General features: G+C 38.8%; 5 protein-coding genes and 2 non-coding genes across 14 annotated transcripts in view; 3 read left to right on the forward strand and 4 right to left on the reverse strand.

Annotated features, from left to right (window-relative positions):
* Window positions 1-2126: 2126 nt before the first annotated feature.
* On the reverse strand, window positions 2127-14971 carry LOC141435016 (protein disabled-like). Its single transcript, XM_074097531.1, has 5 exons — window positions 14642-14971; window positions 10029-10243; window positions 8837-8980; window positions 3049-3195; window positions 2127-2153 (listed from the first exon to the last, which is right to left on the reverse strand). The coding sequence occupies exons 1-5, from the start codon at window positions 14652-14654 to the stop codon at window positions 2127-2129; spliced, it is 546 nt and encodes a 181-aa protein (XP_073953632.1). The 5' UTR covers window positions 14655-14971.
* Window positions 14972-22668: 7697 nt separating this feature from the next.
* Window positions 22669-27561, forward strand: LOC141434656 (N(6)-adenine-specific methyltransferase METTL4-like). 4 transcript variants are annotated; one of them, XM_074097082.1, is made up of 5 exons: window positions 22669-22939; window positions 23096-23334; window positions 24356-24484; window positions 25751-26088; window positions 27393-27561. In XM_074097082.1, exons 1-5 carry the CDS (start codon window positions 22745-22747, stop codon window positions 27530-27532), a joined length of 1041 nt encoding a protein of 346 aa, XP_073953183.1. In that variant the 5' UTR covers window positions 22669-22744; the 3' UTR covers window positions 27533-27561. The 4 variants fall into 4 exon arrangements, with proteins under 4 accessions (XP_073953183.1, XP_073953186.1, XP_073953184.1 ...); XM_074097083.1 differs by having other exon boundaries at window positions 22861-22939; window positions 23082-23334; XM_074097085.1 differs by lacking the exon at window positions 25751-26088.
* Window positions 27562-28213: 652 nt separating this feature from the next.
* LOC141435179 (UDP-glucose 4-epimerase-like) lies at window positions 28214-44992 on the reverse strand. Its single transcript, XM_074097782.1, is given in 9 exon segments — window positions 28214-28330; window positions 28333-28380; window positions 29154-29346; window positions 29729-29817; window positions 30903-31083; window positions 33855-34031; window positions 34909-35022; window positions 36148-36401; window positions 44808-44992. Coding segments are annotated over 9 exon segments (1122 nt in total). The 5' UTR covers window positions 44827-44992; the 3' UTR covers window positions 28214-28283.
* A 3402-nt stretch (window positions 44993-48394) lies between these two features.
* On the reverse strand, window positions 48395-61530 carry LOC141435180 (trimeric intracellular cation channel type 1B.1). The gene is made up of 7 exons (XM_074097783.1): window positions 61272-61530; window positions 56977-57133; window positions 56187-56359; window positions 54941-55040; window positions 52377-52497; window positions 49722-49885; window positions 48395-49049 (listed from the first exon to the last, which is right to left on the reverse strand). Exons 1-6 carry the CDS (start codon window positions 61390-61392, stop codon window positions 49730-49732), a joined length of 828 nt encoding a protein of 275 aa, XP_073953884.1. The 5' UTR covers window positions 61393-61530; the 3' UTR covers window positions 48395-49049; window positions 49722-49729.
* On the forward strand, window positions 60579-60650 carry TRNAP-CGG (transfer RNA proline (anticodon CGG)). Its single transcript has one exon. It is a non-coding gene; the product is annotated as a tRNA-Pro (tRNA).
* A 172-nt stretch (window positions 61531-61702) lies between the features above and the next one.
* TRNAV-CAC (transfer RNA valine (anticodon CAC)) lies at window positions 61703-61775 on the forward strand. The gene has a single exon. It is a non-coding gene; the product is annotated as a tRNA-Val (tRNA).
* A 1364-nt stretch (window positions 61776-63139) lies between these two features.
* The window catches only part of Jabba (jabba), a 20006-nt gene continuing 11056 nt past the window's right edge, over window positions 63140-72089 (reverse strand). For 3 of the 5 annotated variants that reach the window (XM_074097785.1, XM_074097784.1, XM_074097786.1), the window contains 6 exons: window positions 71554-71760; window positions 69433-69567; window positions 68166-68529; window positions 68000-68041; window positions 67805-67879; window positions 63140-67076 (listed from right to left, as the gene is read on the reverse strand). In XM_074097785.1, the coding sequence (XP_073953886.1) occupies window positions 67054-67076; window positions 67805-67879; window positions 68000-68041; window positions 68166-68529; window positions 69433-69567; window positions 71554-71760 (846 nt within the window). In that variant the 3' untranslated portion in view covers window positions 63140-67053. The remainder of the gene's footprint in view (window positions 67077-67804; window positions 67880-67999; window positions 68042-68165; window positions 68530-69432; window positions 69568-71553; window positions 71761-72089) is intronic. The other 2 variants (XM_074097787.1, XM_074097788.1) reach the window with 2 other exon arrangements.

Genomic DNA, 72089 nt, shown 5'->3' on the forward strand with positions numbered 1-72089 from the left:
AAATACGAACTTTTCCGACAAAATACGATGGCAAAACATTATTCACTACATCTGTACCTGGGCGATGCAACTTGGCTCGGGCTTAAACAGGGCCGGGCTAACCATTAGGTAGAATAGGCCACTGCCTAGGGGCCCCGCTTCGGCTAAGGGCTCCGCGCGCGTGTTATATGTGATTAATTCTATTTATTGTTATAATAATATTTATAATTACAATATCTAATATAGACTTAACATTTTGCCTACTTTCCGATAAATAACCATTTGTTCTTCTTCACGTAGGTAAACACTACCTGTTTGTCCGCTACCTGCTAGGTACCTGTTTTTTGTCGGATCGAGCTCTGGGGTAGGGATAGTGATAATGCTTTATAAAAGCAGGTCAGATGTGCGGAGGGGCACTCAATAATAAGAGATCGACACAGACGGTCCAGTATTTGCCCAAAGTACTCAGTGTGGACGGTCTCCTTATAAATCTAAGTATATATCAGTTATGATTATTTATTATTCTTGGGTTAATGCTCTGTATGTAGCTATGTTAATACCTAATATTTTATTACGGTTACTGAGTAGTTGTTACATAGGTATTATTTAAATTAATGGTCTTATATAATTACCAATATTTTTTAGAAGAAACTTGGTTTAGATTCTTATATGCTTTATACTTCATTTATGGTAATAATGATTGTCACATCAATGCCCATTCAAGAAAATGATCTTTTGTTTAACTTCGTAAATTCCCTTATTAAGTAATTGCTTATTATTTTGCTACAAAGTTATAATCTTATAGGCTGCAATCCTGTTTAGATTAAAAAGAAAAATCTTATTTACAAATAATGAATATTTGCAGCGTCTTAGTACGGTCAAGGACTTTAATTTATGAGCCACCATGGAACCATTTCACAGTAAATGTCATAGTGACGTCGCATTAATTAACAAGGAATATCGTAATGACTTTTCCTTTGAAAAGGTTCCATAGTGGCTCATGAATTAAAGTTCTTGGCCGTACCTATGGAACTCTACATTGAATTATCTGAAACGGTGTATAAAAGTTAAGGAACGGTTAAGACCACCACCGTTCAGCCGTGGATTTTGTGTTTAGATATTTCTGCACAAGTTTTTACATCGCCTCATCTCATATACCTACTCTAAAATATACCTACCAGCTGTTGAAGCAAATTATACGGCGTTCTATTTTTGCTCGGCAATTAAAATGGGCAACCGTATCATTACTTAATGAACACTATAAATTTACGGAACACAGTCGCGGGCAATGGTTTTACAATAAGCCAACCTTTTTCCATGGTATATTGTATTGGCATATAATCCTAGAATATCTTACATATGAGTTTCAAAAGTAAAGCTTTACAAATAATGACACAACAAGGGGTTAAATGAACGCAATAAATGCGCTAGAAGCTCGGCGTGCTCTTTGTTTCCACGTGTTGGTCATTTCGCGTGTTAGCCATTTCACGTATTGGTCATTTCGCAATTGGTCATTTTGCGTATTTAAGGTATTATTTTCATTGGTCATTATGCGTATTGTTCAATGAGCGTCTAAAGGTATTAAAAACAGATTATTATATAGCGAGTGGGTTGCCTAAAAAATCTTTGACCAAGGTTATGAAAACAACAAAAAATCTACAAGTCTGAGCTGACTGTACTATGTCATGAAAGTTATGCGCAAATCTCAGCTTGAAACAAGCCATCGTTAATTATTATGTCCGCTACACACTTAACCTGGTTGCCCTTCCATTTCGCATAATGAACCGTCGGACGCATGCATTACAATATGACAAGAGGATAATCCCATACGCCCTAAATAAAAACCTTATTATGACCACGTAAGGCATGTCTTGGAACGTGGGTCCAAAGAGGACGGAGTCAGATTCGCGGGTTGAATGTACAGCTAAGGAAGAGCAACTGGTTTTGAAGCGGTAAAGGTTGTTAATAATCCGAACGGCAGGATCAGGGGGCTACTACGTAATTCGAAAACGAAGTTCGTATTGTAGCATCCCTCTCACTCTCGTATTAAATAATATTCGCATGAGCGGGACGGCAAGATACGAAGTTCGAATTTTGCACTTCGTAGTATAGAGCCAGATGTATGTAACTTCTACGACGTACTGTTACTAAGTCAGCTCAGTCAGTTTGATCAGCTAAAATATGCAAATACCTATAAACGGGCAATTCTTGCATATTTATTTATTACGGGGTTCTCGGCAACCACTCTAAAGATTTCGGTGCGGATTTTGGGGATGAACAATCGACTTAGTCTTATCCTTATCTCAGGGAATCTTCTTCCAGTTCTAGTATGAGCGCGGTCGTCCAGGTAGGTACTTAATAAACTAGTTGATCACGACCAAGGAGCTTATATACAAAACTGGAGGTTGAACGCCGAACGAAGAAGTTTGACCTTTATTGCTTATTTATATATTCCATCTCTTTCTTTCAAATTTCACGAATGACTTCCATCTCTTTCTTAACTTAACTAAAGAAAGAGATGGAATATATTCGGGACGTAATGAAGATCAACATTTCTTGTTTTAAGCGGATGTTCGGCGTTCAACCTCCAGTGTTGTATATAAGCTTCTTGGTCACGCTGTGCATCTAGATGGCCATGCCGAAACATGAAAAAAGTGTCATTGACGTAACTTAATTATCTTCGACTCCGTGGCTGATCGTAAAAATTAAAAAATAATACTTTCCACCCTAGAGATGAAAACGCAATTTTCCACCCGGCTACCCATGAAAATCAAACTTTCCGAACAGGAGAGATGAAAATAAAATTATGATGGCACCTTTTGAGGCGCGGAAGCGGTGTAGACGATCTCGTTCTACCTTGATCAAGGGCTAGATCCGGCGTTGTATCAAATACCCTAGTAAGGGCCTGACCACATCACCACGGCGCGACCTCGTAATGTGAAAAAAGCGCGGCGCCTGAGTGATACACGATGCCGAGCACTTGACAGACCCTGTTAATTTGCTCTTGCAATAGGCCTTGGTGATGTGGCCAGACCCTAAGTCCAACCAATGTCCTAGAATCCAACTGACCTTCGACTTAACATCTGTCGTAGTTGTGGCGTGCCTCACCAGACTGCTGGTGATGGATTTCCCTTCAAGCTGCTGCTTCGCCAGTTCTATTTCTTTCTTCTTCAGCTCGAATACCACTTGGAACAGGTCCCGCATTGCTATTACTACCTGTTGAGAAGACTCGAGTTTAACCCAAACCAATACAGTCAGATCACAAATCATTTACATTTCAAAGATAAATTATTACATGTAGGTACAGTCAAGTGTAAAAATATGAAAAATAAGTACCACAGACTCTTATTCCGACGCAATAAGGCCGTAGTAAAATATTTTTGAGTGGTTCGAATAGATACTTATTTTTGCACTTGACTGTACGTAATGTTTTTGATCTAAGCTATTATAACCCCCGACGCAAAAAGAGGGGTTTTATAAGTTTGACGTCATTGTCTGTCTGTCTGTCTGTGGCATGGTAGTTTTCAAACGGATGGACCGATTTCAATGCGGTTATTACGTGAAAGCGAGTTCACTTGCAGTGGTTCTTAGCTATGTTTGATATAAACCGGTTCAGCCGTTTTTGAGATAATGAACTTTGTAATAACAATATCCGGGTTTTTCAACTTTATAAGTTGGTTACGTCATGTCATTGTAACGCATAAGATATTTAGATAATCTTTATAGATACCTCCAAATTATACCGTTAGGCCGGCTTCACATGCACACGGTCACGGCACGGCCGCCGTGCCGTGTGCCGTCCCGTGTTTAAGTAGAAATGTATGAGCTACATAGACAGCTTTCACATGGCAAGGCGACCGTGCCGTGACCATGTGCGTGTGAAGCGGGCCTTATGTTAGCCATCCAGCCACCAGCCAACTTAATAGACAAATACAGTGTTTTACAATCTGTGGGACGCGACCCCCAGGGGGGTCGCGGATGCCCCTTAACGGGGTCGCCGTATCTTTAAAACAGATACTCCCACCGTTATTAAGTATGATTATTCAGTGCTTGTATTATCTTCGTAAAATACTGTAAGTGGAGGTAAGCAGAGCGTCGCCGAATATTTTTCAAACCGAGTGGGGTCGTGACATCAAAAAGTTTGAAAAACAGTGAACTAATATTTTTACGGGTTGTTCTGGAACCTACTTCAAAAAAACCGACCAAGAGCGTGTCGGACACGCCCGAAATAGGGTTCCGTAGCCATTACGAAAAAAATAAGTAATATTTTTCTAAGGATTTCCAAGTTTTGGTAGGTATATTTTATACCTTAGGCTGCTATTTACTCTTAGGGGCTGTTTCACCATCCATTGATTAGTGTTAACTGACGGTTAAATGTGATGCCGTCTCCGTCTATTCGAACAAAACAAATAGAGACGGCATCACATTTAACCGTCAGTTAACACTAATCAATGGATGGTGAAACAGCCCTTAAACTACTAATAATTAATGAACTAAAATAATTTCCTTGCTCACCCGCGACCAAATCACCGATCGGTCGCGGTGAGCAAGGAAATGATTTTAGTTCATTGATATGGACCTCCGCAAAGTAACGCCTGATTCAATAAATTACTAATAATTCTCAGGAAAACTAAACCGTTATAGTTTTCCTTGTAAATTTGATATACTTACTACCATCCTGAATTTTTTCAAATTTTTCCACCCACCGGTTTAGATTTTAGAAGGGGGGACGCTCGATTTTAATGAAAATTTGCACTTTAAAGTTGAATATTGAATATTTTGCAAACAAATTACTGAATCGAAAAATCGTTTTAGCAACCCCCTAATGGTTTTAAAAGACCTATCCAACGATACCCCACACTACAAGGTTGGATGAGAAAAAAAACACCTCCACTTTACGTCTAAGTATGGGAGGTAATCTTAAAATTTTTTTTTTCATTTTTTATTGTACCATTTTGCCGGCATAGTTTAAATATATATTCGTGCAAAATTACAGCTTTCTAGCATTGATAGTCCATGAGCAATGCCGCGGACGGACCGACAGACAGACGACAGACAGACAGACGGACATGGTGAAATAAGGGTTCCGTTTTTGCCATTTTGGCTACGGAACCCTAAAAAAGGACGATGTTGTTGATTCGGTTTTGCATTTTTTTTTGAAAGTTCATAATTTCCGTTTGGTCCCCAATAACCAATAAGTTTGAAGTAGGAAGACCAATCCCAACCGGGACAAATTCGAAAAGATTTTTTGTGCATTCTTTTGTTCAAGATTAATTGCATTGAGGTAGATTTTTGTTAGAAAATTGCCTGCTACGTACATGTTTGTTTCGTAACCTTGAAATAATCCCTTGAGTAAGCAATTTATATCATAACAATGTAACTACTCATAAATTCGCGAAGGCTTAGTTACATCTTTTATTAAAACAAAAAGATTACAAACTATCAACACGGACTGCGGTACTACTTCGTAATACTTCGCATATAAATGAAATATTTATTTTCTTCGTATATATTTCGTATATACGTGATAGACAGGTCTCAGTTAAACATATTAGAGCTGTTATGTGATAATGAACGATAAACGTTATGATATGAGTATGAATGACACTGACGTTAGCATAGTGCAAACAAAGTTACAGACGTGTCTCGCCTAGGAACGCCCGCCTGCTGGTACAGTTGAATGCAAAAATATTGACTTACCTAACCCTTCAAAAATATGTACCACAGACTCTTATTGCGACGTAATAAGGCCGTGGTAAAATATTTGTGAGTGGTTCGAATAGATACATATTTTTACACTTGACGGTACTGATTGGTACCGCGCAAGAATTTATGAAGAAATAGCTGTTGGACAATGTATGGTCTCACAATGTTTTTACCTCATAATACATGGTAGGCTTTAATACTTTTTCTGTATAGCAACTTTATGTTAGCTCTATGGTTGTCACATAGATTCTAGTTTCCCTTCTCTTTCCGCTGTCAAATTGGGACGACATACTTTTCGTGTGTTAATGATTTACATTAAAAACTTAATATTGTACCGCTTTTATTCTGTGCAATAAAGTAATACAACATAGCGAGTGTGTTATTCTACGTTGTCTGGCTCTCCACTGATGTTTAGCTGCTCGCCTGCAGACACCCACTTGGACGATCGAAACGTCCTCCTCTAACACTAGCTTAGGTGTGCATTCTTAGCTTATTAGCATTCATTACAAAGATGCACCAGATCATGCATGCCCCGGTTTTATCGTGGACCGTCTCCAATTTTTTTTAATACAAGTTCTGTTCAACATTTCAAGTTTAAAAAAAGCTTGCGCGTGTATCAATTTTGCACATACGTGGATTATTTACTGAATTTATACTACCACGTTACTTTGCACTCAGTATATCTATTAGCTAATAAGTATTATGGCAGTATGTTAATTGATCAGATCACGTGGGGAGATCTCAATTGATTGCTTCCTCATACGGCACGACGATGATACCGTTGATATGATAACACTATCGTCCCCACTACGCAACTAAGGGGGGGTTAAAGCCACAACAAAAGACAGACATCAAATTGTAGCATGTGTCTTAAGGGCGGTATTAAGTAAATAAGAGTTGTGAACGAGGCTATTAAGCCGGAAGTCAATGACTGAGAGCTTTAGTCGAGCTTCGTATTACCCATAACCCCCGTAAAACATACAATGTTTTTCATTATATTTTTGAGGAATCATATAATTTGTTGGAAAACTATTTTTCCAATACCCTACAATACAAATATTTTTTATTGATCACCACAAATTAGTACAATTAAAACCCATTAACACTAAGCTCCACTCGATCCACTAAGCTCTTACGCTATGCCTACACATATCCCACAGCAGTCATTTCTATACCAGTGACACGTATACGTGTCACAGACGTAATACATTCCGATGCCAATGACACGTCTGTGACTTTTTAGTTCTTACTCCTATGCCAGTGATACGCATGTCGTGTCAAAATAATTCGTACCTCCTAAAGGCTGGCATAGCGTAAGGGCTTAGTGGATCGTTGCCGGAGCCGAATGTGACGATCAACTAAGCTATTACGCTAGACATTACGCATATCCCACCGCAGTCACAAATACGTGTCACTGGCATAGGAGTAAGAACTTAAAAGTCACAGACGTTGTGTCACTGGGGCCGAACGTGTTAATAGATATAGTACCTAACTAACAACCAGGGAGTGAAATTTTGGTGCAGTTGACAATTCGGGGTTTAGGGGTCGATGTGTGTCAAAAATTAGACATTTTTTCTGTTAGTAAGATAGATCTATGTCTTTAATCCTTTGGATTTGCCCTCTAATTATATTACAACTACCTATACCCGCAATCACTTCCGACTTTCCATAAAAGAAGAAATCATCCACATAAACATTAACTTTATTCCTCCCCAAACAACCAAAACACAGCCGCATAATTGGTACCACCGCGTACCAGTTTCAATAATTTGCTTTGTCCAATTTGTCCATTATCCTACAGATGTGCTTTACGGAATGGAAAATACAGAGTTAAGGGTGAACATATGGAAATGCCATAATGACATTTAAGAATCGAATAGTTAACCAATCTTGAAGGCCATCTTTTAGGGGTCCTTGAACATTCGACCTTGAATTTACTTCGCCTACATACCAATTACCTTAATAAACGAAGCCATTAACTTTAACCTCCTAAGTCCTCGCGTACTTTATAAATCACTAATTAACTCTAAGAATAACAGCCGAATGTACTTTATAAAGTACAAATTGTTCATTGAATAAAGAATTCTAAGAATTTTTAAATAATATCCCAAATTACAAAGCAGGTCAACCAAGTCTAGGTCTTAAACGATAAGTTTGTTAAAAATGTCAGGACTCAGGAGGTTAAAGAAACTTATTAGAACAAGAAACAGACGGAAACTAAACGAACAAGCAAGGAGAAATTCGTGTCTGTACTCCTGTCCAGTGGTGGTGTAGCGGTATAGCACGTGGCACGGAATACCGAGGACCTAGGTTCGATTCCCAGCGCTGGTCTATTTTCTGGTTTTTCTGTGCGTCTATGTTTCAGTTTGTATTTTCGATAAACGAAACCAAGCTGAGAACTTTTTATAATTAGGATTTCCTACTTTTACGTTGCACTGCGCTCGATCGCAACCACCATTTTCTGTCTGTAAAATGAAATAGTATTCGATGGGGGTGGGAGATGGTACATGTGATTATGAACTCGTTAAAAAATTACCTCTACTTGTGACCTGAGAATACAAGGATTTCATTGCAAGAATATCTAAGAGAAATATCAACTGTATGCAAGCATGCCTTTAGAGCAGACGTTTTCCAACCTTTTGGTTTTAACGGCACACTTTCAGTTCATCAAATTTTCACGGCACACCAGTGAAAAAATAGCCAATTGCGAATCGGACTGGCGCGTAGAGAGTTCCACCCGCTCCGCCATTCCTTCCGCTCCGTCAACATAACAACCTGACAACGCGAATCACACAAAATTTGGCCCACTCTACATACAAAATTACCTATTTCTGCATACATTTGAGGGCCAGATTTTTTGCCGCTCAGTATTTTATTTATTTTATTTTATTTTATTTTATTTATTTGGGGCATCAACAGCAATACAGTACATTATAATAGGACTTAGGTATAGCTATCATGCTCACTTCGCGGCAATCGGGGCACACCTGAAAGTATGCGCGGCACACCAGTTGAAAACGTCTGCTTTAGAGACTCAAATCACTAGCACTATATATTCAATAAACCAGCAGATAGTTTTAAATATAACTTTTCCATTCTCAGGTCACGAATTTATCATTATTATTGACATATTTTTTAAACAGTTTCTTACTTGACTAGCTGCTTTGTCAGTCTTTATCCCGAAGAACCGATGCCCGCTGTCAGGCGAGCCGAATATGTAACCAAAGGCCCTCGAATCGGTCATGTCTTGAGCGATGAAGGAGATCTTGTGCACTGGGTGGTGGTACAGGGAGTCCTGTGAATGTTTATAATAGACAATAGAACTCGGCAATATTCACAGTCATTTGAGGCCACGCAAAGCTATGCGAGGTAGCTGCGTGGTGCGCGTGGAAAAATCGCACCGAAAGCTGTGCTCAGCGAGGCTCGGAAAATGAAGTAATAGGTTACTAGAAAACATTAACCAATAAATACCTATCATAATAATAAATTTAAATGGATTGGGATGAAATTTGTCGTGTAGATAGCTGGACATCTGGAATAAAACATGGGCTACTTTTTATTCCGATATTCCCACGGGATAGGGATAAAATCTCGAAACAACAACCGCTGGGCTTAGAGTCATGAAATTTACATGATTGTTTTTAATGTAACGTCAATGAAAACCACGATTTAATTTTCGGGAATTCCCGCAGGAATTTTTAAAAATCACAAAATTTCAATTCAGCTACTGGATCTAATGATTTACGTGTGCGATGCCGCGGGTGAACACTTGTTGTTTAATAAGCGTCGTCACAGTTCTTCATCATTGACAGCTCATAAAAAGTATGGAAATTCATTGGTGGTGTCAAGAAGCAAGCAGCTTAAGAGGAAACCTAAGGGCTAGAGAATTGAAAAATAGGTATTTGTAAAATCTATTGCAGTCACCTCAATCTCAAGCCTCCCCCTGCAGAGTGCAATAAAGACAACTGCAGCTTGGACAAATACATAAAATCAACGTTTCATAATCCCCTGATTTCTTCTCCAAAACTTGACCTATTTAAGTAATTATTTTCATAAAAAAATAAAGAAAGGCTTTAGCCGTGTTCCTATATGTTTTCCTTTTTTATAAAATCTAGCCTTATTTGTTTTCTGGATGTTTGAACACAGCGGAAAATATGGCATTTTTTATCTTATCTTATCAACGACCATTCGGGAGACATATGAATCAACAAATATCCATTCACAGTGTATAGATGTCCTTAGTTTTAGAACATATATTGCAGTAAGGAAGTCACTATTATCCTACAAGGTAAGGTTTTCCAATCCTAGATTACAGACCTTGGTTATAGAATTGGATTACTCACCCCAGTTTTGTCGTCGCGCAGTCTCAGGCCGTCGATGGCGACATGCACCTGTATCCGCTGCTTGTGCTCGCCTGCGGCCCGAATGGCCATCTTGAGGTCCGCCAAAGCGTCCTGGCACATCCTGTCACCCCGCGCCTCCGGCACTTCCAACACACCAATCAGTTTCGCACGAAACGACACGCCTTCCCCCAGGAATCGCCCCGGCTCGTTCTTGTCTGCACAACGCGATTTCCATTTTGTAAACCCGTACCCGTTCCTCAAATTGTCTAAAGCGATCGTCATTTTTTTTTATATCCACCAGCCACAATTAAAGGTCATTCACTTTTAACGCTGCAAAACGTGTAAGCTCGTAGGCATCGTGAAACTCAACTACGTTAAACAACGACCAAACAATTGTGCAAGCATGCGATGTATAACAATGTAGAAGCAAAACATTTGGCAACAACACATGTAAATTCACGCAAAACACGCTCGAAATAAACCCCGAAGCTTAGACACGGTACCTTTGCCGATGAGGCTTTTGAGCTCAGATTTTTTTGGCGACATTATTATTTTTTTATTATTAAGCCAAGCTGATATCGCGAGTGGAGTGCAAAATAAAAGTGAGCCCGGTTGTCCTATTTCGGTCCTTGTTTACAGTGCATCATTGTCGGTTTAATTAAATTTCCTGTTTTTAAATTTAGATTCTCGGGACACGAGGGACTGCTATCTGGGATATTGCGCGCCTCACATTATAAATCATGATACTACCTACTATCATGATGATAGTCTCGAAAGGAAACACATTAAGAATGTAATTTAACAAGGATAAGAAAAACCACGTAAAGAAACTGCGTACTAAGTGTCTAGAAATATTAATGTTAATTGCTATATTGCGAAGGAGCATGCTTTGTTAATATACGTCGTTAAAATTCTTCTAACAACAACCATCTAACCACAGGAAAAGTTTATATGGATTTGTTACTATTGAAATAAGTTATTAGTTTGTTTGATCTAACAGAAGCATGTTTGCGTATCAGTAAAGTAAACAGAAATGTGTTTTACGATAACGCATCTTAGAAAGATAAGTCACAACGAACATCTGAAAACGTTAAGTGTGACGTGGAGAATTGGAGTTGCTTTTTAAGCTCTGCCATTTAGGTTAGTCCCTAAAAGGATCGGTAAGCGTTAGTGGGCGGTATGCAGAGATGGCTGAGACCAATGAGTGGCACGAGATCACATATAATGCTCTTGTGAGCCAGACAGAACACTGCTAACGTAGATACGTGTTGTGTATACTACTGACACTGTCCTTCCGTTTTGACCAGCTGATGTTAACACCTGACCAGAGACCGTATTGTCTAACGCTCTGACGTTCGCGATCGCCCTCGCCCTCGCTATCTCTTTCTACCCTCGTCTTATACCGTATGACAGAAAGAAGTGGTGAAAACGATTGTGATGAGTGTGTTAGAGTCTAACACAACAGTTAGACAATAAGGCCTCAGTTGTTAGGATAATTATTAAGCAGTTAGTAGACCACGTAGAGCTCACAGACGATCTACACCATGCAAGGACAACATCACACAACGAAGCATGAATATTATCACTTGTGAACACAATAATACTTACCGAACTGCCGCAAGAGGTGCTGGAAATGACACACCTGCATTATTTCCCTTACAAAACGGAAAAATGTTAGTTACTCCCCCCGCCGCGCCGCTCCTCGCCACGGGCACTCAACCTCAACACCCTCTGTCCAAAATAGCAGGGCCACTAATTATGACATGGAACTAGCAGTGAACGACGGCTCAGAGTGAACCAGCGAACTCCGGGTGAACTTCATAGCAGATCCATGCTCCTTACAACATACATCGCAAAATATAAGTACTCAAAGCGTAGATGCTATGTGATCGGATTTACAATTGCGCTATCTAGAACACTGCATCGTAAATGAAATGATAAAGACAGAAACAACGTAATGAGCGTAAGCGTATCGAGATAAACACGTCAGTGCACTCACATTTGCAAGGGCTGGTTTTCTTACGAAGGGTTTGCATTGGAAAGTCAGTCGGTAACTTGTGATTGAACATCGATAAATCGCTTTAGACCTTTGGTATCACTGAAATGCAAGACACTGTTGTAATGCACTCCACACGGTTTGGGGCACGGTCAAATATTGTTGAAGTTTCACTTGGAGATTTATTGATTTTTACTGTCGCGTTTTACGTGGTCGGTGCGGGGTTTTGTTTCGTGAGTCGACACGGGCGCCGGGTTATCGCGGGTTTAGACTAGTTTTAATTATTTCTGTTGCATTAAGCTTTTAGTGTTTATAAAGGGTGAGAGATGCCTCAGCCGCGGTTGCCGGCACATGGGCTAGGCTCGCACGCACACTAGCGCACAATGCCGTGTCCGCGCGAGGGTTGCCGCGCACACAAGCGCAGAACAACCCTTGATCAATATTCGTACGGGAACCCTACTCTATGCAACTTTTATGGTTCCCTCAGTGGACATGCGTTCGCGTGTGATATACGATACTTCGAGCCAGTATCGTTAATGAATTCAGCTTGTTCGTCAGTATATTAGACGAATAATTTATCTTTTAAAATATTATATTGGTTTGTACTTAACACTTTTAGGGGTAGGTACTACAAGGGAAAAAAATCTCTGAAAAATTTTTATGTTCAGAAAAAAAAACCTTTTCGTATAAAATATCAAAAATTAAATACCTATATTATTCACTAGATGTACTGGTAATTTTTAGGTATGTTGTTTTCATTTTATTTACTCTGTGGTGCCAGATGACATTCAGTTAAAATAAATAAAAAGAGAAGAAAAACTTGCTTTGTAAAACTCATCACATACTGGAATGGAATCCATATTTGAATTTGCTTATTAATAATAATAATCTTTAAAAAAAAAAAAAGTTAAAAAAAAAAAAGTGTTCCATGAATGCATGTATGTAATCCCATCATGATTGTACAAAAACAATTGACAAATATTTAGATACATGTATAAAGGCAAACTTATCTCTTTAAGAAATCTCTACAGTCACCTTTTTGAGTGTACAAAAACCGCATTTATCAATTAATGGTAATTGGTTAGCAAAATTAATCTCCTTTGTATAGCTGACTAGCTTACGCCTACGGTTTCGCCCCATTGCGAAACTTCCTTTCCTGTGGAAATTTCCCAAAATCCCTCCCTATAACCTTGTCTGAATTACAAAAAGAGATGTTTTTTTTATCAAATAGCTGGCAAACGAGAACGCGGGTCACTCGATCACCGCCACCCATGGACACCTACAGCATTATTAGGACTGCGAGTGTGTTGCCAGCCTAAAGGAGAGGGGATAGAAGAGGGGTGAAGGGGGAGGGGAGTAAAAGGGGGAGGGGAGTTGGGCCTCCAGATCTCCCACTCACCATACGAAACACAGTAGCATAACTACTATTACTATGTTATGCAACATTTAGCTTTTTGTCATTTAAATTTTCCCCGCCCACACTGTTTTCTAAATAACATGAACAGTATACCTAATTATGTTTGTACAAATCTTTTGTGGAGTTTGATTTGGAACTCTTAAGGAGTCAGCAATGTTAATGTCATAGTCACTTGTCACTGGTCATATTTTATAGGTGTAAGGTTCTACTATGCACGGAGTCTACAAAATAAACTAACTCAGTTTTAAATTTTTTTTTTAATTGCTCCCATGTTTTTGCATGCAGTTTCATTCACTTATTGATTCACACCACTAAAGTTAGAATTATTACTTGTGATGTTTTAAATACAAAATCTTTATTCCAATAAGCAATTATTACAGAAGTAACTTAGTCATCACCCCTTATCATTTTAAATTAAAGTTCCTGGAATTTGATGTATTGCATATGTGTCTGTTACGTAAGCATTTCAAGTTACAATTAAAGAAAGTTGCTCAGCTGCTTAAGTAATACTTATTTGCAGACAAACTAATATTACGAACTCAATTAAACTGAATGTATGTATTTGCAATTTTTTTCTTTATTATTATTGCTATAATAAACTGCAATAACTGCAACTGTGCCAAGATGCAGTGTGTATTTAACTGTACAATATCATGATCGTTTTTTGGAGTCTTTTTGTATTTTTTATTTCAACTCCAAATTTGTTACTTTTATGGGTATCCCGTGAATACCATATCAAAATAAATATTTGAAATGTATTTGATTGCTTAGTAGTGTCATCTCTTGTCTGGGTGAGCGGTTACTTCCGAAAAAGTGTGACGTCTCTCGATGAGAGCGAAACATAGATGTCGCAGCTGCTACTTAAGTAGCGTAGTAGAAAAAAGCAACCTGAGATATGTGTGCGTGCATACGAGAAGTTTGTGTCTAGACTCCTGTCCAGCGGTGGTGTAGGGGTTATAGCACGCAGCACGGATTGCTGAGGACCTGGGTTCTGTTCCCAGCGCTGCTCTCTTTTTCTGATTTTTCTGTGCATCCATGTCTCAGTTTGTATTTTCGATATGTACAATATCACTTAGACGGTAAAGCAGTGTATGAGGAGTAATTATTTAATTTACAACTTCGAATAACAGATAACATTCATTCATTCATTTGTAAACTTTACGAAGTTTGCTTTCTTGATAAGAAAAAAACATGTCTTACCTTTGAGAGCCATGGCATAAGATTAGTTCAATTCTTTGAGAAGCCCTTCAATATTTTTAAACGAGATCAAATAAACGGACTATTCAACCACTTCCATAAAACTATTACATATAAATACGCTTGTTTCATTAAACTGGTACTGGCATTGTTAGTCACAACACAAGACAAATTATTTACGCGTGTATGCTTAAATCATGATACATCATTTTGATGTTATTTTGCACAAAAGATCACCTTAGAATAACACAAATCGTAAGGTTTGGAAATTTTTAAATAGTACACAGCTGAACGAAATTATATGAATGAATGTCATGTCAATCAATTGTCATGTCGTCCCGTCGTCCGTGACGTGCTTAGTGATGCCGGCATTGAAATTTATGAAAAGTATCGATAAAATAATTAACTAAGTGACTTAGAACGTGATCAGTATATTTATTTCCATAACAATTTACATTGTGTCTGACAATATATATCTATAAACATGACATGTATATTACAGCATGTTATGAACTAGAGATGGGTAAATCCGGATCTGAAGATTCAAAAGAGTCAGATCCTCAAGCGGATCCGAATCCCTTAATGACTCCTTTCAAATCTTATCGACTCCGGAGTTACTAACTCCGACCAAGTCAAGCCGGATCGAGCGGCTCGTGATCGCCGTCACACTCACTCGCTCCGCTTTCGATCTCGGCTCGGCTCGGATCGGATCGGATCTTATTACATTTGGTCGGGCGCTGAGTGAGCCGGTACCTACGTCGGTACTCGGACTACTCGCTCGGTTATATTGGAAAGAAATGAGAAGAATTAAAACACAATATAATATGACCGGAGCGGGCGACGCTTAATTTCACGAAATATTAAGCAAAAATTGCAGCGAAAAATAGGTCTTATGGCACAGACTTTCAATCATAATATTGACTCGAATCATTAGGCAGGCAGGCTTGCTACAAAACAAATAATCGCTCGCTCGCTAGAAAGCTAGCATGTATGTATGTATGTATTTATTTTGAAAATATCAACACACACTGCCATTTTAACACTGTTTTCAAGCTTCAAAGAATCAAACAGAAAACTAGTAGGTACTTAAAGTAGCTCTTAGCTCTTTAAAACTGCACAATTTAGAATTTTTCAACATCAAAAGGACTAAACTAATCGGTACTTCAGTTCAGTACCTTGACCTTGGTACCGACCGAACCGAGCCGGGCCGGAGTGGACATAGATAAATTAATAATCGCTCGAAAGAACCGGAGTCAATAAAGGAGTCGGATTCAATAAGCGGATTCGGTACCGACACCGAAGCTGGATCTAGTGTCAGATCACTTCGCGGAGTTGAGATTACCCATGTCTATTATGAACAAAACACTTAATTCTAGCATACAAATTAACAATACCATAAAATTTGAGCCACTTTAGGACCACTTACAGGTATCCTGACTATTTTGGATTAAAAGAATAGGCACTGGTTTTCCGTTGGAACAAAAGTATAATCAAAGTCACATATCAAAAATCCATAGACAATAAAAAGATGTATTAAAACCTAAAAGACTCTAAAAAGTTGTGCAATCTTGCACATTCTCCCCTTTTTTAAAGGGACGAGGATCCGGGCTAACTTCTTCTGTGATCTGAGAAAGGCGCCAGCAGCGGTGGTGACTTCTGCGACTCGAACTACCCCATCTCGTCCAGGGTACAGCCGGGTGAAGCGATCTTTGAGCCACGAACGACAGAGCAGATCGGAATCATTAAAATCGCAGAAAATTATTATGCCAATCACTATGTCACTCTCTGCAATTGCGGGTGGAGTGCAGCTTCCTGTTCTGGGTGGTAATAAGGATAGATTTTCGTTCATCCAGCATTGCCAGAAATGATCGGCTAGCCTGTCAGCACTTCGCCATCTGCTCCTGCCGAGATCAGATTTGTTAAGAGCTGCGGGAACTGGGCGCTCAGATGATGCTCCGAGAATCAGGTGCGCTGGCATTAGAGCCTCGTCGGCATCTTCCAGCAAAATACGAGTTAGTGGCCGTGAATTTACCAGAACTTCAGCTTCTGTCGCAAAGGTTGTCAAAACTTCATCAGAAAGAGCTCTTTCTTGTAGCGTTTCTTCTAGCACATATTATTCTTGGCGCTGCAGATCTGTTGCTTTCACGTTCTCGCCATTAAAACTTGATGTATTCAGTCGAAAATTAATGTTGCTACGACTATTTGACGAGGCATGTGATAATTTCGTTGATGTAGGGTGACAACTTGAAAAGGGGCAACTGCTTTGTGGCAAAGGCTTTCGGTTCTTCTCTGTCGTAAGATGTGGACTTCAGATAGTTGTAAATCACCTACAGATACTCTTCTGGCGAAATTGAAAATTAGAAGATATTGGGCATACTAGGAGAGGATGTGCAAGCAGGTTGGAAGGTACACAAACTTCCTTCTAGACGAGGCAGATTAAAATGAAGGTCTCGACCTTGTAGACTACGCATACGCAATAATGAAATGAATTGATGCGCTTTGCCGTTGCTCGCACCATTCTCATCCAGGAGCCGAAATGATTTGGATTTGCGGAGACTGGTGCGGGCAGATCGGTTTCAGTGATGAGATGAATAAGAGCATTTTGTTTATACTCTTTACGGCCTAGTCTGCTAATATCGATCTAAAGCTCAGCGGGCCAGTCTGAAGAAATTAGGAAAGCAGATACTGAACTGTAGCGACATTCTGGAGAAAACGGAGAGTGTTTAAAGTAAGTGGCAACATCCGCAGCGTTTAAGTCACTCGGGACCCCACGAAAGGCTTGAGGGTGCGAGCGTCACTACGAAGCCAACCCAGAGCGGTAGTTGAATTAAACCAGAAACCACATCGCAAAGCATCAGACGGTGGGCTTCGTCTATAGACGTCGCAAGACGTGCAGTTATTAAATAGAGCGCCTTGTAACTCTAAGTCGAAAATTTAAACAGATTTAGGTGGCGAAAGCTGTACTTTGCCACAGATGAGAGAGAGAGCCTAATGTCACCGTCCTTGTAACTAAGGTGCCAGTAGATGACAGCTGCAAATGCACACTCACTCGCATCTGAGGACAAATAGAATTCGCAACTCACTGCCTTGAGATCACTCAAGTTATAGCGCCGTGGAATAGGCAAGCTCTAAATTGAGATTAGGCCTTGGTACCGTAACTTCCACGCAGCGCAATCTCCTTGAGGGAGCTCTTAGCTCCAGACAACACCCTTGCGCCAAGCGTCTTGAAGCAAGATGCGACCGCAAACAACGATGAGAGCGATGCGATGGTTTCGAGCGCCGTGCACTCGAGAACCTGCACAACGCACTCGTGCTCAGCGCTGTGGGCTTAATTTCTGTTAATTTTATTGAATTGAGTTTACTTTGTGGCCTAATAAGATTTTCTAAATTAAAACGATATTTTTTTATTTCAGGCTCGTTCAGTGTGGTGTGGTTGACAACGTCAACTTGTCTAGTCTTGCTGCAACCGAAACCAAACAAAACCCAGCCCAAAGCAGTCAGAATAGCAACAGGTTGTGTGTTGGTTCCCTTGCGCGTAGCTATGGCAAAAGATAAATGCCAGTTATCAATACCTATGATCACCATTGGTTTAACGTCCTCATAACAAAAATTGCCAGCTATGTCAGCGAGGTACGCATACTTGCGCACGCTCTCGTGATGTGCAGACTGACGAGCAGCACCTAAACCACTAAAAGATCTCGCCTCTTTGATGCAGTGTGTTTCAGTCGAGTGGCGACCCTTTATATTGAAATTGACGTATTGTGCGTTAAAGTCTTTTTCTAGACCACCTACACAATCTAAATGAATTAGTTTTTCAGGGCCCTTAGCACCAATCCTAGCAGAAATGTCAGTGTCTATAAAGGTCCCTGTGGAGCCGTCATCTAATAATGCGTAAGTGTTAACACTACCAGAAGGTCCTGACACGGTCACGGCAACTATTTTCAATAGCGGGCGAACGGAAGACTCTTTAGGTGACGATGAAGTTGCATGCGTCAATATTTCGTGGTCCGAGTCATCGGACGGCGATGCCGGTGCGAGCGCCGTGGGCGCGCTGCAGGCCGCGGGCGCGTTGCGGGCCGCGGGCGCGGCTGCGCTGGAGATCGATGGCGCGGGCTCGTCGTCGTTATCGTCGTCTTCCACGTCGACGTGCGCGGCGACCGCGCGCTCAAGTTTTGACCCATGCAATAATACGTGATGACGCATGCCACAACCATCTACGCTACATACTTTTTTAGTGCAAGAAGGTTTGAATTTGTGAAAACCTTTTTGGAAACATCTGGGGCATAATTTATTATTTTTGATAAACTGCCACCTATCATTTACTGTCATTTTGACAAATTTACTGCAATTAGATAATCCGTGAGTTTGTTTACATAGCGAACAAATATTTTCGGAATTATCAATCGTGTTTATTGGTGATGGAATGCTATTCGAATTATTTTCAGCAACAATATTTACCCTGTCTCTGTATGCGGTCTGCCGAGCGGCGCCGGGCGACGTATAATCCATCACGCCCCCAAACCTATACTGCAGATCGACTTCACGCGACAGGAAATCTGCGAACATTTCTATTTTCGAAACGCAATCAACACAAGAATGGGCATAATCCAACCAACGTGGACGCAGCAGTAAAGGCAGCTTGCTCCACAGTGCTTGAAATAGCTCGGGTGAACATAAATAATCCGGCTGATTTAGCAGGCGGATAACTTCTACGCAGTTGCGTACCCGGCTCGCAAAAATAGCGAGATCTTTGCCGTCATAGTTCACCTTAGGCAATGCGCGCACCGCCGCCACCTCGTGCATGACGACGAGCTCGGGGCGGCCGAAGCGCGCGTCGAGCGCGGCCAGCACCGCCGCGGGCGCGCGCGCCGCCGCCAGCAGCCCCGCCACAGCCTCGCGCGCTGCTCCACGCAGAGCGCATGACAGCCTCGATAAATTGTCACTTGCCGACAAACCTTGAGCTGTATTTTCGTAAGCTCGTTTTAAAGCTAACCAATCTAAATAAGACTTGCCGTCGAAAGTAGGCAAATCCGTCTTCGTGACGGGAGAATTAACTTTATTTATTAACTTCTCCAACGAATTAACTAAGCGCGTCACTCCTCCGTCTTCAGGACGATACTGTTGGGGAGAGCGATCACATGCCACGGCACCCAGGCCGCGCGGTGCTCTCGGTCCCTGTGTCGCGCACTGGACCACGGTGTCATCGAATCTGAAAGGCGGATTGGCACTAAGTAAATGTTGTTCGGTAGGATTAGGAATCACATTATTTACCCAATCCTGTTCACTAGCACGACTACGCGTGCCGCGGCTACTGCCGCGCTGGCTAGCGCCCGCCTCTATGGCAGCGAGACTAGCTTTCAGCTCAAGTTCGGCAACATGCCGCTCTCGCTCCGCCGCCGCCGCCTGGCGCTCTGCCTCCAGGCGCTCGCGTTCATTTTCTATGTCCGCTAGTCGGCGTGCGTGCAGGGCTTGAGCCTCCAGCTGCCGCGCCACTATGGTAGAGCGTGAGGTAGCGCCACTTGACGTGCGGGAAGGTGCCGACTGTGCGGCGTGTAGGAGCGGGTCCGCGTTTCGCTGCACGGACGAGGAAGACTCCTGATGCCGAAGGGGCGGGTCCGCGCTTCGCTGCACGGACGAGGAAGACTCCTGATGCCGAAGGGCGGGTCCGCGCTTCGCTGCACGGACGAGGAAGACTCCTGATGCCGAAAGGGCGGGTCCGCTTCGCTGCACGGACGAGGAAGACTCCTGATGCTGCACGGACTCCTGATCCGGACGACGAAGACTCCTGATGCCGAAAGGTCCGCGCTTCGCTGCACGGACGAGGAAGACTCCTGATGCCGAAACGTCCTGATGCCGTCCGCGCTGTGCGCTTCGCTTGGAAGACTCCTGATGCCGAAGGGACGGACGTGTCATGCCCATCCTGATTACGAGGTAGACTCCTACTTGTTGGGCACGTTTTGCACTTTTGGAACGCGTATTCATAATTTTTACCGGTAGATGGACCAATATTTTGGATTAAAAGAATAGGCACTGGTTTTCCGTTGGAACAAAAGTATAATCAAAGTCACATATCAAAAATCCATAGACAATAAAAAGATGTATTAAAACCTAAAAGACTCTAAAAAGTTGTGCAATCTTGCACACTGACACTAATTATAATAAAGTGAAAAAAAAAACAACTAAAAGAAAACAAACAAAAGTCAACATTAATAGAAACAACTTTTCAACAACAACAGCTTTTCAGAACAAAATTATGGATAACTACGATTAAATTGCACTTATTACTTACTTTAGTTTTAGTCAATATACCACATACGGGACTTATCACGCTATTATTACACAAGTAATATTTACCTCGACGTTTCGGCAACGTTACAGTTGCCGTGGTCACGAGTAGACTGAAGTGTGAGGTGTCAAGTCTGCCTAGCAGTGCGAGTTCTTTGAACTACCCGCACCTGATCACTAATAGTGCCGGCACTCGTATCACGAACTACCCGCACTTGGTCACTTTTATTAGTCACCCTATCACACCGACACACAACACTAACAACGTCCGATCGTCCCTCCGAACATTCATCCCGACGCCGACACTTATTAATAACAGGATTCCACGAAGATGAAAGCTTATACCCATCGTCCCGGTTGAAATTCTTATGCTTTTTTATTTCAACCGCTTCACGTACCATTCTTGAGTAGAAATGATGTTCCGTGGACAGAATTTTGGGATTGTGAAGCTCAATCCAGTGGTTTGGCCCTGACTCCAACAAATGCTCGGCTATGGATTTCGTGGAATCCTGTTATTAATAAGTGTCGGTAACAAATTAGTTAATTTAATACCTATATTGTTCACCATTAACTGAGCTAAAAACACTAATTTTGGATCACGTTCAAAATTAGGTACCTACATCCAGTATAAGAAAAAAAAAAAACTAAATTTTTCAACGTAATGGTGATAATTTAAATGGAATATGATAAAATGTGGACAGAAATCACAAAAGGTGCTTTATTCGATCTTCTTTTGTCATCTCAGGTATAAGGGCAGTTTACGTCTATGTTTATGCTGCAAATTTTCGACACTCGCAAGGGAATCAAAACCTACAGGGTACTTCCCGTGAACTCTCAGAATCTTGAAATTTGGTACGAAGTAACGTCTTATAGCACCGATAAAGAAAAAATTGCGAAAAGCATACATTTTTAGTTACATCGTATAATAAAAATATGTTTAATTATTGTATGGAACCCTCGGTGCGCGAGTCTGACTCGCACTTGGCTGTTTTTTTATTTACTTATACAATAGCGCAATAAAAAAGGCAGTAATGCTAAACTAATCCAAATATTGTTGAATTTATGCTTTACTAACGGAATTTTGAAAACCTCTATGGGAAAATCATTAAGTACCTATTCTAAAGTACACAACCACAAACTATACTGAGCGGCAAAAAATCTGGCCTTCAAATTGAAGGTACTGAATACATTAAATGTATGCAGTACCTATATTATAATAAAGAGAAGAGAACCAACGTTTGCACAACACTATAATAAAGCCATTAACCACTTTTCAAGACAAATGTTAAAACGTTGAGTATTTATATAGCTGTCAATTGTCAGGCTTTTAAAACTGTGTCTTAAACGTTTTAACAAAAAAAATCTGTTCGAAGTATCGTTAATAACGCTACAGCAATATCTACCTGCAGAAAAAAGTTATTTCAAAATCTTCAAATTAGAAAATAAATCTTTAATTAGAATGTTTGTTGAAATAAAGGACAGTGTTGACTTTAATTAGAATTAAAATAAAGTAATTAAATACATAAATTATATATCAACCAAGTAAGAATTGTATGTATTTTATTTGTTTGTTTAAAAATAAATGGAAAATCCCTCCAGTAAGAATGAATACTGCTATGTTTTTGTATGTGAAGTTTTTAGCAACACTTAAACAACTTCAAGAGCATATTTGTTGGGATATTTTGACATTATATACTCTTTGTTTGACAGTTTAAACTTCCGTTTCACATGTTCGTTTGTTTGTTTATTTTTTCGGCCGGCGGCTATACTTAATCTCTATTTATCCATCTGTAAGCTTAATTGTTGCTTTATTCATTCAGCATGAGCATTTTATTTAATAATAAAAACAATATTTATATAGACCACTGCAAAAACATATCAAATATTTACCAAAATATATCTTTTGGTGGTGTAACTGAACCTTACGAATTCAATAAAAAGCTTTTTTATATTTGCCGTGATACGAAAGTATCTAGCAGAAAGAGAAAATTCGCAAATGATGAGTTACAGAAAGAGGTAAGTATTTAAATGGCTTGATTTTCTTTTCATGCCTATGTTTAAAAAAATATACATATTCTGCATGTAATTATGTATTATCCTTGCGGACCCAAATTAAAAACATCCTATCAATTTTGGATAATTGCTTGATTTATTCTAGTTATTTTATTCCAGTGCTCGGAAGTCAAAGCAATGTATGAACAATTTTTGGCAGAAATCCCAATTACTTTAAAAACAAAGTGTAAAATGCAAACTCAGTCACCATGCAACACTAGTGATGTACGCAATTTGGCACAGAACCTATTTGAGTCAACAGTGTTTGATCATAAGGGAATAAGTGGTGGCAACAACTCGGATACTGCTTTAAAATCAACAATAAAAAATGAAACTTTTCTAATTCCTCCTAATTCCAGGTAAAAAATAAAACCTGCTCACTATACACAATGTGTACAGTTTAGGTCATAAATATATATACTGTTTTTTTTTAGCATTATAAAAACGGTAAACAATCTTGACGAGTCTTTTTATTGTTGAAAAACGTTCTAAAAAAATCAGTAATTATTACTTATGATACCAAAAGCATGTAAATGATCATATGTCCTTGCTAATTGTTACATATTTGCTGTGACTTAGTTTTCAAAAGTGTTTTTCAATAAAAAGACATGTCAAGATTGCTTACTTTCCTTCTAATGCTAAACAAAACGAAGTATATACAGCTATAGCTTCAAATATTAGTGGCATAACAGTTTATAGATATTTTTGTTGTCTCTGAAACACATAATAGGGCAGAAGTACCGGTTTTGGCCACCTTAAGCCCGTTTTTGGCCAGTTCACATTTGAAGTCATATATAAAAAGTTATAGTATTAAAATAATATGTTTAGTGAGTTTTCAAAAGTTTATACTGAAACGAATAAATTTTGTAATGATTTAATACTATAAATTTATTTCAAACATATATTTAAACAATAAATTACCATAAACGGTACAGTGGCCATAAATGGTACTTCTGCCCTATTTATGAATTTTGCTGTACTTTCTTTGGATCACAGATAAAGGTGCAACCAAACTGCTGCTTAAAAAACGGTGACGGCACGGAATCGCAGTGACGCACCGTATGCGCACCTTTTTTATTGCATGCTTCCAACACCGCTGCTTAAAAAACGCAAATGGTGCGGAATCGCAGTGACGTGCTGTAAACGTCAGGTCTTTACCGAACAAAAGTCGTGACGTTTACGGCAAGTCACTGCGATTCCGCACCATTTGCGTTTTTTAAGCAGCAGTGTGGAAAGCATGCAAAAAAACGGTGCGCATACGATGCGTCACTGCGATTCCGTACCGTCGCTGTTTCTTAAGTTTGTTTGTAAAGACAGTCATAGTGGCCTGCAAAATGTTTCAAGTTATTATTGAGATTGATTAATGACTTCAGTTTACAGGTTCTACTGTGGCTGTGTGAGTGAACAATGTAAAAAGCTGGCAGGAGAAAAATTTGAACTAATAGTAGCAGATCCTCCTTGGTGGAATAAGTACATAAGAAGGCTGAAGAATGCTAATGATAAGCTCAGGTGCTCTTTACTCAATTCTAACTATTCACTCTCTCTCCTTAGGAGCCAGAGAATCTGGACTTTGCAGGAGAAGTGTTTGATGAATGTGGCCATGGAGTCTTCCAATGAAGCTGGCATAGTCATACAGGTGCACTCAAGCCTCGAAAAAAAAGCTATCTTCACCATCATCATATCAGCCATAAGACGGCACTGTTGGACAGAATCCTCCCCCATAAACCTCCAGTTGCTTTGGTTGGAAGCAGCCTGCATCCACAGTGAACCTGCAGCTTTAACCATGTTGTCCATCCATCTCGTTGATGGTGGTTGGTGGTTAACTATCCTAATAAGCTTATATTAAAGTAGCCTTTACTCACAGCTACACATATGTAAACCAATAAGTTGAATTGAAAGTTCGAGGATTTTGCCAAATTTCCCTTTGAAATTCAAAAAATGACATTGCGCATTTCATACATGCTAGATAAATAAGTTTTTGGTAAAAAAATCAATTTCAAATACAAGCTTTTTTTTGCTGACTGTCCTTGTATTGTCATATAAACTACATTTGCATACCAAATTTCAAGTCGATGCTATTAACCGTTGAAGAGTTCCGTCCTGTGGAGACGACCCTGGCCGGACTACTAGGATGTTACTACTAGGTTATTGTCACGCAATTTACATAAGTATTCCAAATTTAAAGTAAATCTGACTATTGAAAGTAGGTCAAATTTAACTTGCAAGATTTGATTACAGACAGACAACGAGAGAGGTGAAACTAAATATAAGCTTGTAAAAATATTCCTGCCAAATTTCATATCTACCGGTTGCAATATTCGGCTAACATGAGAGAGGGCACACAATATCGCGCGCAAAATAAGCGTGGCGCGGTATTCTGTGTGGCATCTTTCACGTTAGCTCGAATATTACAACTGGTACCTCTGTGCCGCACCGCCCCGCCACCGCTCTGTGTTTTTCAAGCTTTAGGGCCTACGCTAGCTGCAAGGCTACTACGAAACTCGAAGTCCGTGTCGTGCGGTCCCTCTGACACTTATACTATTTAATTCGAGAGCGAGAGGGACCGCACGACACGAACTTCGGTGCAGGTATAATCCGTCGCACGCGACGCCTGCTGTTAGCGCTGCTCATACTATTTTCCAATAGGCGTCTACCTGCTCCGTGCAAACCGCGTCAGCTAGCGTAAGCTCTTAGAATGTACAAAAATCTGTTATATTTTGTACATCTAGATATGTTTAAGAATATCGCGACTTGAACCAAATTCTTTTCATCCAGTTACTCCATGATGTACAACGAAGATATTGCAGCCATACCTGTAAAAAACCTACTCGCTCAGAACTGCCTTATCGCAATTTGGTGCACGAATGCACCAAGCAACATTGCCGCTGTCAAGGACCTGATATTTACCCAATGGGGAGTTGAATACGTAACCACGTGGTATTGGATGAAAGTAACCACGGACTTGGAACCGCTATGTGACTTTGGTACAGGGTGCAAGAAACAACCCTACGAGAGGATCATTTTGGGCAAAGTTGGAGATGTGAATGTCCCCAAAAAGCAGTTGGTTGTGAGCGTGCCGAGCGCTTTGCATTCGCACAAACCTCCTTTATTAGGTATGTTCCCTATATCTGTGCCTGCATTTTTGGAAACTTTATATTTTACCGGTATAAGGCTGCGTTTGCACCAGGGATGGGATGAGCAAGGATGTGTTGAGAGGAATGTGTTTGTCAACCAATAGCGGAGCGAAGATAGGTATGTAAATTAAGCGATTCTATTGGTTCATGATAAACTTAGGGTTGTTTCACACGTACCACAACCACACCACGTCGCACGGTCAAGCTGTGGTTACGTGTGAATAGTGTCGCTGCAGCATTTTGCAGTTGCATTTTGGTGCCTACAAAATGTGGTTGTAATGTGGTTCCATCGTGTGCAGACGCAGTTATACTCCGGCTTTCATAGAGGAAACACGCCTTGACTTGACTGAGCCTACTCATGGAATTCGAACAGGAAACATTGGTGTTGCTATCCTTGTTATGGCTTTTATTAGTAAGAAGAAGACGTCGGATTGAAGGGGGGAGAGCGCAGGCGCGTGGTTGCGATGTGACCGGCCGGCCGCTGCGGTGCCGCCGGTGGTTGCGTTGCCGTTGCGATGTGGTTGCGATGTGGTCGTATCACACACGCGATCGATAATGACGGCAAAATGTGGTTCGTGTGAATTGCACTATTTATTTTCAATACAAAATATGCGCCCGACCATGTGGCGTGGTTGTGGTAGGTACGTGTGAAAGAAGCCATATCCTCGCAATGCCGTCGCACATCGCTGGTGGATATGCAGACTAAGAAGGCTATGATTATCAAGGGAAGTGTGAGCTTTCTACATGTGATAGAATTTTTTGACATAGGATCAGTAGTTTCATAGATAGGTATCTAAATACAAATATACAAACAAGGTCACATTAGAACTGGGCACAACATTATTAATCCATTAATCGTTAATTAACGAAGTTGACATTTTGACTAACGGATTAATTTAAAGTTACCATTACAAATGAAAATGCTGACGAACTCACTTTTTCCAACCTTTCCTTTTCGTTAATCGTTAATTCAGTATGTACTATGTATCAAAAAAAATCTCGCTTTAATTGCGCCGCGCCACGAAAAAACAATACTCACACTGTTGAGGCAAGCCAAAAAATACAAAAATCAAATTTCTATAATGTGGTACCAGATTAATATTTAACGTTATCCTCCGTTAAACTTCTGAAAGTAAAGTTTTAACGTTAACGAAGTTAACTTTTTAGTAACGAGTAACGATTAGCCAATTTAGCTATTTGATTAATGGTACCCACCTATGTCAATAAGTGTCAATAACCCCCAGGCGTCGTCGCACTATTTTAAACCGCATTTTCTATTTCAGATCTTCTGTCACCATATCTGAAAGTACGCAATCCTCAAACATTGGAGCTGTTTGCTAGATACCTTCTCCCAAACACCACCAGCGTGGGTTATGAACCTTTGAAGTGGCAGCACATATCGTTATATGATAAAGTTATTTGATAGAATAAAATTATGAAGGTAAAAATTTGTTTAACTTTGTTTTTTTATTACAAGTTATTGTTTATAACCTTCTTCCAGGCGTAGTGCATATAGCGACCACATAAATGTACACAAATATTCGACCATTATAAATATTAATTAATCCCTCATAGGTAAACACTATTCTTAAACTTAAAATGTGACTCATTTTGTGGTAGCGTATCTAAATGCGCGGGGCCTGGAAAAGGATTAACTTGTAATTTTTGTCTGTATGTTATGTTCGAGTTGAATCTTGCAAGTTAAATTTGCCTCACTTCCGGTGGTCGGATTGACTTGAAATTTGGCATTGTAATTTTAGTACGATGACAGATCAATAATCTGGTAGTGAAATCGTAGTGGTTTGATTTTAGAAATCATCCCATCACTCGAAATAGCATTCAAAAGTTGTTAAAATCTGTGTATTGCTGAAAAACTGCGGAGCACATTAAATAAACCAAGTAAACTATTTGGAAAAATATTAAGAACCAGCTATTGGCCGCGACTCCATCTATCATACACTCCACATATCAGGGTCTCAAACTATGTATCTCCATACAAAATTGCGTCTAAATTGGTTAAGCGGTTTAAGGGTACAAAGGTGTCAGACAAATACAGACAGAGTTACTTTCGCATTTATAATATTAATAAAGATAAAACAACGCATTATAAATATTAAAAATACTTATATTTATTAATGATAATTATTATGATTATTATAGTAAACGTTTTAACGTTATGATGAACTTTTCCCGTTCACGATGACGCTGGTTTTCACATTTTCTTGGGATAGCCGTCGGGATTCATTGTCTGCCATCGCCAGAAGTCAGTACCTGCAATTTATATCATAGATATTTTAATGTGCGGTGTTTAGTGGCGCCATCTCTTACCGAGTATGTAAATTACATTAGTAGTAGCTACTCGACAACAGGTGGCACTGTATTAAACACAGTTTAGTGGAAATAAGCATCGGTCGCCGACCGCCGAACTGTTTCACTAGATGCGTTTCTCTATACGGAGGGGCTACTATGAAACACGCAAATCGAAGATCGTATAGCACCGTCCCTTTCACTCGCGTATTAAATGACATAAGCGTCAGTGGGACGGCAACATACGAAGTTCGAGTTTTGCACTTCGTGGTATAGGGCCTGTACCTATCTAGCAAAGTACATAACCATATTGTCAAACGTAAGCTGAACTGCCAAAGACATTTCTAGATAAATTGATCGAAGGACACAGCGTAGATAGATTACGTACACAAGGTGGACCAGGCAGGAGTTAGATGGATGTGGGAGCCGCTAAACCGATAGTTATGGCGTTATTTAGACGTGACTTATGTCCGGCAATAGGCTCTTTTGGCTAGCGATGACAGAGCCGAATTCAGGGGTGGGCATCTGGGACTACAGCCCTGAGGCATCCACAAGCGGGGGGCCCTATAAAAGAAGTTAAAAAAAATATCCAAATTACAATTGTAATTGTAACCGTTATAACGGGTTAGCAACTTTTCCGTTTTTTTTCCAAACAGGCTTTTTCGCATTCGATGCTTCCAGAACTCTAAATCCTGCCCTAGACGGTGACAATGACTGCTAAAGACTTATTTACTCACACATCTCCTCTATAGTATGTTTCGTGACCCAGTGCAGCTCGTTTTTAGCGAGCGTCGCGTCAGCCCACATGGCCGTGATGTCTCCAAGCCGCCTGGCTTCGTACTGGAGCGGAATCTTAGTGCTGGTCACTTTCTCGAATACTTCTACTAGTTCCTTCACTGAGACCCCTCGGCCTGTGCCAAGGTTGTAGACCTGTAGTTAATCGTAAGATTTAGAGTCTGTTTCTCGCACTCATTAATAAATTGTATTTACTTAAGTGACAGATAGATGTGATGCCATCTCTATTTATTCGGACAAAATAAACAGAGTCGGCATCACGGATATTTGCTATATAGAACTTCAATGACTGATGAAACAGAGCTGATATTATTACTACTACTACTATTTTAAAAATATTACGAAATTAAAACTATGTTTTGTAAGTATGGAAGTTAAGCCACAAGAAGACTGTATCTCCATATATATTTTTTATTTACAATGTTTTTCCACTTGTATCTTATTAGAAATCAGTAGATATCTTTAATGTGGTTTAGATTATCGTACAGGATTTTCTTAATACCACACATATTCATACCTTAAGCCCAACATGGTTTTCACTGAGCAGATTCAGGGCTGCCACGTGGCCACTGGCTAGATCCATGACGTGAATATAGTCTCGCACACCTTAACATAAACATAAAGCTAAATTAGAACGACGTGTCAAGCTTAGTCGGGGGTAGGAGCAATTATTCCATTCCACTAGACTGTGTTAGGGGGGCATTGACCTGATGAAAATAACGACGTCCAAATGGACATAAATAATATACATTGTATTTCTGATCAGAAGAAGAGCTTTCTTAGTGTGAGGTATTCACTTATTATAAGTTTGGTTATGTTTTTTCAAGTCATCTTTTGGTGGGGTGCCCAACCCAAAATCCACCAGAAAACATACTAACAGTTGAAGTAAACCTTCATACAACTATCAAGGGTAACTTGATTACGTTTTTCTTCTATTTATTTTTTCCAAAGTACAGTCACCAGCACCAATATGTCAAACAAAGCGTGCATACATATCTGATACGACTCTATTTCCAGAGCCGGTAGGACATGTCAGATATTTTTGCACGCTCCGCTGTGGCAGATATTAATGCAGGTGACTGTACCTACCTACCTAGTTGAGCGGGTATACCAAAATCTCGAAATATGCGGCGTATGTACCTATAATGTTTAATTCCCAATACAATACAATCTCGCACCATGTTATTTTTCTCGCAGACTCGAAAAAAGTTTAGGTACGTATGAGTATAAGACATAAAACCAACCAGATATTCAAATATGTGTTGACGTTGACCTTCTCCTACACTGGCTCAGCTACCCGAAGTGGATTTTAACCTCCGACACCAGTTTCTGGCATTTCTCCCTGAGCTTGGCAACCAAGTGCCAGTCAGGCACTTGTAGGGCCCACAAGTTTTTTTTGGACTTCAAAGATGCAGTGATTCCGAAGCTTTCCAACAGAGCGTCTCCCTCTAAGATATGCTCTTTTAGACTCTTTTTGATCGAAAGATTCTCTTCCATCCCCTCTTACGTAGCCTCGTCGTAGGAGTCTCATACGGGAATGTAATGTCAACGCTGTACAGTAAGAACCATTTGATTCCTAACCCATCGTAGAACGTTCTCACAGTAAATTCCCTTGTCAAGCAATGCGATGTCACTATGACTTTTTCTACGAAAAGGTTCTACAGATGACAAGAAACTAATTTTACATTTACCTGTGCCATCAGGAGTCTGATAGTCGTTCCCGAAAACAGTAAGAACGGGCTTCTTCCCCAAAGCCACTTGTGCCATGAAAGGCATCAGATTTGTGAACTCCTTTGTAGGATCCTCTCCAATCAGGCCAGACGGATGCGCTCCTACCGGATTGAAGTAACGAAGCGATATTATGTTCCATCTCTGTGAAATAAAGATGAATACATTGCTAAATGCTTCTTGGTGGAAGTTGGATATATTTTTGCACAGGCATATCCAGTAGTAAGGCATTCTCCATTCTCTGTTCCTGTAACGTTCCCTATGCTACTCTACTACTCCTATTATTTCAGCAAGTGGTTGGGTTAGTTTGATTAAATACCCTTGTATTTAAATGTACGTAGCTAAGTTCAAAGTATGCGGCGTTTTCGATTAAAAATCTTTAACCTTCTAAACTTCTGCTCAAATATTCCTTAATCATTTTAAAACGCATCCTTATCTTGATTTGATTTTTTATCTTGATTTTCCCTAAATCCAGCAGATAATCTCAGGCGCGGATCCAGCCCTCAAAAAAGATTTTGGGCACAACCACTCAAAAATCGGCCAAGTGTGAGTCGAAGTACGAACTCGCTTATGAGGTGCTTATGAGTAATCATGCATGACTCAGGAACAATTTTTGAATTTGATTATATCCTTTTTTTCGCGCATTAATAGATTAGCCAATCGATTTCAAAGACCATGAAATTGTGTTATCACAAGTCTATTAGGGCTGTGGGCATGCCCATCGTGCCCACTACGATGGATCCGCCCTTGGATAATCCTGCATTGCATTAAACCTTTTGGTTTTTTATGAAGTAAGTAGTCAAAGTTCAAGTTAAAACACCCGTAACGGTAAAAAGGCCAACTATCATTCAGCGAGGAGTAATGTCATTGCACTTACCATGTTATAGAGCTTACCGTTATAAAGAATTTCTAAACACGCGTGTTATGCAAGCTGTAATATACCTACCAATAATATGAAATGGAAATTCTTCCAACTAAGCTATTGTTGTACAGTCAAGGGCATAAATATATATACGTTCCCAAGGCGTCAAAAACACCTGTACAGTTGATTAGCCAGAAATATCTGTACGGTAATCCGGCCAAAAAACATGTGATCATTTAGTTAGTCAAAAAGATCTAAACATTTACATGGCCATAAATAAATGTACAATGTCAGTCAAATATATGAAGGCAAATAGGAGGCCATAAATATCTATACACGCAACTCTCACATATATAAGAACAAACCCAAGCCAAAATATCTATACAGTCAAGGCCAATAATATCTACACAGTCAAAAATATCTATACAACAAACAAACAAGATTGCTAATTTTGAATTATGACAATCACCGAAAAGAGCACCGTTCTGTCATGATCGCTTTGTCCTTTTCATTTTGATCGTGACGTCATTGACGTGTCATTTGTGTTTCCTTTCACCCTATTATTTTAGATTCTGCTTTACAGCTATATACCATACAAGATTGCAAGATAGGCAAGAAAATAGGGCAAAAATATCTATACACTTAGTACCTTGTCACTTTAACCACTGTGACAGTTCATATATGGCAGTTCAAATATGACGAAAATAGACAAGGTACTAAAGTGTACACATATTTTTACATAATTTTTGCACATAAATTTTAAAATAGGTGTCGACCTAAGTACCTAATTTAGGTCACTTTTAGAAGCCTTTTCAAAAATTAATTTATACTTGTAATGAATCGTTGACGTATAGCCGGGCATGTGCACACCGGAGTTTATTTTTGATACCTCTACTTATGAAAAAATAAAACAAATTAAGCACTAAAAAGTAACATTTTTTTATTTGAAAAACTTAGGTAAATTACTTTGATCATAAAAAAAAGGCTACACATTTTTTTATATTTAAATTACCCCCGTTCATCATAAAAAAATCCATATTTTCTTCATATTAACAACCTAATATTTTGTATACCCTCCATCTGCATCTTTCACCGCTTGCAAACGGTCTTTCAGGTCGTCCTTTGGATGCATGATTCCTTACATTTCCTTCTTCTCTATACCTTTTCACCCATAAATGTACAGTACTCTTCTAAAACAAATAAAAGTAACAATAAGTCAATGAATACCAGTTTGCTACAAAAGGGGTATTAAAAAAACATTCGGATCACTCAATGTATGATTCGCCGCACTCACCATTACACCCAATTCCTCAGCAATTTGTGATATGGGAATTCTGTCTTCCCACATCATTACGATGCGGTGTTTTACATGGTCTGAAACCCTGTACATCATTTTTAAATATTTTCGATAATATCAATGTGTACCGATATCCAGAATAGCATTAAATTATGTTGTTGTTTCTTTAAAAAAATATGGCTCTGTCCATCAGAGGACAATTTTGCCAGTGTCTAGTAGTTTTTGCCGTTGTACGGTAAAAAAATTCTAGAAAACGAAATATGAGAGGTAATGGTGGATGAACGATCCAGAATAGCATTAAATTAGATCATTACACATAACACAAATCAAATTGACGCATATCAATGGCAAACTTGACATTCGAATACATTATTATCATTAAGTAGGTACGAGTACTAAGTGGCCAGTATTTATAGAGCTGATAGAAACCTTTTTAAAATAGTTTTAATGTGAATGATACTTCGAATTATGTGTACATATTAATGCCCTTGACTGTATAGATATTTTTGGCTTGGGCTTTGTTTTTATGTATCTGAGAGTTGCGTGTATAGATATTTATGGCCTCCTATTTGCCTACATATATTTGACTGACATTGTACATTTATTTATGGTCATGTAAATGTCTACATCTTTTTGACTAATTAAATGATCACATATTTTTTGGCCGGATTACCGTACAGATATTTCTGGCTAATCAACTGTACAGGTATTTTTGAAGCCTTGGGAACGTATATATATTTATGCCCTTGACTGTACCTTGTCAGCTATGCTTAGATCCTTTAGCATCTCCTCGATAAAATACTTGGTCCTTCCATATACGTTGGTTATATTTCCTGTAGGATGGTCTTCGGTGATCGGCAGATGTTTCGGCTCTCCATACACGGTGCATGACGACGAAAATACCATTTGGAAGCAGTTGTGGGAACGCATTATCTAAAAAATATTGTAGCAGTTACGAATATGGTAAATAATGGCCATAACTCGATAATTGTAACTTCACGGCCATGTCATTGCGATTACATCATTGACTTTGACTTTTAAAGATTATGGAAGAACTATGCAATGCTATGCATGACGTAGACAAACGACAGCAAATTATGCGTATAATTATGGTGTTATGCGTACAGTTGCTATTATAAACTTAGAACAGAAGTAGATCACTGTATGACAAGATATATTTTCAACTAGCTTTTGCGCGAGACTTCTTCTCTCAATAATTCGTTTCTCATCATCCTGCAGAAACTCTTTGTGATAATCCAGGATAAAAACTATATTTTGTGTTTCAAACTACCTCCATACTAATCGGTTCAGCAGTTGAAGCGTTAAGGGGGTTAAGGCAGACAGACTACTTTCATATTTAAATTATTAGCTATGATATTAGTAAGGAATAATAAGAATAAGTAAGAAGGTAAGGATTGCACATTTTATAATCGCTCTCGGTCAGCAGGGTCTCGAAGTTCGTGTCGTGCGGTCCCTCTGACACTTATACTATTTAATACGAGAGCGAGAGGAACGGTACGATACGAACTTCGAGTTTCGAGTTTCGTAGTAGCCCTGCAGGCTAGCTATTTGAGTGTCATGTGTGGATGGATGTACAAAGTTGTTAAGCATGTGTTTTATCCGGATTACGGAAGAACGGTTATCCATCGCACAAGGTAATATTTTAAGGGCTTTGAGACTTGTTTGAGGATCTGTTCCCCAGTAAGTAGGTGCAGTTCCATTTTCGGTTCTAGAAAAAAGTTGTACATTCCTACAAGCAATAGAACTAGAGAGTCCAGGGATATTTCTCTTTGCGTTTTTATAAACGAACCTCGAGTAAATTGAGCATGCCGAGCAAGTTGTTCTGGTAGTACAGCAGAGGCTGCTGCATGGACTCGCCGACTGCTTTTAGCGCCGCGAAGTGAATCACGCAGTCTATCGGGTGCTGGAAAACAATTTGATAATTTAGAGATAGGCAAAGATGGAGACGACAAGAAGATAGAGTTTAAATTCGGTTAATTGTCTTAGCTGAAAGTATACGCAGATGAGTTCGGCAAAGCCGGTGTAGCGTCGCGTTCTGTATCAATTCGCTAACTGTAGCAGCAGCAGGATTGGAAGTCAGGATATTATTGTCTTAGGCTAGTATACATATTACCACGAGTATGAAAGTGTATTCAAGTTTCTCCAAAATTCCTCAACTACACTGTCTATAGATTTTGCCTTTGCCCAGACGCACACATTTTTATGAAAAAACGATAGGTACCAAAAATACGTCATCATAATAATAATAGACTACTCTAAGTAGGCAAACATGAGTACACGATCGCCACTCCGTTGAAATTATAAATAAAATTAATAATAACGGCATGGAATCATATGATAGTACTATTAGTTATTCTGTGATAGAATCTTGTTTCTCTAGACTCAGACATAAGACAATTTTAAATTAACTTTCGTACTAAAATTATTTGCCGGTAGGTAATTAATCTCAAATAGACATCGACAACCCTAAGCGTCCGCGCCGGAGTAGGCAGCTAAGTCTGCTAAAGGGTCGGAGTTTACATACTTCTTTTATTTTACTATGTCTAAGTACAACTATAACTGTGTAGTTAACGGCAGAACTTAGTCAATAGTACCTACTTCTCCTACTTCCCCACCGTTATTGTTCGCTCGTATCATCATTATGTGCCATTAGTTGTGCACAGCAAAAGGATGGACACTAAGGTACCATCAGCCAAATAAGTGGTCTATCAATTTTTAAACAAGTTCCTCTTAAATGAATATGTCGCTAAAGTCGAACTTTCAAGTCGACAAACACGTTTATAGGCATTATTGTTTTATGACATGCAAACAATTATCAACTTTAGGGTGGTAGACCATATATTTGGCTGATGATAGCAAACGCGTTCGAATCTTGATTTAGACGTTACAAGGGATAACCCTATCCCTACGGGTTTCCTTATTCATTGTGGGGTGTACAATGTATACCTACCTCAATTCACGTTATTTCTCGCACCGTTTAAATGAGACTAGGGAGGGAGTTAGAAGTATCATCTAGAGCTAGGCATACCTTGTCAAAAATATCTCCAATCTGCGATTTGTTCAGCAGATCAGCTTTATAGAAAGTGACCTTCTTCCCCGTGATCTCCTCGACTCTTCTGAGTGCCGGGGACCCCTCGTCGTCTCCGACCGCGTTCGCGAAGTTGTCAATAGCCACGACCTCGTGTCCGGCGTTCACTAAGTCCACTACGCAGTGGCTACCGATGTAGCCAGCTCCGCCGGTCACCAATATAGTCTTGAAACGTGGCATCATGCCTGTTTGTACTGAAAAGAATAGACCAGGAATTTAGTTTAACAGAGCAATAGGACTGGGCCGGGTTAACTACGGCCCAAGCCTTCTCATTCTGAGAGGAGGCCTGTGCCCAGCATTGGGACGTATATAGTAATCCGGGCGGACCTTGCACAAGGTCCTACCACCTGCAAATAGGCTATGTAAGGACGTAATGATGATGATGATAAAGGGATGTCTTCTGCGGTCGAATGTAAAAATATATACTTATCCAACGCTTCAAAAATATCAACCACAGACTCTTATTGCGACCTAATAAGGCCGTGGTAATATACTTTTAAAGCAACAAATAATAATAATATGAATAATGTTCAGGCAATAAAGTCCTGGCATATTTTTGGCACTTTAAACGTACGTATATTTTTGTTGCTGACTGTACCTACATACTTTTTCATTTGACCATACATATATCGCTTCAGCCTAGAAGTTACTATGCGCTTCTATTGTGTGATATTTGATATTCCACTAAGGTTATCATAACCATATTGGGTGCCTATGTGTGAATATCCTGCGGCGCTCCTTGGCTAACAATTTTTTGTCATATTGTTTGTGTGGGCGGTCGGCTTACGGTTCCCTAGGACCCTTCGCCCAGTTACCATGAACTACTGCACCCCACTGTACGGGAAAAGACAGCATTGTAGATACAATGCCGCTGAAAAACTCCAACAGAATCTAAGAAATATTGAAGGTTAGCGGGGAGAATGATTCAATTTATAATCTTACTTGCTGTTTTTTTTTTATTCGACTGATTGGCAAACGGGCAAGTGGGTCTCCTGATGGCGACTCCGTCCACGTATAATTCGTTTATCGCTTCCCGCGAGAATTATGCAATTTTCCGGAATAAAAACTATCCTATGTCCTTCCTCGAAACTTGAACTAAATCTTTATACGGAATTTAATCTAAATCGGTTATATATGCCCGGTTCACATTATTCCAGTAAAATCGTGCCAGTAGCGATACATTGCGGGGACACAATCCAAACGAGTTACACAAGATCGATCGAGCACCGCAGTGTCATGCTACTGGAACGATTTTACTGGAATAATGTGAACCGGGCATATATCGTGTGTATCGGGTATATATATGTTCCAACTTACTTGAGGCGTCCCTAATTTTATTTTATTTATTATTGTTGTCGTTATTGAATTTATTGCTACTCTTTTATTTTATTTTTAAATCCTCTTGTACAAATTTCCACGCATATACAGTGGTGGTCATGTAATTAAGAACGATTTGAAGTTCCAGATTATTTTTAACTAAATCATGTCATGTGTAGTCGTGGTTCCTTCTTAGAAGTAACTAGTTACGTTATGAAATAGCCACATGAATAGAGCAAACGGGATTAAGGATAAATAATAAAATTGCTGACATTTTTTACAAATTTTGTTTTTATTCTCTTTAGTAACAAATTAAAATAGTAATGAAGCTGGACAAATAATTAAGAACGATTTATTGAACTGCTCGAAAGTTTTTTTATTTGAAACTTAGATTAACTAAATCACACTAACGTGAAGTTTGTACACAAAAAAAAGCAATTTAATACATTTTAACTAAAATTAATAGTTAGTAGCATGTCCACGGCTTTTTATTACTGCCTTACACCGGCGAGGCAAGAGAGATAGAGCTCCATTCTTCTAAGAATACGTCATACAGTTCTCTTAAATTGCCACACTGTCGATTTGAAACCTTTTTCTTGACTTCGCACCAAAGATGCTCTATTGAGTTAAGATCGGGGCTGTTGGCTGGCCAATCTAAGACAGAAACTGATTGCGATGTGAGGAATTCCTTAACGGTACGTGCAGTATGCTTGGGATCATTGTCATGCTGGAATGTCCAAATAACCGGAAGCACGCCTTCAGCATATGGTAACATTGTTTCTTTCAGTATGTTTTTGTATTGAAATTGATCCATGTTTCCTTCTATCAGCCTAACAGGTCCAACACCATGTCCAGAAAACATCCCCAAATTTTTACATTTCTCCCGCCATGCTTTAAAGTCACTTTTGTGTACTTTGGGTCGAATGCTTTATTTGGAAGCCGTCTTACATATCGTTTGCCATCAGAACATACCCTATTTATTTTCGTCTCGTCAGAAAAAAGAACGTTTTTCCACTGTCTGACTGTCCAGTTTTCATATCTTCTTGCAAATGCAAGCCGGGCTTGCCTATGACACCGTTTCATCATAGGCACCTTCCTTGCTATCCTTCCGTGCATCTTTTCTTCTACCAAACGCCTTCGAATAATGCGTGCCGAGATTGCTGAAGGGTTGTTTTCGCCAAAATATTTTTTTTCTTAACTTATTAGACGGTATTAGACCCTTTAAAAGGATTTTGTTTTGCCAAACGAACGATATTTCGATCATCTCGACGAGATGACTTTCTTTGTCTAGGTACACGCGGAACATTTGAAGTAGTTTGATACGTGGCAAAATGCTTTATGGCGTGGAAAACCATAGTTTTTGAACATTGCAGATGATCGGCTATGTGTTTATACGACCAATTCTTGTCGCGAAGTTTAGTATTACTTCTCTTGTAGATTTATCACAACTTTAATTTTTCCCCATTGTTTTTATATGAAGCAATCGCCTTTAAGACTTTTACGGCACTAAATGGCGCCAAAATTATTCGAATAATAACCTAAAACCACAAAGTGGCCGTCCGTTCTCTATATAAATTTGAATAAAAAATAAACTATTCAGCGTTCTTAATTATATGACCAGCCAGTAAGTAGTAATACTAGGTTTAGATGTAATGTATAAAGTTTATATATTTATTTTTTAGCCAATTATATGTATAATGAATTTACCGCTAGTACGGAATTGTTTTACGATACCGAGAGAAGTACAAAAATATACATGCTGTTAGTAACACTTGTCAGTTTGAAAAATCTTCTCTATAAAAAATCGTTCTTAATTATATGACCACAACTGTATATGTATATAGGTATTTAATAATTCTTATATTTGTCATGATTTATAAATATATAATATAATATATAGTTTTTTCTTTTCCCGCAATAATTACGCGTTCGGTAACGTGGGTGCACACTCACCGGGGTTCAGCTGAAAACCAGCGCTGCAGCTCTGGTTACAGGGCTACGGCATATGCTGAGCTGAGTCCTTTTGGCATCACACTACAGCACAATATCTCTTATTTTCTTCTCTTTTCCTATTTATGCTTTTACCGTGATTTTGTGTGATGTAGTGTGTTTTTCTTGTCAATAAATGTTGTGAGTTTGAGTTTGAGTTTGAGTTTATATAACCGATTTAGATTAAATTCCGTATACAGATATAGTTCAAGATTCGAGGAAGGACATAGGATATTTGATGACGAGATTGCGCTGAGTTTATCATGTTGGTCGGCGTCCTTACTCGGTATGGGTAACGGCAGAATACCAGCGCTGCGGCTTACCGCAGCACAATGCTGAGCCAGCGCCTGTTCTTCAGTGCATCACATGGCTTCTCATTTATGTGTCTGATCTGTTTAATTGTTATTTAATTTATGTTTTTATTTAATTGTTAGTTTTATTACTCTATAGCTACTAAGCCATGTCTTTGTTTTGAAGAATAAAGATTATATCTATCTATCTAACCGGGCGTTACTGATGTTTGACCGATAATTGACTATTATGCCCGGTTCACATTATTCCAGTAAAACCGTTCCAGTAGCATGACACTGCGGTGCTCGATCGATCTTGTGTACCTAACTCGTTTGGATTGTGACCCCGCAATGTATCGCTACCTACTGACACCATTTTACTGGTATAATGTGAACCGGGCATTAGCCATTGAAACTGATTTCTTTGCAATTCATTTTGCATTCGAACAATATCCCATAACATACTTAGACTTAGTGACCTTGGTCCATCACGTATCAAACAATTAAACAGGAAGGCACGACCCATACACATAGAGCACTTAAAGCGTACATGAAGGTTTACGAGGCACGCTATTTGATGATGGATGATTAATAGATAAGCATGATTTAAGTAGGTACAGACAGTTATCATCAATCATCATCATGTCAGCCGAAAGACGTCCACTGCCTGGACATAGGCCTCCCCCAAGGCTCTCCACTCAGACCGGTCATGTGCTTTCCGCATCCACCGCGATCCCGCGATCTTAACCAAGTCATCGCTCCATCTTGTTGGAGGCCTACCGACAGCTCGTCTCCCCATCGGCCATCAGTCCTGCGAGCAACGTGCCCCGCCCACTGCCACTTTAGTTTCGCAATTCTTCGGGGTACAGACAGTAATCTGCGTTAATATCTGCAGGGCTACTACGAAATTCGAAGCTATCTTTAATACGAGCGAGAAGGACGGTACGATACGAACTTCGAGTTTCGTAGTAGCACTGCTGGCGCAGCGCAATATCTGGCTCGTACCGGCCGTAGAAATAGAGTCGTATCAGATATTTATGCACACTTTGTTGTGTCAGATATTAGTGCTGCTGGCTGTACTGCTTTTAATAAACACTAAGTTGTTAATCGTCTGATTGACGTATGTTGTACGGTCACGATCTTTAATTTGTGATGATTATTCTTTATACTCGTAATATATAAGATTCTCGGGTCAAAAATGTTTATGATTTTTATGATTTTTTTTTGTGTATATTTGGTAGTCTGAGAATAGGATGTAAATTATTTTTCTTACTTCTACGCTAACGGAGTTGCGAGCAACAGCTAATGTTTCAAAATAATCCTTTGAATTATCACAGCTAGACAGATGACAGCTATTCGATCCTGAATGTGTCTCAAACTTAAGTTTGTACCTATATGAGTAAGTTCGCGTGGAATTGTGGCTCGGCGAGGTTTTTCGCTGATGTGTGTAACATCGATTTTCGAATTTTGTACTCAGTAATCCCCTGGTCTAAGCCGCGGACAAACTCAACGGACTTTTTCACTACCCTAAAAAAGCTTTTCAATTTATTCCTAGCTTGTAGCTTCAACTTGAAAAAAAAACAAAGCACTATCTTCCAATGAAGTCCTAGCACATTAGGTTCTGTGGCATACTCAAATCACATAATATATCTATTCTCTTTCTCACCATACGAGTGTAAAAGGGACGGGTTGCGATGAACGATAGCGTGCTTGCTAAGCTATTACCCTTACCCTGCTATTAGCGGTGGCTTGCTAAATGAGGCTTGCACAACTTGCCGAGAAGTTGTTTGAACTTGAGTTGAACTACTATAGCGATGTCGCGTAGCTATTTTACACGGGCTTTTGTTTTAAAAAGTTTTTTATGGTTTTTTTTCAGTTATAGTATGTATGTATGTAAACTCTTTATTCTACAAAAGAACATTTGTTAAAAGAAAATTAACAAAATACAATTGACAAACTTGAGATACTTGTACAAAGGCGGACTTATCCCTTTAAGGGATCTCTACCAGTCAACCTTTGAGTGGATAAGAGGAGCAATACGTTAGGGTCCAAATTCAAATTATATTATCCAAATTCGAATTTCTCCCATTTCCTGTGGTTCGGTCGTGGTCAAATTGATATGAAAAAGTACGTTTATGTAAACAACTTCGTATGTCATGTGAATTTGCATGGTATGCCATGCCGTTAGATAAATAATATAGGTACCCGTATAGATCAGACTGCGCTAAACACATATACAAAAAAAATACATAGATTAAAGTAATTAATTAATAACGGTTTAAAGGCACAGTTATAAATCAACAGTAGGTAGGTATGCAAATTGCGAAGACGAACGCATTAGATTTGGAGCAATTAATACATAGGTACAAATTCGAATACTCAATGCAACACATCATTTCTTTAGCAGAAGATTTTAGACATAGCTTTAAAGGATAATTTAGGGTCTACTATCCAACCGTGCAATGGTGGGTCACTGTGGAACCTCTTAATTTCAAGGAAAATCGCCGTCGCATTGCCTGATAAGGAAAATAATTATAGCACTTACCTACTGCTAAAATGTTCTATCTACGGTAGATCAGGAATCAAATAAATCGACTGTGCATAATCTACTTCTAAAAGAAGAATAACACGGGTTTGTTTTTATAATATAGTTACAATTACAACTCACTTACCTAATTTTTTAAAATCCTCTATTTATGTCTGTCGAGGTACCTACCTACTTCACTAGTACTAACCACAAAATACTACTGACCTTAATTCCTTTACATTAAAGTATTTAAAGGCTTAACTAAATCTGATTTAACAAAGTATTTGCTTTTGATAATCTCTATCTTTTTAAATCACGACACTCTAGATTAGATTCTAGTTATGTTTTATCAGTAGAAACAATTTTGCGAATAGGTTGTAAAACTTCGCATAGCATAAATGCGATCTTTTCCTTGTTTTATTTCTTTTTAGGGTTCCGTATATCAATCGGGATAATAGAACCCTTAGGATCACTTTGCTGTCTGTCCTTCCGTCTGTATTCCGTATGTGTTGTATTTTTATGGTGTACTGCCGTTTCGGCAAAACCAAATTAATAATATGCTAACATATTATTAACATTTCGCATTTTATTAATTTGGTCAAATTATCATTTGGCATAATTTTACATTGTCAAGTTTTATTATGACAAATAAAAGTTACAAGCCTATATTCCAAAAAACTTATAACACCCCTCCTCGTTTTGCGACGGGGGTTAAAAAATGTTTGTTCAAAATGACACTTCGCACACGAACGAACCACAGAAACGAAATGCTACCAGAAAAGTAAGTTAGGTTAGGTTAGAACTGTGGCCCCCACAGAAACGAACTGCTATCAGAAAAGTAGGTTAGGTTAGGTTAGAACTGCGTCCCCCACAGAAACGAACTGCTATCAGAAAAGTATGTTATAATGCCATGCAATATTTTGGGAATGTTGCTTTATGCCAAACGATACATTTGAATAAATAATACTTGGTAATATGAAACGGCATTTTACGGCATGTAGTAGTTCGGCACCAACTCCAATAATTAACTTTTTTCACGTTTTGTTCCTTCGGATACGGTTCAACCACCTCGCCTCGATGTTATGTTATGACTAAAGTCATAGTTTTTTTTACAAAAAGGCGCCTTGTTGTGTTGTAATATTTATGACGTTTTTACAGCAGTTGACATTTACGAGTAGATACAACATGTTGTAAATAATACTTCTTATTTTACTTCAGAGTTCATCATCATCAAGTTAAGTAGATACGTAAAAATTTTCGATTTAGAGATCGTTTACAGAATAAACTTTACAAATTAAAGCTTTAAGGTGCTAAGTTTTGCTAGAGTAAACTGTCAAAAAATGCTAAAAATAGACATAAGGGAAATTATCACGTCTAAGTAGGCTTTTAAAGTGGACGAGTTAGTTGATCAAAATTGAATATCGAATATTTGTATCATCTTATGTGTCTTAATACGGAACCCATTGCGTGTGACCCGACGCACTTGGCCGATTTTTAGGTTACGAGTAGACATGACTTTAAGCGTTTGCAAAAATGTAATTAGTACTTTTAGATTTTAGCGCAATTAAGCGCAAGTAACTAATATAATGTCTCGCTTTTAAACAGAGGAGACGTAAACTGTAGGTATGATTATTTAATTGAATCCAATTTATTACTGGTATCAATCAGTGCATATTCGTAGGTAGGTAGACTCAAGCAAGATTATCATTTATCATCTCACAAGTTTCTACTCCAAGCAATGTAATTTTCTTACGAGAAAAACTGCAAAAATGTCTTAAAAAATAGTGTTTACTCTTTTAAAGTCCAATTAAATGGCTGTTTAGCGCAGTTCTTCTTAAAATTCTTAAATTAATATTGATCACATTCTAACAATGACCGGTCCTACAGGGTTAACATTTGGTTTCAGTTAAGGACACCTTATATAAATAGCTATAGTCTGTCTGGTTTGTAAAATAATTATGGCATTAGCAGATGTGCTTCTGGGAAACATATAAGGATGAAATGAATGAGTGATTCATGGTACTAAGAAAGGACCGGTTTACCCACTTAGTATGCACGGATGTACTATAACGACACCGAAGATAATTTAACTCAGTTGATTAGCCGACCTTCTGTTTTTTCTAATTCCTCCGGTTTTTTAAGTAACTTCTCGTTATCCTACTTATAATCGATATTTATTTAGAAAACAGAGCAAGTTGAGTTATTACTTTTTTATCTGTACCTACCTACTCACGAAACTAATATTTGTAGTATCTTAGACTTCGCCTGAGGACAACAGTCTAGGTTCCTAACGATGCTAATAAAAAATAACTAAATAAAAACCTTTTACTTATGCTTCATGTAGTCAGTAAAGATTGAGTAAAAACATGAAAGCCCCTATTTATCTCATAAATAATGTCAATCGCGTGCATCGAACTTAGAAAACAGTAAAACAACTCTTCACATTCGCTTTCACAGGCTACTTCAAAAATACTCACGTAGATTCTTTATGCACATAAACTTAAAAATAAAACACTACACGCACTGGCACGGAATAATGAATAAGGTTACTTTTAAAAAACTTTTGATTTTGGAACGCGTTCGGGTCGGAACCACGCGCGCGCGCATCTAACGTGCCGGCTCACACGTCACTGTTCATTGCAAACTTGGTTACCCATCACACGGGTGTTGCTTGCGATGCGAATTCGTCCAACTAAAAACTAAAGCCAAGAAAAATTCAAGTTGCATTAGGTACCTACATAGAGAGGCTGTGAACAGGAATTTAAAGTGGGCAATCGACCGCTACAATGTTCGTATCTATTAAACGCAACTTGTACGATTTTTCTCTCTAAGACCAGATTCATAGTCTGTAGAAGTCTTCAACCCTCTGTGATGCCCTCTCCGTTTGTTTTGTGGGAATAAACAAGGAATAAACAGAGCCGGCATCACATTTATCTGACTTATAAAAATCAATGAGCGGTGAAACAGTCTCTCAGGCTCAGAACTTAGATATTTAGAAGAAACTACTGATTGCGTAACAAGAGGATTGAGGTGAGGATGCTACCTCCGTATTTTATTAAAATATAATTTTAATATTCCTAACTGGAAGAGTTTGCGACCCTGGCCTGGGAAGAACACATGCTACTTTGCATCCTGCAAAATTTTATAGTTCCTGCGTTAAAGCGATAAACAAATTCTGCGCAGACGGAGTCGCGGGCAATACCTAGTTTATAATAGCTATATGACATTTGGCGATCTCCCTCTCTTTTCCTAATGAATTTTTAATTAAATTAAGTCAAGTTTTACCTTATTTAATACCTACCATTAAAAAGTTTACTAATTTTAAATATCACGTTTTTTTTGGTCAAGTTAAGTATACTCCCTTTGCCATAAGTCTGCGGGTGGTCTGCTCATTCACCTTGGTGTAACAACGGCCAAGTCCGGTCTCCGGCAGTGACCTCGCGGACCTCGCCATAGACAGAATACCGTAACGAACCACATAGCTCTGCCCGTCTGATGGGCCAGTTCGGTCAGTCCCGTTACCATACCGTCCTTGTGTTCACTTTCGGCTAAAGATTTAGGGGCTGTTCCACCATCCATTGATTAGTGCTAACTGACGGTTAAATGTGATGCCGTCTCTATTTGTTTTGTTCGAATAGACGGAGACGGCATCACATTTAAACGTCAGGGATGGTGAAACAGCCCCTTAGACTGTGGTGAATGGTCACTGATGATTAGTGATCACGACCAGACTGCTTACGTGCTGCCTATAATTTGGAAGAAATAAGTTTTTGTATACAAGGCCCTGTAACAAGAGCAAAAATTAAACCACAGCTTCCACTTTCATCTTGAGCTAATTTAGTTCTACAACTTTTGAAAATAACTTGTAAGTATTATGATTTTTACTATCGTAAGTTTAATTGGAAAAGCAATGTATTGCGAAATCCATCATTTTGTTACGTGATAGCCGATGTTATTTAGGCTATTGGATACCGTACATTAATTGAAAATACCGTTTAATTTGTTTAGAATAAACATAATTTGAAATTTACCACGAGCTTTGCGGTGAAGGAAAAACATCGTGAGGAAACCTGCACAAACCTGCGAAGCAATTCAATGATGCGTGTGAAGTTCCCAGTCCGCACTGGGCCCGCGTGGGAACTAAGCCCTCTTGTTCTGAGAGGAGGCCTGTGCCAGCAGTGGGACGTATATAGGCTGGGATGATGAAACATAATAATAAAATTACTTAAGTTATTATTGAAAGTTGCAAAACTAAAGTTGTAGTTCCATTTCAGTAGTAGAACCTGACTTTTCCTAAATTAGGATTCTAAATCATCCACGCGTCGGATTATACCTGGCCCTATACCACGAAGTGCCAAACTCGAACTTCGTATGTTGCCGTCCCGCTGACGCTTATGTCATTTAATACGCGAGTGAAAGGGACGGTGCGATACTAACTTCGATTTGCGAGTTTCGTAGTAGCCCCTCTGTACCCGCAGGCGTGCGCGTGCGCTCGCTCCGTTTACCCGCGCTAGCCAGCGTAGAATCAAGCATCGGCAATTCGGCATCTACGTACAGTCAAGTGCAAAAATAAATACCTATTCGAACCACTCAAAAATATGTTACTACGGTCTTATTGCGTCGGAATAAGAGTCGGTGGTATTTATTTTTGAAACTTTGAATAAGTTTATATTTTTACACTTGACTGTACCTTACGGCACGCCCCAAGGGATTCAACGCTGTTAGGTATTCATTCAAGTTATTTAATTACAGTTATCGCTGTTATCACCTGGTTTATCACTGAATAACGCCTATCGACTATACTGAATCATCAATCAAAACGCCGCATCTAAATGTTTCCCGCTAATTACTTAGATTTCCAAGACATATCTTTACATGCGCATAACATGTCTGGACGGACATCAAAGATATCATAACGCCAACTAAAGTACGTAGGTAAAACTGACGCTGGTTCGTATCAATTCGTTCGTAAGTATCACGAATGAGACTCGTGATTAATATGTATTAGGTGATTTGATTATTATTAATCTCGCAATCAGGCTCTGCTACTATGCAATCCTGTCACTAGAATTGGAGGAAACTCGACTGGCGAGATGTGAAGACAGCTTACATTATACGAAATCTTGGAAGAAGTTGCCATCTACTTGTAACATAGTGATTAGATCTTGTGCTGAAATGGTTGTCCGGAAGAGATCCCTATTAAGCGATAAGACCGGCTATTATCTATCCTGATTTTGTGTTTATATTATTATACATTTTTTGTACTGATTTGTGGTGTGCAATAAAGAAGCCGTGGTGGCCGAGTGGTTTGACCTATGGCCTCTCAAGCAGAGGATAGTGGGTTCAAACCCCGGCTCGCGACACTGGGTTTTTCGAAATTCCTGTGCGGAATTACATTTAAAATTTGCCACGAGCTTTACGGTGAGAGAAAACATCGTGAGGAAACCTGCACAAAACTGCGAAGGAATTCAATGGTGTGTGTGTGAAGTTCCTAATCAGCACTGGGCCCGCGTGGGAACTACTGCCCAAGCCCTCTCATTCTGAGGGGAGGCCTGTGGCCCTGCAGTGGGACGTATAATACGTATAAAGACTGGGATGAATAAAGAACATTTGCCTTTGTCAGTTTAATACAATACAATACCAATTGTATTGTATTGTATTGTACTGACAAAGGCAAATGACAAAGTAACAGGGGTTTAGTGGGTGATAGACGTACCAACTTAAAGTATGCAGTTTTTAAGTTTGCGAGCTACGAGGAAGATTTCAAACCGCTTGGATCGCGGCGGTTCTAAAGTACGAGTACCTACTTACTTACGTTGACACAGGCGAAAAAGGTCGTCGAGACATAAGTAGGTAGCTACGCGTATTTGCTCAAATTCAAATTCAAATGATTTATTCAGTAAATAGGCCGCAATGGGCACTTTTACACGTCATTTTTTAAACTACCAGCGCTTTCGGAAAGACCATCATTGCCAAGAAGAATGCGCCGCAAGAAACTTGGCAGAAAGTCATGCTTGTACGTCTATCACTCATTTTAATATCTACAAGTAAAAAAAAACACAAAGTTATTAAAACAATTTAATACTTCCTTTCGCATAAGTGCAATAACAATGTTTGATTTAAAACAATAATTATTATGTCAATTCTCGCGAAAAGTGTGCTTCTCACCGCTAACACCCTGCGACTCGATCAGACTTTTCACGATTTAATACTTTTACAACAATACTGTTCAGTAAACTCATTTAATAACATAGAATAAATAATTAATAATAGCTAAGGAAGTCGGTGTCGGTATCGTTCGATTAAAACTTAAATTAATATTAACTGTACAATTGCAATGCTCGATTATCTTTTTTTTCACACATATAAAAAAACATACAGTGGTAGGTAAGGTAACACTTCACATGTGTCAAATTTTTTTAATAGGTCATCTATGTCTCACAGCTTAAAATAAGTACGTCAACTTTGGCAAATTCATAGGATTCAAACTTTAACTATTACATAATACTTAAATAACACTAAAATAATTATGAACTTAATGACTAGTCAAACAATAGAAAAAAAAAATAAAAAAACTTTGGTCGTTGTGCCATTTTTTTAGGATTTAAAGGTATTTTTCTATTTTTTTAATTTTTTTCTCATTTTTCGTCGTATGGTTTACTTGCGACCGTTGTTCTTTGTCGGTGTCAGTTGATTATAGAGCGTAGATTGTTATTTACCTGAAAAAGAAATAAGTATAAAACTTATTACCTATTTTAATTACGGGGATGATGATGATACCTATAGGACGGGTGTGTAAATAATTTGCATAACAACAATTTTACTAATTTTCACTTTGCATAGAAAGAAATGCATAACACCAAACTGCATAATTTCTGATAACATGAATAAAGGGACGTGACTGTGGTTGACATGGTCATTTCATTAAATATGGTCTTTACAAGATGTGTTATTAGAGGTATGAATTGTAACAACACTAACAATAGTGAATGCAATTCTACAGATCTACAAAAAAACCCCGTTTCTGTAACAAGCAAGTTAATTTTTAACTGAGGACAACATGTTAGCACCGGGTGTGGCCTGTAATACGAGCAAAAAATTAAAACATAAATCGTCGTCGTCAAACTAAACAACATTAGTTCAGCGCCTTTTAAAAATAACGGAGTCTTTGAATTTTCCCTTTTTCATACAAATTAAATACTGCTATCAATGTACGCCATCCTAGAACACAACTGACGTCGCCTTGTCACGCTACAAACATCAAACATTTTGCTTTACATTGCTTCTTCAAATAAACTTTAAAGTGTAATGAAAATTAAAAAAAATTGGCGCTGTCATCGTGCACGGTCCCAATATAAGCGTTACGTAGTGTTAAACATGCTGGTACTTACTAGTCGCATCAATTTGTCTTCTTCACATCTTTACTCTCTTCTTTAGGCTGACCCTTGCCCAGCATCTTGGCCAGGGAGTCCCAGATACCACCCATGAAGAGAGCGCAGAACAGGTTCTCGAACGGCACGAAGGGATCGTGGATGCCCAGCAGGATTGAGGACAGCTGGAATTTAAGAAAACAGTGCTAACGAAACGGTACTTTGTGCTACCATGTTATGTTGACATCCCATAGGTACTTTTGTCAACATGTTGAGTCTAACATCTGGTAGCATGGTTTACGGTTGTGTTGCTCTGAAGATGAGCTCTGGTTGATTTCGAAACGCGTCAGTTTAGTGTGGTGGTGAAGGAACTGCATGAACACGCATATTTTGCATAAACTTATCTATCATAAGGTCGCGGGTGAGCATAGTTCATTAAATAACTGAAGTTAAATAAAACTGAAAAGCAGAAAATAATAAACCTTTTTTATTTAACCTTAATCTATATAGGTTATAGCTAGTGGCACGAGCCAGGAGGAGTGATAGAAGCCCATCAGGTAGACGACTATATATAGGTCCACTCCCACTTTTTCTTTTCAGTTTTTTCGGTGATTTAATTTTTTTGTTAAAAAGTTTTTGTTTTTATATTTTTCCCACCCATAAGGTAGGATTTTTTTCCAAATTTATATGGAACCAAATTCGAGGTAAATCCTATCTAATAAAAAAAAGAATTATCAAAATCGGACTTCTCTGTAAAAAGTTATTGCGTGGTCATACATCACAATCTGTGAGTGAACAATCAATCAACCCCTGTTTTCCTACCCTTAGGGTTGGTTTTTTTCCAAATTTATTTGGGACCAACTTCGGGGTGTACCCTTTCCAATAAAAAAAGAATTATCAAAAACGGACTACTCTGTAAAAGTTATGCGTGATCATACATAAAAAATAAATACGCGCCGACTTGAGTACCTCCGTTTTATTTTTCATCGTTTTCGTTAAAAATACATGACCTCACTACAAACATTTCATAATATAAAATGTCTACCGGTATCTTATTAATGTTTTTTTCAATGAATTTTGTCAGTAAAATAAAAATAGTAAAACGCAACCTCCCTTATTGACTGATATTAGTAGTTATAAACTAAAAAACAGTTATAAAACTCTTAATACTAACGCCATCTAGCGATATTTCGTTTGAATTTTACTGTGGATGACATTTAGAGATAAATAGCGTGATAATTTTCCGATGGATGGAGCTAGTAGTATTATGTATCGTTTCGCTCCCAAAGATTGCTTAAGTGATACTTTGATTATGTCCTAGTCCTTTTTCCCTCACACGTGGGCGCCATTATGTAACGTGTAAATTTTTAAAAGCCAGTCTCATGAATTCCAGTGAGAGTGGCCAACTAATAATACAACGGTGATGATAGTGATAAATTTCATTACCAAGAGAATTCAGTGTTTAAAAGTAAAACATTTTCGTTTACAACCTAACGTTAAAAATTAGGACTTTTTAACATTAGGTCAAATTATGCTGAGAACGAAACTGACTCAACTCAAAAAAGCCGATTATTGGCTAATCGCAAAAATGTGATTGTATTTAGGTTGCCTCGTGTTTGAATATGTTAACTTTTACCGTAAATGATATAAGTATTTTAAAAATAATTATTTCGTCTGTTGTGAACTAAACAGTTCCTTGCAAACATTTCGTTGTTTCATCACGGTGAGACGGTTACACGGTGCTTGGTTATTTAGAAACATTTAAATAAATAATAATTTAAAAAATGAATAAAAAATTCACTAGTATTAAAAATGATGATGAATACCCTGTATCATATTAAGTCGGTATATTTAAGTAACAATAATTTCACAACTGTCGGCTCGAGATAACACATAAAGAGTCAGTTTAATTTTCACTTTATTTAGGACTATAGGAATCTGTTCCTATCCTACTCGTAAGTACTCATTCAGTTTTAGGTCACTTTTAAAACAACGGTAACACGTAATTGGTACCATTTGTGACGCAATAGTGAAGAGCGGGTGCTGTCGTTCCAACAGCAGGCGCTAGAGGGCGTGGGTGATAAAGAGACCAACGATATCATTCTGTACTCTTCTAATTAAAAAGTGGCTATTTTCAATAATCCACGTTGTGAAGTATGCCTAAGGTCGTTTAGTATAATAAACTCAATTTTGTGAAATTTTGAGTTAGGTCACTTTCATTCTCAAACATGCGAAATATCAAGAACCAAATGCATCTGAGTTCTTCAGTGACAAATCTTTCATTGTATTTGATAGATAAAATTTATAATGTTAAATCCTACTCTCAGGTGCTTGGCCCCTCCCAAACTATAAGTCTGGATCCATCACAGTCCATGACCACATTTTTGGGGTCCCTAAGAACCAAGTGGTTCACTGATAACTGAGAATGGTGCATAGGAGTTAATAGTTTGAAACCCCCTAGACCCCCTAGATGCCCTTATCTTTCTGGTTGTTTTCTACCCTTAAAATATTTTAAAGATACTACAGTAGTTTTTTTACCTACTTAGTTAGGCTACAGGTTCACGGTAAATGCAGGCTGCTTCCAACGGAAACAAGTGGAGGTCTATGGGCGAGGCCTATGTCCAACTGTGGACGTCCTACGTCTGTTATGATGATAACAGATTTTTAAACATTTACCTTGAAATAGACGAAGAATATGACGATGCCGAAATAGACGAGCGCGTGCGGCGCGGAGATCAGGTCAGTCTTCTTGTCCAGTACGAAGATCACGGATGCCACCAGAGACGCCTTCGTGTAGCTGGAAAGATACAAATAGGTACTCCATATTATAATACTAGAAGTGATTAACAAAAAGAGGGGTGTTATGTGTGACCGCTATGTGTCTGTGTGTGTGTGTCTGTCTGTGGCACCGTAGCTCTTAAACGGGTGGACCGATTTGAATGCGGTTTTTTTTTAAAATTGAAACAGGTTTTCTAGCGATGGTTCTTAGACGTGTTTTATCAAAATCGGTTCAGCCGTTTTTGAGATATTGAACTTTGAAGTGACAAAGTGGTTTTCCAACCTTTTGTTGGTTATTCAAGCTTGTTTGTTACAACCTGTCGACATCACACCAGGCCCTTTACTACGAAGTGCTAAAGTCGAACATCGTCTCTTGCCGTCCCGTTTATGTTATTCAATATGAGAGTGAAAGGGACGGTACGATACGAACTTCGATTTTCGAATTTCGTAATAGCCCAATCCCGATATTAATAAAATAACCATAGACGCAAAAGAGAAGCATACGCTACCTAGTAAACTAATTGTTTCTTTGTGTTCAAATAAAAATAAAAACGTCGAGCAAGCTTATACAGCCTAGGCTTAGGTCATACATAGGTACAGTGCGACAAAGACCATTAAGACGTGGAAAAAAATGGAACTAATGCGACTGTCTTGCAAAACTTCACTTTTTATATAGTTTGCCGGTGAGTGTCACTGTTTGTTTGTATCTTTAGTCTTTCGTGTTTAGTTAGTATAAACAGAAAAAAAGCTCTCGTGCAAACGTCACACACGGTCATGAAGATCTTTGTCGTACTTTAAATACCTACCTACTTATAATAGATATATTATGTACGTTATCAATACGTCAAAAATATGTAAGTACCTATCTTTATTATCACTAGCAATGAGGATGGGTGTATTCACATATAATTGAGGGTTTTCACAGAGGCGAAATATGGCTAGATGGCCATATATATGCTGGATATGTATGGCTGGATGGATCGTGAGGTCCCTTTGACGTTTGACGTTTGCTTGCGATTGGCTGATTTAGTTATTTAACCAATCACGAGCAAACGTCAAACGGATCTCTCGATACTAACGCCATCTAGCGATATTTCGCCTCCGTGAAAACCCCCATTGACGCTATCCCTGTATCAATATTTATGATCTAGACCGTATATATGTACCTACGTACGTAGGGACTTGGTGTTTAACGTTGTCTAGAAGAGAAGAAGCAAGATTTATCCTATTTATAATTACGCAACTCTACATTATCGACATTGCAAGTTGTAAGAAGGATTCTCGGCAACGCAGTCAAGTCAAGCTGACAAAACTGGTTATGAAACCAACTAAGCAATTTCGTGTCATTACTAAATAATAACAGTCTGACCTTGCTTGTCGTTACATCTTGACCATATTCTGTTACGTTGTCGCGTTATCATGCAAAATCAGCAAATTGGGTTACGTTTGTTTACTTCTGACGTATGTTAGGTACAGTCACCAGCATTAACATTTGCCAGATATTGGTGCTGGTGCTGGTGACTGTACAAGGCAATACTCACATAACGATGTCTCCTTTATGTTTTATTATAGGTATCCATTAATTTCGCAACTAACGTTTGGCAACCTGATTCATTTCGCAACTTTTCATTTCGCAAACTCTAAAACTGTAAATATTTCAGGATTTATTTCAGCCATGCTACGCGGTCACTTTATGAGTATAAAATTTCCAAATTTCAACCGCAGCTGGGCTACAACGAAATTCGAAATTCGAAGTTCGATCGTACCGTCCCTCGCACACTCGTATAAAATACCACTGGCGTGGCGCCAGCGGGATGGCAAAGATAAATTCGAATTTTGCACTTCTTAGTATGATGATGATCTGATCCGGCCGATTGCGGCCATGGCAACAGCTTCAACTCTGTCGGTGTCGCTCATGAGCTCGCAAGTGGCTTACGTAGCCAATCTTCTTAAAGAAGATCCTCACACAGTGCGGGCACGTGAGCACGCCGTTGACATGCCTAACCGATTGCCGCAGTATAGGGCCAGAACGTAGACTCGTGAAATTTGTCACTACGATGTAATTTTTGAAAACTTTCGTATATTAAAATTCAACTACCGGATCTAATGGATTACGCGTGCGAACCCGCGATTCAAGTCTAGTGCAGTTGAGTCATAAGTTGAGAGCAAAAATTTAACGAAACATATCACAAAGTCGTGTTCAGATATTTTTGATAAAATTTTTGCTCACAAGTTTATAAACTCGACTGTACAGCTAGCGACTCCTAGCGCCATTTAGTGAGTTAATATAGAAAATCTAAATCCTACATTGCGCCGTCGAAGTTTCTCAACTTGAACGCATATATATAATCTCTTCCTTCGGACTTCGGTCCCCAGGCATAACATCTGCCTAGACAGAGATCTCTCTATTTATAGTCTCATCCCCTACACACGTATATGTACCTATCTAGGTAGGTACTCACAAGCTAGGCTGCATGGTTTCCATGGCAGTCGGGGTCCATGCACCTCGGATCAGCCGCTCTACTAGTTTAGTGAATCCGGCGCCGTTGCCCTTCAGGGTACCTGGAAAATTTAATAAACTATATTAATTTTCACGACACTGCGCAAAATACGACAACAATTTAACATATAACGGTAAAAGGTCGTATCTATATATGTATTTCAAAGTGCGATACGACTTTTTAGAATATATTTCAGAATATTTTTCCCGACGTGCTTAAACATATGCACATAATGCTTTAATTTTTTATAAGTATGAGAAAACGCCACAGCATTCACTTTTTAAGCCTACTGCGCACGGCACTGCACTGGCTGAACAGCCAGGCTGCTCAGTGCGCGGATATTCATCCTCGTCATATCCGACTTGCTGCCGCTGGTCGCACAGGTTTTTATTTTTGAAATATGAGGTTTGGGTACTCCGCGATTTTATTTTCCGCTACAAGTAGATGTCTGGGGTCCCCTAAAGTGTGCGAGTGAATACGAGTTAAGCGATGGACAGTGAGGCACGCTTATGCCTAAACGCCAATTTTGTACGACAGTGAGGCTTCTGTACTTTATTTATTCTGTGGTACTGGCCACTAAGAACGGACTCTTTTAAAAAATGTCACAAAAGAAAAACTAAAATCGGCGGGAGTAATGCAGCTTTGGATTGTTATTGTTTGTTTTGTGATAAATGTTTTCCTCGCAGTGGTCGTGAAAAGCACAGTGTTTAGTCTCGGCCAAAAGTTCAATAGATGAACTCGTATTGTCGAAATTCAAACTAACTCGTTCATATATAGCTTACTTTCCAGCCTCTACAACAATCAATATCTGATACGACTCTATTTCTAGGGCCGGAAGGACGTGTCAGATATTTTTGCACGCTCCGCTGTGACGTAGTACAGGGCGCCGCGAGTGCCAGCTCATCACTTTACCACTTCATTTGAATACCTATTTTCCATCCAGTCGAATAAAAAAAAATAATAATAATTATGGATCTGAAGGAAAAATAGTCTCGGCGTACTAACTTTTATTTCTAGACTAATAGTAGAGAGAGAGAGAGACTAGAGAGAGTATAAGTATTCTATGTCTAACAAACACGCCGCCCTGTCATTTTATCGCGTATCTAATAATCGGGCGGGGCTCCTAGATGGTTAAGGCTGGCCCTGTCCATTACCATAAATAAATGGCATCTTCGGTGTGGCAAAGACCTTTGGACTGATCACTTACCGATGATGATCATGATGAGGTACGCATTGGGATACAGTTTTCCAGCGTGGCTGACTCCGTCGTATACTTTCTTGGCGCGGTAGATTTCTTTCATGGCTGATGCGACCACCTTGACTGGCAGGAACTTTGCCACTTTGTAGCCGACGTCGAATGGAGTGTAGAAAACTATGTACCTGGAAGTAAAGAAAATTGAGAAATTTAAAAACAGAAATATTTAACTGTTAATTGTCATTATTGTGATCCTTCACAATAACTTCAAATCTTTTATCTTACCTACTGCTTTAAACGAATAATTATTGTATATATTTATTTATTTAATTCAGGAATCTCGAAAACTACTCTACACTTCGACGAAACTTGCTATGCATGCGGAGGCTTTCAGGACGAGCGAATGGCAAGGGGAAGACGAAGCGTTGCCAGCCGGCCTCCTACTATAGGTGGACTAACGACATCGCGACTATCGCGAAAGTTACAGTACGATTACTTGGAGTTAACACTTGACAGATGGGCGTGCCTTCAGTCAATTTTCAACTTTGACGTCATACAAATAAAACAGTTTTTACATAATCTGTAAACGTGGGTAGCGGTATACTAAAAATGGCTTTATTTGTATGACGTCAAAGTTGAAAATTGACTGAAGTCACGCCCACCTGTCAAGTGTTAACTCGAATTAATCAAACTGTACAGGCAACCGTTAGACGCAAGTGGCGAGTTGTCCTTCATTGTGGCTTTCGAAAGGGGAGGCCTTTGTTCAACAGTAGACGTCTTCCGGCTGATGATGTGGTCTTACCAGGTGACAGTTCCTATGAGCAGCTGCGGAGTGTTCTTGAGCGGCGCCAGGATGGGTTCTCCCAGCAGTCCGTTGACCACCATGCCGCCCGCGAAGATGACCAGCATGGTGGAAAGCCAGCACGCCAGCGGGTGCTTCCGGGAGAACGACTGGGCGCCTGGCACAGATACAGGTATATTACTTGCAATGAACTTATAGTAGATTTAGATTATTGACGTGGCCTGGAAGTAGCCAATTGCTGGCTGAGTATGAGTATTAAACGGACGAGCTTGCAAGTCCGTTTAATTAATACGAAGCCAGCAATTGCTATTCCAGCCGAGACTAATATAAAGCTTTTCTCAAAAATGGTGAATAATTTTGAAAATTGGATAGGTCTTTTAAAACCATTAGGGGGTTGCTAAGATGATTTTCCGATTCAGTGATTTGTTTGCGAAATATTCAACTTTAAAGTGCTAATTTTCATAAAAATCGAGCGTCCCCCCCCCCCCTCTAAAATCTAAACCGGTGAGTGGAAAAATTTGAAATAAATCAGGAGGTAGTAAGTATGTCAAACTTTCAAGGAAAACTATAACGGCTAAGTTTGCTTGAGAATTATTAGTAGTTTATGAGTAAATAGCAGCCTAAGGTATAAAATATACCTAAACTTGGAAGATTCCGTATAAAATACGAAATCCTTAGAAAAATATTACTTAATTTTTTCGTAATGGCTACGGAACCCTATTTTGGGCGTGTCCGACACGCTCTTGGCTGGTTTTTTCATTAAAAATAAACTGCAGGTGTATTTTTCCACCGAAAACACCACAAGCTGTTTCAGACCCAATAAAAAGTCTGGAGTTCCAACAAAATATCTGATAACCGGCCATTAGACTTGGCTGTATACGACTTGTGCCAACATTTCCATGCCTTTTAAGCTTTTTAAAAAAATTGTGACTGATTGTAGGCGTGCTAATTTATTATTGTCGAGCTAGCGCGCCTGCAATCTTTTTAACTTTTTAATTTTTCGCTGACCATAAACTTTGCACTTCACCTTCTGATATGTAAAGAATAATGTCGACTTTTACGGTCATTTTTGAGAAAATATTTTTAGCTTGCTTCTCTGCTTCACAGCTATGGCTGTACTACGACACAAATGTTTTCTCAAACATGACATGAAATATTGACGTTGTATTACAAATAATAGGCCGAGAAGTATCGCGCTGCAGGCGCTGCGGCTCAGCTGCGTGCGCGCGGTCACTCTAGCGGCCTGCAAAGAGATTTCATACAACCTTGCAGGCCGCTGGCCGGCAATGCGACCGTCTTTTGTTTCAACGCGCGCTCTGCGACACCACAGCACGCACAGCAACACCGCCAGCAGCCAGCGCGACACGCGCGTACAAACACCGCGACCAGACTAGCGTCCCGCCAGCTTCATTTCTTGTTTTTATTTTTATTTTATTTCATGTAATGTTTGAGAAAAGCACTCTACAAGCCTCGGCCGGAACCTGGGGTTGCCGGCCTCTACAGTAATGTATTATTAAGGGGCTACGCTAGCTAGAGCGGGTGCACGCAGAGGGTGCACTGCACGCCTGTGCTGCAGCCAGCAGTGCAGTTAGCTCTGCTCAAACCTACTAATTTTAAATAGTCGTCCACCCGCCCCGTGGAAACCGCGCCTGCTAGCGTACATAAGCCTTTAATATGCAGAACGCAGAACCCGCCCTTCCTCTTCTTCTACGTAAAACATTACATATAGGTACGTCATAGAGACACAACTATCACAAGAACCACATAAAATGCTACGCGTTTCAAACTCTCCCCGAGATCATCATCAAAGCTACCCACATCCAAGCACACATCCCTTGCCAAATAAAATGTGAGTATCTATCTACCTACTAAAAGTATACGAGTAGGTAGAGAATAAAAGGAATTTTGCTCCATTTTATCATTAAATTCATTGTTTTGTACTGCTCGTTTGATGACGATGATGATGTGCTTCTGTTATTGGTCATTAGAGACATAGGGCTCGCAGTAGAGTGTTGAAGCACCCTAGTAGCTTAGAAGAGCCCTAGCTTGTTACTATACCTACCTATTTATCCATTCCAAAAAAAGGAAAAAAGTTTTCCACTTGTCTCAATCTTGCTCGTTTAGTTTCCTAATAGCCCATTCGACCATGTCCAGTTTCAAATTTTAGTTGCCTTATCGGCAGCACAGTACCATTATTGCTGGCCAGCTGGCGTGATCTGGTCAAGGTCGTTGACCGAGTCATGACGTTCATTGAAATACATTATAAAGTAGTTGCTTTTCTGTATACACTTGAAGGGAGAGTGAATAGGGAGGGACTATCGGTTCTAAATATGAATGTAGGGCATGCCAGATAGAGTCGCTTTAATTAAGTAAAAAATGTACACCTACTTATTCAAAGTCTCAGAAATATGTAACACAGACACTTATATAATAAGGCCGTGGTAACATATTTTGAGTGTTTTTTGTTCGACTGGATGGCAAACGAGCAAGTGGGTCTCCTGATGGTAAGAGATCACCACCGCCCATAAACATCTGCAACACCAGGGGTATTGCAGATGCGTTGCCAACCTAGAGGCCTAAGATGGGATACCTCAGGTGCCAGTAATTTCACCGGCTGTCTTACTCTCCACGCCGAAACACAACAGTGCAAGCACTGCTGCTTCACGGCAGGATTAGCGAGCAAGATGGTGGTTTTGCACAAAGTCCTACCACCTGCAAATCGAATACCTAGATACATATTTTTGCACTTGCCTGTACGATGTATCTAATGACGTAAAATACACAAAAGTAGCATACTTTAGTATCTTTATAGGGATTTTGCATCTGACTGTAACTACCTATTCAGTTTAATAAAACCGGTGCTAAATCATGATTCCACTTTTACCGCTATAATGCATTGGAGAATAAAATATTGTGTACCATAATAATAATTAATTGTCGCAAGTGAGCATTTTGTAAGCGTAAATACAAAAAAAATTCTCAAAAATGTCCGTAAAAGTTGACATTATTCTTTACATATCAGAAGGTGAAGTGCATAGTTTATGGTCAGCGAAAAATTAAAAAGTTAAAAAGATTGCAGGCGCGCTAGCTCGACAATAATGAATGTATCATATAAAGTATTTTTTTGTACCATCAACAGTGTTACAAGTTTTGGTATTTTAACCCGGTGGCTGAAATAGCTGGTGTGAATTTGGAAAAATACACCTTTTATTAGAAAAAAGTGCGGGAAAGCATAATGAAAAATAATTTGGAATAAAATTAAATTTTACAATATATTTTGAGAAAAAGTTTATTCTATTTCAGAATTATTCACCATTTTTGAGAAAAAAATATTAGTCTCGGCTGGAATAGCAATTGCTGGCTTCGTATTAGTTAAACGGACTCGCAAGCTCGTCCGTTTAATACTCATACTCAGCCAGCAATTGCCTACTTCCAGGCCACGACAATAATCTACTATTAATCGTTCAGTAAGTCATTACCACGTCATTACTTAATTTTTAAAAGGTTCAATAAACCAGCCAATCAAAAAACGTTTCTGGCAGCTACACTGATGACGTAGTGGGTTGTAGATTTCGATCAGTAATTTCGCCCACTGTAAGCATGGCTCGTTGGTCTAGGGGTATGATTCTCGCTTCGGGTGCGAGAGGTCCCGGGTTCAAATCCCGGACGAGCCCGGAATAAATTTCCTTTTGTCATTTCTGTATTCAATTAAGATTACATTTTTGCTATACTTCGTTTAGTTTTTTTTTTATTTTTATAATCGAAGTTAGTGTTTTTTTTTTCATTTTACGCCATCTGTGTGACTCAAACGAAGTGATTTACTGTCTAGTCTCCCGGGAAACGACGATGGTTATTATCAAAGAACATAACCTAGATTTACATTATTTTTATAAACATTACAAACAAACCTAAACTTTCTTGAAATTTCAAAGGATTGTATTGTCTGCATTGAAATGAAAATATTTATCTTATTTTGCGATAAGATTGCAACGCAAATCTAAATTATCAGCAATTTTAGCTTCACAATAAGTTCCGTGATTCTTGCTTTATTTTTCATTGAAAACTGCCTGGGAAGTTCAAAAGTTTTTATACAAAACAGTGTATTATTAGCCTTGTCTGGTTAGCATTAGATAGAGCAGTTGTGATCAGAGAAGTAAGCTATTTTTAAATCGGTCACCTATTTATTTTCGGTACATTCTAGTTTAAAGATTGCGTATACGGGCAAATAGCACAAAAGATGCGGAAACGAGGTACGAAATTGGCGGGCGCAGTTTAAATATAGAAATATCCCTTACCGGAGCCCAAATCTTCTCTCACGGAGAGCGCGCACAATAAAGAATGTGCGATATCAAAATACGGGAACATTTTGAGTTTTATGACCTGGTTGGCCAGGTCTAAGAACGCTTCGGGATCCATGGTTGAAGAGTTTTGGTGGCTACTATTTTATGATTGGCACAACTAAACACCGACAATAACGGCACGGTGGCACATCCGCGACTAACCGCGGCCAAAGAAGCCGCGTGACTGACGGGGACTGGATGTGGAGTGTGCTGATTGACCGGCTTTTTATTATTTTTGTCAAACCATGCCGCCCATGAATTCACAGATAAGATTAGCCGGTAACAAAATCGTTGGCAGAACACACTTTTTCCTTTGATTTTGAAGATTGAGAGAAAAATTTATTATTTTGTAAAAGTAATAAGAAATTTTCGACCACTCTTGTACAGTTTCCGTAGTGTAGCGGTTATCACGTGTGCTTCACACGCACAAGGCCCCCGGTTCGATCCCGGGCGGAAACAGAAATTCTTTTTTCATTTTATTTATTTAATTTCAATAAAATTTGTGTATTTATATTTTTTTGTGTACTCTAAATTATTTATTTTTACTCTCTAATATTAATTTTGATTATTTTGTCAAGGATTTCTTTTAGATATGACTTATGCATGAACGTAAAGCAATAAATAAAATAAGTTTTAGTTAAAACAAAAAACACGCATTTTTCCTGACTGTACTTGCATTGTCATCCAAACTACATTAGCGTACCAAATTTCAAGTCGATGCCATTTTCCGTCCTGCAGAGACGATGGTCGGAATAACAGAATTTCAAAGCCAAATGTACTCGTATTGTTGCCGGACTTACATGAGTAGGTATACCAAATTTAAAGTTAATCTGACCACTGGAAGTGGGTCAAAATTCGGTTGCAAGATTTGACCCATACTTACATATAGTCAAGGAAACTGACTCACGTACCAAGGTGGAATCTATTTGCTATCATTGTGTTATGTGCAGTTACAGTTTTAAATTATCGTTTAAATTTAGTAGTCCTATACTGTTAAAATATTGTTGTCAACTGTACTCTCGGACCCCAAGATACAGGCTAAGCCTAGTTTGGGGCCCACTACACACTGTATTAATGTAAAAGAATTATTTTGGCCAATAATCGATGTTTTTTTTTTTTTTTTTACTAATGTCATGTTGACATCCCATACATTTGCCAAAGAAATCATAGCGAAATCGATTATGAAAAGGTTCCACGTCATTCAGTTTCCTCTACTGTACTGTACGTAGTACGTACATGCAAACATACATTCCATCCAAGACGAATAAAAGCTTATAAAACCGACACAAGTGCGAGTCGAGCTTGCAGTGTTATATGGCTATTAGGTACCATTCGAGTTTGAGATTTTGTATATTGTCTATCTATTATATACCGTTCTCGAGATACAGCTCTGTGACAGACAGACAGACGGACAGCGAAGCGACAGTTTAATAGGGTCCCGTTTGTCACTTCCTTTAGATTTTTTTATGGATTAGGGGGAAAACGAGCAAACGGATCGCCTGATGGTAAGCGATTACCCTCGCCCATGGACACCTGCAACACCAGAAGAGAATAGAATTTAAATACCGGCAGTTTTTGTTGATTTGGGACCATTTCGTGACGTACCAATTTTAAATTTTAGTTTCATTATCTTATTTCGAAGGTTATCACGAATGTTTTCTTTTTTTCTTTCTAAATTTCTTGTATCTAACTTTTAGATGAAAAGTTCCTCAAATGATAAGATAAAGGATAAGATGACACACTTTTCTTTTACAGTCATGATAAGAAACCATTTGCGGGCCATAAAAAAATGAAAATTGGTCGAGATATAAAAAAACACTTCGAAGAATTCATTATGAAATATATTTATAACAATATCGTTCACAATACATAAAAAGTTCCAAAAATTCGTTACTCTTACAAAAATGTTAATAAAGTTTAAATAATATTCATAATTTACGAAACAACAAACAAAATGAATAGATGGTAGGTACATAATTTTAACGTCAGTCTTCACTTATCAGTTATCAGATTATTGCCTTTGATACACAGCCAAATCTTTGGAAATATAATTTTGATTATCAATAAATAAACATTTCGCATTAATTAATAATCTCTAATTAGCTCATCGCTTATTTTATTACGGTATAAAAATAATCAAGAAATAAAATCGCATAAAAATAAAACAATCTCATCACAAGGGGATATTATAGATGTAATATTTTATCATAGTATAAAACAAATAACCCTAAAGGAATGCTTTGACTAAGTCACTATATTAGTGTTGTAGGAACTAAAATTAAATTAAAAAGGAATGGTCAGCAGCCTAAAAATGCAACAGGACTTATTTAGAATATATAATTAACCAGAAACTGTTATTGAAGCGAATAGACTCAAATAGTCAATATTTGGTGCATATAATATAGATTATCGACTTTATCTCCTCGTATAGATTATAAAATACACTTAAACAGTATTGGTTGCCGGTTACGAGAACAAAAGCAGATAATAAGATTGTATAGATACAAGGCTAGTTCAGTTCCAAAAAATAAACTATAACAGCAGACCCGGGCCTTCGGACTCGACGACAACATTATAATGGTATCGCCTTTTTTTCTGAACTGAAGCTGTTTGATTTTCAACTATTAGGACACTTGTATAACGCGGCTTCTGGTTTGCTTCATATTCTAAACAGGACTACCAAACTATAGGTATACATAACCTAAATTAAGGAGCAACAAAACTATTGAAATCTTAACAACATCCAACTACCGTGAGACTCACTCATATTAAATATATTGACCCGGATAACTCACGTCTTAAATCGAGTTTAGCCCGACATGTTTCGGGCTAAACTCGATTAAGACGTGAGTTATCCGGGTCAATATATTTAATATTAACAACATCCATCTTTACAGTCTTAACAACAATTTAAATTTATAAACAACAATATGACATTCGACTGTTAAGCCATAGTCAGCAGACAGAGAGAGACGTATCATTGCATTTCTTTCATACGCGTTTGATCAAGAACCCATGATAATGTGTGACTGGTACATATTTTGTTCGTGTAAATATCTGTTACTGACTAATGGCTCTTCTCTGCCTAGAATTCAAAATGTCAAGTTTCGTAAAGGATTTATCATTAGAACAGAAGCAAACGTGAAAGTCTGCAGTTGTCAAGTTTTCCTCCTTCAAAACGTTCACCTGCTCCTTTACTTAGACAACGGAAAAGTACAAAAAAATGCCACTATAAATCATACCAGGACCCTGCACCACAAAAATTAAGAGCCAACATACACAATCGTTAACTTTCTCATACAAAAAAGTGACAATTATGTAGAACTCCAAGTTGCTTTGACACTTAAGTTCAACTTGACATGAGAGAGAGAGAGAGAGAAGTTCCCATCTCTATCTTACTTGTGCCTCTCTGTTGAACTGAAAGCTATTTTTGGCTTTGGGTTTAGGTTTAAATATTGTTTTGTAGACTGTAATTTACCCCCTAATAAGGTAGAGGCGATTTAGTTACCACATACATTGATTTGGAAATTCAACCTTATTGTTTTAGCAATAAGTTACAATATTCTTTGTACCATCAGCCGAATAAGTGGTCTATAAATTTTTGAACAAATTCCTATCAAATGTCGCTAAAGTCGAACTTTTAAAGTGACAGACACGTCTATTGGCATTATTGTTTTATGACATGCAAACGATTATCAACTTTAGGGTGGTAGACCACATATTTGGCTGATGGTACCTAATTATTGCAAATACTACTAGCTTTAAAAATATCCTTTGACAGGTATTTATTTGATAGCTGCTGTTGATTCTGCGGCAGTAGGCACTATTTACGGGGCCTTATTAAGGGTTAATGTGTGCAGAACCAAATACTTAAATTATTCTTTCTTCTTTCTCTAACTAGCTTACAGCTCCCGTCCTTCGCTAAGCGTGTACACAAACTAGAGCACAAAAGTCATTTCGACCAAAATCTTAGCCAGAGCGGCAGACAGTCGTTTTGTCGCTTTCTATGTAAATTAGACAGATGCAGATGTTTGGATTTGGATTATGTTTAATGTTAATTGGGCAAAAAACGATACAATATAGAAAAAAACTGCGTCTTACTCTATTTAACCATTGCACGCTGGCAAAAATGGTTTACCAATGAGCACCGGTTGAAATTTAAGAATGACCTTGTTCTATGACAAATAATTGCTACTTTTGACGTTAACTATACAACGAATGTTCAAACCACCTATAAACTATCAAAAAATAACCCGATTTATAATAAAAATAAAAGTATGTAAAATGTTAAAATTAGTACTCCGGACCCGGCTTTACAATAAATATGCGACTGGGTACACTCATTCATTACGTTTTGCTCTAAACGGAGTGATAAATAGTAACCTTAACAAAACTGCAGGCAATTCTACAAACAAGACAAATAAAAGTAATAAATTCGTTAGGTATATTTTTTCTTCCTTTGCGAAAGTTTTTGATTTTGCTAAACGTATTTCAAGATTTTACATTACATCACCAAATAGTAGCAGTACCTACCATACAAAAAAAAATTGAGATTCAATACATAAAGCTTAAAGTGTAAAAAAATATCGTGGGTGTTTCCTTCTATTGCTGGGCCTATGAATTTATAAATAATCGATCATTGACATCAATGTACTGCAACTTCCATATTTCTGGCACAACATCAATGAGACTTAGTATTCATAATGCATCAATAATACAGTGATCAAATCGCCACTTCTATCTTCCTGATCATAATTGTTTTTCAACAAAATATGGCCAATGGAGGATTACGAATATTAATTTTAGAATCTAGTTGCGTAATCGTGCCACGTGTAACGACTTTTGTGTACTAAATTATATTTTGAGGAGTTCACAAACAAGTAACGTACAATAATAAGTATTAGATGATAACCTGTGAACTGACGATAGGATACTCACCTTAGTAAATAAATAAGCCTAGTAAAAGTAACACCCGTTTTCAAGTTTTTACATACACAGTTTGTACTAACGCTTAAAGACAACCAAAAATACGTGGCCCAAAGTAGAACGTTTCAAAGTAGGTTTCATTTCAAAGTAGTTTACTATGTCTTTGTGTGGTAAGGTTCCACGGTGGGTCACGATTTAGTTAGTTCGATAGTACATTCCTTTCCCTGGACAAGAAGCCAAAAGCACACGTTGTTCTGAAAATAATATAGTCGTAGATAGATCTTGATTTCAAATCACACGCTATCCTAGCCAAGGCACTACATACAATACGGTATTTGACTATTTATTATATGTATTATAAAATAAAACTTCACAATGTCTGTTATCGAATAGAGATACAATTTTTCAGCTTCCTTTACAAATAACAAAGTTATAAAGGTTTGAAATTCAAGATTAGACAGAGAAAGACATACTTTCATATAGCGCCATACTTGCTGCGTAGAGAAAAACGGAGAAGAAAATCACTATAAATCCAATTTCCAACCGATGTTAGTTTTCTCTTCGCTAAACACTGTCTGTATACCTATATTTTCATAATAATATATAAGACATGGCAAATTCAGGAGTTGTCAAATACCGTATTACAACTTGTGAATAGAATTGACCTGCAGTATTTCATTTTATAAAAATATCTTAAAAATATAATATGTAACAAAACTTCGCTTAAAACTACTGACCACACTAGGCTAGCCATGAGCAACAACAAACAGGCTTCGGCACTGTTCAACAGCAAATCGCGAAGGGGACGGTATTACGGCGTCTGCCTTTGGGTTTCTGGAAAGTAAAAACGAGGCGTTATATTCATCTAATTACACACACACACACACACACAAATATGCGCTACCGGCGACAGGGTGAGCACTATCTCTGTCCATTGTGCGGCCGAGCCGATCACCGCACAGCGGATAATGAACATATCACGAATGTGTTCGAAATACGATCGTCACGCCGCCAGTGACGCAAAGTCAAAAACCTCAATCTCGCCATTTTATCACATTGTCTAGATTTTTTGCTCTTTCAATCCGGTAACCCTAATTGGATCTTATCTCTCTGGATGGACTACGTATCTGCATTTCAAATACACGAAGTCTTCCTTAACTTAACTGGCTCATCAACTCATCACTAACCCTCAGACGAAGAATGCTGAAATTTCGCATAGTCATCAATTACGATGAAGATATTGAATTTACAATGAAGAACAAGAAGATATTCTTTACAATGAATAAACACTGACACTATTTCGTCAATCACATCATTATTTTTTCATGAGCTACGTAGACTGCATGTGTTGCAGTAAATAAATAAGCGTAAGATAGTGCTTGTACTATAGGCAACAGTGGTTATTGCCATGAATCGGCCCACTTGCTCATCTCTCCCCACCTTGTTCCATGTAATAATATACTCAGCGGCACAAAATTTGGCCCACCCTTCATACAAAATTAACGATTCTGCATACATTTGAGGGCCAGATTTTTTGCCGCTCAGTATATAATAGGTATTACCTTTCCTTCCGCGAGACGTAAAATCAGCTGACGCAGTTCGAGCCACGGCCGCGGCAGTGTCCCGCCTCTCGCCTCCTGCCGCCAAAAACATAACAGTCGCAAACGTCCACAAAGCAACAAGCCCACTTAGCATACTACATGCATCTTTTCTATGTCTAAAATTAGACAGTCCCATGCAAAATTATTGTAAAATACCTATACTTTTCTCGGACATACTTTTAACCGTCCGGCCGTTGGCTGAAAAAAAAAATTCACTGTCAAAATCTCTTAGCCACGAGTCCTCTGCTGTCGCGCTCAAATAGCTATTTTAGTTTCTTTACAGGCGTTTGTTTTGGTACGAAGAGTGCTAATAGTCTTTTACCGATTTTCTGTTTCGGCGATCGCTGGTTGCAGGGCTGCTTTTCGCTTTGAAGGAACGCTTTGGAGTCCAATATTGGAGACCTTCTATCAAAACTGCGTAAGGCTAAATCTTCGTTTGATTTCGGAGGGGTTTTTTTCTCGGCGGCAGGTTCTACATGTTCTTTGGTTGGAGTTTTGGGTTCTACTGGCATCGGAGGCGTGTTTTGCTCAGGCTCGACTTTGTCATTAGAATCCTCTTTGGGCGGTGTCGTTACGACGTCCTGCGTGTCTTTAGAGTTAGTTGACACTTCATTTGTGACTTCTTCGTGGTCGGATTCGGCGGTGCCTTCCGATCTATCGCTTTTTACGCTTGTAACATTAGTGAGCTGCAAAAAAAATAATAGCTTTAGATTACGTAACATTTCCTACATATTACAACTTAAGAAACCTGACGTTTCGTTTCGTTAGACAACAACTATATATTCGCCTACCAATCGGCCCAACGCCAGCAGTGTATGTAGCACCCACAGAGTAAATTTCTGTATGTCAAATGCCAAAGACATGTCAACGTTAGCGATGGGGAAAAACCCTCCTGTATGGAGTGATGAAGCACTGGCTAAAGCCAGAGAAGAAAGAGGAGAAAGAGGAGTTCTTTACCGGCTCTGCAGAGGTTATTTCGAATTTTCGAGCTGTTGGTTTTATGATAAGAATATAGAGTTGTTTTTTTTATTATTTATTACGTCTACGTTGCAGTTCGGGTAAAATGCGTGTATCTGGGTGTTCTCTACAGGTTGCATTTCTCAACATGGAATTTTGTGAGCAGATTTTGCAAATTTTTCAAAATGGCTGAGCCCTGGAATTCGAAAACTTAAAAAAACTGAAACTGACTGTTGTGTTTCGGCGTGGAGAGTAAGACAGCCGGTGAAATTACTGGCACTTGAGGTATCCCATCTTAGGCCTCTAGGTCGGCAACGCATCTGCAATCCCGCTTGTGTAGCAGGTGTCTATGGGCGGTGGTCATCTCTTACCATCAGGAGACCCACTTGCTCGTTTGCCATCCAGTCGAATAAAAAAATGAAAAATAAGGGTTGCAGGCCGCGGTCAATCCTTGGATGGTTGACCGCCTCCGGTTTTAATCTCTTTTTATTTCATTTTCAAGCCTATAAGCCATGGGGGTTAAAGGGTTGAAAACGTAAAAATGCAGATTCGAGTTGTCTACAGCCTACAGCTCAGAGCCACTAGTTTTAATAAAAAGTTTTGCCATAGACATTAAATAAAAAAATGCTTACTGTGTAACTGGAGTCATCATTGGAGTCGGCGTCCAGATCTACCATAATTTTTTCAATAAGTCGTTCCATGGTAGGTTCGCTGGTCGAGGCCACAGGACTGTCGTCTTCGCGGACACGTTTACTGCGCTTTACTATCTGTAGACAACAGCATTTTTACTAAGAAAATTGGCAAGTATCATCTACATGCTAATGTCTGTTCAGACAGATGACGAAAGTAACCTATTGTCACAGAAGTTTTGAATTTTCTGTTCTTACAGAAGTCTAAAATGAACTTTATTTTAGTAGTTTAGTTATCCTACTAACATTGGGTACAACTGCGATAGTGTGTATGTGTGCTTCTTACTTTTTACTCTAAAATGGTCGAATTCGTCAGAATTTGGTTGAAATTTGTTATATATACGTATGTGGATAGCTGAAACTTTAATCAGAAAGCCTCACGCTAAATGAATTGATTTTAACGCCGTCTTAAAATTTTCGAATGCTCTTCATAAACTTAAGACCATGATGTAAATTTTTAACCCCCGACGCAAAAAGAGGGGTGTTATAAGTTTGACCGCTATGTGTGTCGGTCTGTGGCAACGTAGCTCTTAAACGGGTGAACCGATTTGAATGTGTTTTTTTTTATTTGAAAGCAGGGTTTCGAGCGATGTTCTTAGATATGTTTTATCAAAATCGGTTCACCCGTTTTTGAGATATTGAACTTTGAAGCGACAATGTCAGTGGTTTTTCAACTTTGTTGGTTAGGTTATAAAGGATTTCCATGGGAATTTAATGAAGTCCCGTACCTACAATTCAAACACTAGATCTAATGGTTCACGCGAGAGCCATTGAATATCGTAGAACTCGATTGTACTCAACTAAGATTGCGAATTTCAAAACACGTAATAGTATGATGACAATATACATTATGTGCATGACAAATTACTGTACAATCTTTCATGTTTGCTGTGATGCGTCAGTTGTTCAGCGCGCGTCCTTGACCAACACTAATGTGCACTAAAAACATTACTCCAGTAATTCTGATGAATGCCTCACGACGAGCAAGGCGGCTGGTTCTGGCTACTTTGATAGACTCAACAGACAGAAACAGCCTCTGAAAAACCGGCCAAGAGCGTGTCGGACACGCCCGAAATAGGGTTCCGTAGCCATTTCGAAAAAAATAAGTCATATTTTTCTAAGAATTTCGTATTTTATACGGAATCCTCCAAGTTTAGGTATATTTTATACCTTCGGCTGCTATTTACTCTTAAACTACTAATAATTCTCAAGCAAACTTAGCCGTTATAGTTTTCCTTGAAAGTTTGATATACTTACTACCATTCTGAATTTTTCTAACATTTTACTTACACTCGATTTTAATGAAAATTTGCACATTAAAGTTGAATATTTTGCAAACAAATCACTGAATAGAAAAATCGTTTTAATCGTTTAGCAACCCCCAAATGATTTTAAAAGACCTATCCAACGATACCCCACACTACAAGGTTGGGTGAGAAAAAAACACACCCCCACTTTACGTCTATGGGAGGTACCCTAAAACAATTTTTTTTTTAGTTTTTTATTGTACTATTTTGTTGGCATAGCTTACATATATATACGTGCAAAATTACAGCTTTCTAGCATTGATAGTCCCTGAGCAAAGCCGCGGACGGACGGACAGACAGACAGACATGGCGAAACTATAAGGGTTCCGTTTTTGCCATTTTGGCTCCGGAACCCTAAAAAGCCCCTCTCCGAGCACTTTGTATAAACCAATTGACATTCTTATAGTAATAAGTAGTAATGACGTTCTCAGTAGATATCCCTCAAACACATAAGTTCGCCTTTGCACATATAATATCTCAATGTTTGTCAGTTGTGTTTTTTTTTTGTACAATAAAGAGTTAACTTACCTACATTCCGAATTGGAAAAATGATTATAGTCCTATTCCTATATCAGTTCTGTTACAGCTACAGCATGCTCTTTAAGGGATTTCTATCAGCCTACATTTGAGTGGATGAGATGAGTAGGTATTCAGTTGTGGACCAACTAAGCGAGAGTTTAAAAGTCAGAACCTCCTCCAAAAATCCTCACAGGCAAAAATAAGTGCAAAAACATCACAAAATCTCAATATCACATACCAGGACCTCATCGTTATTGCTGACGCTCGTAGTATTGTTGTTCCCGTAGGGTATCGACTGCCGCTTGAAGCACATAGTGAACTCGAAGAGTGACCGCAGCCCGCTGTACCACGGCTCTTGGACTGTGACGATGCGAGCGCGCATCATCCTGTTACCCTGGTACTTTAGGGTACGCAGATATCTGCGTTTGCTTTGTATGTATGTCACCTGGAAGCGGGTTGATAGTCAAAAGTCTGGTAAGAGTAGGACCCCACGTCAAAGGAATAAAGGGTCAACGAACTTTTTAGTGTAGATAGCTGGTTGCCATGGTAACGTTTAACTTATTAAAAGTGTGATTTTATGGGGTACTATTAATAAATCCAGTAAAAGTTAGGAGTTGTGACAGTTTTAACCTTTTTGGACTCCAAGGACCTATACAGGGTGATGATTAACTGAAAACCTGACACACCAAAAATATTTTTTCATTTTAAGTCAATTGATTGCATTTAATTTTGTATACCATCATTATTTTAAAAGATATTCGTGTTTTGCTTAGT

This window comes from Choristoneura fumiferana, chromosome 14 (assembly GCF_025370935.1).
Source record: "Choristoneura fumiferana chromosome 14, NRCan_CFum_1, whole genome shotgun sequence".
Taxonomy (NCBI): domain Eukaryota; kingdom Metazoa; phylum Arthropoda; class Insecta; order Lepidoptera; family Tortricidae; genus Choristoneura; species Choristoneura fumiferana.

What these genes read in the sequence shown, in the direction of transcription:
- LOC141435016 (XM_074097531.1), bottom strand. An exon ending in TGCGCGACGACAAAACTGGG is followed by an intron (nt 8,981 to 10,028) that starts GTGAGTAATCCA and finishes AAACATTCACAG; the next exon opens with GACTCCCTGTACCACCACCC. An exon ending in CTGACAAAGCAGCTAGTCAA is followed by an intron (nt 3,196 to 8,836) that starts GTAAGAAACTGT and finishes TCTTCTCAACAG; the next exon opens with GTAGTAATAGCAATGCGGGA.
- LOC141434656 (XM_074097082.1), top strand. Translation starts at nt 22,745, where the DNA reads ATGAGCATTTTATTTAATAATAAAAACAATATTTATATAGACCACTGC. An exon ending in ATGATGAGTTACAGAAAGAG is followed by an intron (nt 22,940 to 23,095) that starts GTAAGTATTTAA and finishes ATTTTATTCCAG; the next exon opens with TGCTCGGAAGTCAAAGCAAT. An exon ending in AATGCTAATGATAAGCTCAG is followed by an intron (nt 24,485 to 25,750) that starts GTGCTCTTTACT and finishes CTTTTCATCCAG; the next exon opens with TTACTCCATGATGTACAACG.
- LOC141435180 (XM_074097783.1), bottom strand. Translation starts at nt 61,392, where the DNA reads ATGGATCCCGAAGCGTTCTTAGACCTGGCCAACCAGGTCATAAAACTC. An exon ending in GAGAGAAGATTTGGGCTCCG is followed by an intron (nt 57,134 to 61,271) that starts GTAAGGGATATT and finishes TATCTGTGCCAG; the next exon opens with GCGCCCAGTCGTTCTCCCGG. An exon ending in TATTCTTCGTCTATTTCAAG is followed by an intron (nt 49,886 to 52,376) that starts GTAAATGTTTAA and finishes CTTAAATTCCAG; the next exon opens with CTGTCCTCAATCCTGCTGGG.